The 72,089-nt window shown below is 31.3% G+C and overlaps 3 protein-coding genes, 1 non-coding gene and 1 pseudogene across 5 annotated transcripts in view; 3 read left to right on the top strand and 2 right to left on the bottom strand.

Annotated features, from left to right (window-relative positions):
- The window catches only part of LOC108338740 (cytokinin dehydrogenase 7), a 4,671-nt gene extending 2,405 nt beyond the window's left edge, over nt 1-2,266 (bottom strand). Inside the window, exons 1-3 of the mRNA XM_052880319.1 lie at nt 1,365-2,266; nt 975-1,247; nt 1-61 (exon numbers count right to left, since the gene is read on the bottom strand). The exon at nt 1-61 is cut by the window's left edge and continues 202 nt beyond it. Coding sequence (XP_052736279.1) covers nt 1-61; nt 975-1,247; nt 1,365-2,039 — 1,009 coding nt within the window. The 5' untranslated portion in view covers nt 2,040-2,266. The remainder of the gene's footprint in view (nt 62-974; nt 1,248-1,364) is intronic.
- Nucleotides 2,267-35,180: 32,914 nt separating this feature from the next.
- Nucleotides 35,181-35,989, bottom strand: LOC108336995 (NAC domain-containing protein 78-like; annotated as a pseudogene).
- Nucleotides 35,990-42,289: 6,300 nt separating this feature from the next.
- Nucleotides 42,290-42,361, top strand: TRNAD-GUC (transfer RNA aspartic acid (anticodon GUC)). The gene has a single exon. It is a non-coding gene; the product is annotated as a tRNA-Asp (tRNA).
- Nucleotides 42,349-46,613, top strand: LOC108336400 (peroxisome biogenesis factor 10). Of its 2 annotated transcripts, XM_017572839.2 has the most exons (11): nt 42,356-43,077; nt 43,206-43,237; nt 43,319-43,408; nt 43,713-43,807; nt 43,916-44,117; nt 44,388-44,457; nt 44,550-44,628; nt 44,914-45,047; nt 45,203-45,294; nt 46,179-46,270; nt 46,353-46,613. In XM_017572839.2, the coding sequence occupies exons 1-11, from the start codon at nt 42,882-42,884 to the stop codon at nt 46,453-46,455; spliced, it is 1,185 nt and encodes a 394-aa protein (XP_017428328.1). In that variant the 5' UTR covers nt 42,356-42,881; the 3' UTR covers nt 46,456-46,613. The 2 variants fall into 2 exon arrangements, with proteins under 2 accessions (XP_052736784.1, XP_017428328.1); XM_052880824.1 differs by lacking the exon at nt 43,319-43,408 and having other exon boundaries at nt 42,349-43,077.
- A 9,023-nt stretch (nt 46,614-55,636) lies between these two features.
- Nucleotides 55,637-56,302, top strand: LOC128197824 (secreted RxLR effector protein 161-like). The gene has a single exon (XM_052880639.1). It carries the CDS (start codon nt 55,637-55,639, stop codon nt 56,300-56,302), a length of 666 nt encoding a protein of 221 aa, XP_052736599.1.
- Nucleotides 56,303-72,089: the final 15,787 nt, after the last annotated feature.

Below are 72,089 nucleotides of genomic sequence, written 5' to 3'. Positions count from 1 at the left end.
CATCCAGCGAGAACTTTAGACCCTCAACGAATCGGAGTCGTCCAAGTAATCTATCCACCTCCTAAAAGAGAGAGAGAGAGAGAGTTAAGGGGCATTAGCGTCATTAGCGTGAATTGATATATTTTTCTACAGATTCCAGAAAATGATGGGGTTTTGGGCATTTTCGGAAGTGTGGGGACCGTAACGTCAGCGAGATCTCAATGATCAGAGCAATGGAGCAGGCAGTGATGTTACATGACCATTTTAGCCTTACCCACAAAGGAACTCCGCATTGCCATTTTATGCTTATTGCTAAGGTATCAACCCTCGCAAGGTACAGTCCCCTTTGGTAATTTAAAACGCAAAACATAGGCCATATTGGGCGAGGCTTTGTGTCAGAAAATCCAATGGAAGATACATGATGACCGAATAGTCAGTTTTCACCAAAACCATTGCCATTTTCATGGAACAATACAAAATCAAATTATCACAACCAAAAATTTAAAAACTTCAAAAAAAAAATCATTAAACAAAAATAAACCAAGTGAAATGTGACGTTATCTATGAACCTCGTGGCAGACAGGAATTAAATAAGCCATCTTCCCTCGGCTTAACTTCGTACATGTGTAGGTGAAAATCTGCGTATATTGACTTTTTACCAGGGACCCACTTAGGGTAACTTCCTTCATTTTAAATTATTTAATATTATTTATTTTTTCTAACCTAAGGTTACTCATTTCCCTTACATTACACCACTATGCTCAAGTCTATTTTTTTTATTAAAGTAAGTGACCCGCTAGGTCAAAATTGAGCCATCATTGGTGCCCCGGACTGTTCTGTGCCCGACCCGTACAATCCCCGATAAAAGACAAAAATCCCAAACGCCAGCTAGAGAGTGTATACACACATCACATCCTGCTGAATAATGAAACCCCAAAATACCGAAAATATAAAAATAAAAATAAACAGAGTTCACAAATTTAAATATTAATTACCATATTAACAGCGGAAGGGTAGTCTTCGTTACGGTAATGAAGCGCCAGTTCTAAACAATACAGAACCGGACCCGCCGTCGACGGGAGGCGAGCCGGGTCGAACCGTTGGTTTGGGCCCGTGGGTACCGTGGGCCAGCCGTTGCAAGGGTCGTCACTGTTCACAAAAACGAAACCTTCCACGTAGTCAAAACCGTAACCTTCTCTAGTCACCAGCCACTCTGCGTCTCTAGTGTAATCTTCAAATTCCGAGTACACCACTCTTATCCATCTCACCTAATCGTAATAATAATAATAATAATAAAAATAACAATTAAAAATTAAAATATATGTTCACAACATCAAATATTAATTATTAATATTTTTTGGTTGGGCGAGGATTTAGTAGCGTACCATGTCGGGGGCTGGTTGAACTGGGACCCGGGCTCGGGTTATGATACCGAACTGGCCCAGCCCTCCGAGAGTTGCGAAAAAAAGTTCTGAATTTTGAGTTTCGGAGCAGACTAAGGTTTCGCCTTTTCCGGTGACGACTTCCAATTCCGTTACGTTGGAGGTCTGCGGGCCGTAACGGAAGGACTGGCCGCTGACGCCAGCGTTGGAGAGTGTGCCGCCGACGGTCAACCCAAGGTAATCCGTCCACGAGCGTGGCGCGAGACGGAACTCAGAAACGCAGCGTTTAAGAACCTCTTCCCATAATGCCCCTCCCGAGACGTCGACGTGTAGGGAGCCGTCGTCGAGGGAAAGGAGCGTGAAGCGGTCCTCCATGGCGCGCATGTCGAGGACCAGCCCGTTCTCTGCCATGGCCTGACCGTTGATGGAGTGTCCGTTGCCGCGCGCTGCCACCGTGAGATTCGCCGTGCGCGCTGCGGCCTTCACCGCCCTCGCCACGTCAGCGGCATCGGCGGGGCGTATGACCGCCAACGGCTTCGCGGATTTCATCCCGCCGAAGTCCTTGCAGCCGGCGGCGGTTGCGCCGAAGTGGAACGAACCTTCGACGCCCAAAACGTCGTCGTTAGGCATGGATTCCGTGTCATTTCCGTGCACGAAGTGTTCTAAGTAAGCTATCATGGTGAGAGATTTATAATTTTTTTTTTGCTCTCTTTTGGAGGTAGCGTTTGAGTTTGATCCTTTGAGAGTTTTGTGTGTTGCGTGTGTGAGGTTTGTGTGCGTGCTTCGGCGCAGTTGGGGTTTATATAGCGGCTGCTTTGGATTTACTTGGAATTTTCCTGTCCTAAAGAAAAGCCATTTCCGTTATATTTTTTCGAATCTGAGGAAATTAGAAGGTTTTTAATTTTTTCCATTTATTGCTTTTCTTTTGTCGTTTATCGATATTAATTATTAAAAGAAGTGATTATGGAGATGTGACGACAGAATTAATGTTAAAGACATTCTTAATATAAGACTTTGTTTTAATTATTTATTTTTCCTCCTAGAATATTATCATATCTTGTATATGTAAGAGACTGAGTTTTTTTTTTATTAATTGTACGTGCATACATGGAACTCCTCTTAGTATATTTTATTTTTGTATACATTCCAAATCAAACCTAAGTCACGTGTATAAAAGGGACAAAGATGTTTAACACTCTAAAGAATGAATACGTTCTAAAAAAGTGAAGAGAGAAATAATAATCAAAGAATACATAGTAAATCATATTTTAAAATGTAGCAGACAAAAACTAAATAATTCTACTAACACGTATTAATAACGTGTGCATTAGTTAATCAGTATTAATTAGTTTATTTTCATCAAATCATTGAATTACCACTCTCTTAATTGATCTGCTGAAGTCATAATTATTTATATATCAACCCTCTCACACTTGTATTATTGTTATTTTTGCGAAAAAAAAATGAAAATCTCTTACAACTATTTTGTTGGGTTTATTACTGATAAAAGGGAGGCTGCACAAGAATTAAGAATCAGTTACATTAACTAAATATAGAATATCGTATATGACATGTGTTAAGACGTCATGTACCAGATAAAATAGAACCGTGTATAAAATATATTTTTTTTCATGAGAGTGAGACAATCCTCTTTCACCCAATGAAACTATTATTTTTTATTTCAGTAAATTAGATCATTATTTTTAATATGATATAATTAGAGTTTATTTGATTATGATGTCACCACTAGCGCACATGCTTTTATTACAAATTCTATATTCTTATGCAAGCGAATATATTCGAAACCTGGTTAATCATTGTCCTTTAGAAGAATATATATTAAATACCAAATATAAGATTTTTTCTCAAAAATATTCTGAAATTTACAAAATATAGTAACAAAATAGAAGATTTGATTTTCAAACATTCACAAAAATATAAAATGTGAGACATTTATTCAAATATATATATATATATACATACATACATACATATATATATATATATATATATATATATATATATATATATATATATATATATATATATATATATATATTATATAATCCATCAATCATCACAAAGGTATACATGGGTATCTAACCTAAGCTTTTTAAAACTTTATATTAATTTTATCAACACCCAATTTCATCTAGGTAAGAAGTGAATAAAGATAAAAAAAATAAAAATAAATAAAATAAAAGAATAATAATTAATGGTGGACAAAGATAAAAAAAAGGAAAAATAAAATCATTTTTCTTAAAAAAATGTAAATGTATATATAATTTTCAAATTTTAATTTGTCCAAGAGCCCAAGAGTTTTATGTATATCTTTAAGATACATCATTAGAAAATATTTTTGAAATATTGGTTTCTATTTAATATGGTAATAATTTGAATCAATATCAGTCAATAATTATAAGCAATATTTCTAATAATAATTAAAAATAATACTATAATTTGCTGTGTCAGTTTCTCTTTAAAATGAGAAAAATGTGATTAAAATTGACAAAGTTTCTAAAAATAATTATAAACAATGTCTTGAATTTTATTTGATTTGTTTTTCTTTGCACGGGTTAAATATGTTTTTAGTCCCTTAACTAACTATCACGCGATTTTGGGTTTAGTCCCTATTCGAAAGTTTTGTTCATTTTAGTCCTCTTAGTTTTGAAACTCTTATGTTTAGTCCTTAAAATTGAACGACGTTAAGTTTTTGTATGAGGTGACTAACGGTGAACCAGGTTTATGCCACGTTTTTTTTTCTAAAATATTTGCTTCGTTTTTTTTTTCTAAAATATTTGCCACGTTTTCCCCAAACCCTTCCTTCTTCTTCTCAATCACTCAAAAGGTCTGCTCATCTCTTTCACACCCACCATTGTTGCTCTCCTTCCATCATTGCTTTAAAATGAGAAAAATGTGATTAAAATTGACAAAGTTTCTGAAAATAATTATAATCAATGTCTTGAATTTTATTTGATTTGTTTTCCTTTGCACCAAGACCATTTCTTTACCTATTATGTTCGTTGTTAATTAATTCACAATAAAGGACAAATTATCATAATATTAGAATTTGTATATATAAAGATTTACCCTATCATAGAAAAAAAGATGATGAAAAAAAATAGAGAGAGACACAAAAATAATAAAGATAGAAAGGGAGGAAGAGAGTATAGAGGAAAGTGAGTTATCACGCAAAAGGGTTCTGTCAAAGGCAATCTTCAAGGAAGAATTAGAGGAGTACCAAAAGTTAAAAAGTTATGTCACCTCTACACCCTTCTTTTTTTCTTTCTAGTGTATTTTGAAGTTTTTTTTCTAAAGGTATTATTTTTTACTACACACAAATAACGTTTTTTTTAAATCACAAAAAAAGGGTACGTCGACCTATTGCCGGTTTCCTTCCTTTTTTTTCCCACCATTCTTAAAATAAAAAAATACAAAAATCTTTAAAACAAAAAATGTCAACATTGTTAAACCAACATTTTTTTTACCAAAACTACGTGATCCTTTATTTTCCATCATGAATGAATGGAGATACGTAGGACCAAAGTCAATTCTTATCGTGTGCACTTTTCAAAAATCTAAAACCATCCATAATAATTTCCGAACAAATTTACAAACTTTTTTCTAGATAAAAAACTATGTGATCTCTAATTTTCCATCATAAATGGATATACATAGGAGTAAGGTCAATCCTTATCGGATTCGTAAAACAAAAAAATATTTTTTGTTTCTTAATAGTTTATTTATATTATTAATTTTAGGAAAAATTAAATATTTTGAAAAATCATGTCAACTTTATACATTTAATCAAAGGTACTACTTTTAACTTTATACATTTAATCAAAGATATACTACTTTTGGGCAGGCGCAGTGGGATGCTAATATCTTCCTTACGCATAATCTATTCCCGAACCTAAAATCTAGTTTTCGTAGATTATGTCTTATTTTATGGTTTTCCATAGTTTTTTCAGAATAAATTATGGTGACGACTCCCAAAATTTTTTCTTAAACCCGTTTGTTTTCGGTTCATTATTCCATCGCGATCCTGATTGCGACAAATTTCAGTTATAAACTTTGGTTAACTTTCTATATCTCAAAATATTATGCTCTTCAAAGCAACGGTATGACGAAAAAGAATACAAGGAAAGTCCTAAGTTACTTATAAATAACCTAATTGAAGATTAAATTATTATTAACTTATAGGTTTAATGTCTTCTAAGGTCTCTATTTTTGTCTAGAATTTCAAATAGGTCTCCTTCTTGTTCGGCGTCTCAATTAGGTCCTTATTTTGTGAAAATTGCAACAATTAGATCCTTACCGTTAAATTGGGCTTAACGGCGTTAAGCAAATGTTAAGGTGGCATGCTGATGTCGGTGTTTTAATGACGTGGCAAATTGTTATATATATATATGTGAGTCTGACGCGAATTTTTGTGTTTTTAAAATTAAAAAAATGAGAAAAGATAATTAAACAGATTTGTGTATAAGAATTAGGGATTTAAAATCACACAATCAAACGTCATAGTGGTGTAAGGAATGGTGCAAGCTCTGTAGTGGGAATCGATTGGTGTCAACAACAATGGAAATTCCACAAGCTCTGATGCGCTTTCCATTTTTCACAGCAAGAAGGAATGAATGTGATTGCAAAATCAATAAATAGTGATAAGATCTGAGTTGCGTTGTGAGTTCAATTCGCCAACAAGAATTGCAGAGAGAGATGAGAGAGAAAGCGTGACGGAGTGGCGCTTCTCTCCTCACTTTCACTTCCCACACGAGTTGAAACTCTCAGCTTCTTTTCCTTTTCTGCTAAAACAAATTAAAGAGGATTGAAAAAGAACGTGATTTAGGGTTTGAAAGGGTTTTTCGAATTGAGAATTTTTCTGGATTAGAGCTCCTCTGCGTTTGATATGCAAGTGATGAAATTGAGTTGGGTTATCTATGATTAGGTCTGGTAGTGTTTCATGGAGGTTGACGCGCTGCAATGGTGCTCGCGATTTAGGTTGCGTTAACGGAGGCTTGTATGGTGGCTATCTGTGCAAAGAAGATGGCGGCGGCGACCTGAGGGTTTAGAATCGTGAAGAAGATGATGCACGAAGATGGTGACGGCGCGAGAACAATTTCTGAAATTAATTCCCAATTTGGATGAACCCTAAAATCAAACTTTCTTTTCCCAATTCCTAATTCGAATAAAAGATGCAGTTTAATCTTTAATTCATCTTTACAAATTTCTTTTATTTTAAAAAAAATCAAAAGACACATCAGAATCTGATCCATCAAATAAGTTATTCCAAGTCATTTAAAAATGAAAATTAGCATGCCACGTCATCCACACATTAACACAGTTTGACCTAATTTAACGGTAGGGTTTAATTGTAGCAATTTTTACAAAATAAGGACCTAATTGAGACGTCGAATAAGAAGAGTACCTATTTGAGATTCTGAACAAAAATAGGGATCTTAGGAGACATTAAACCTAACTTATATTAGCTTAAACTAATCGAAATTGTCTTTTTTTTTATCACTAGAAATTAATCCTAACTCAGTTGCAAAATGAAAACAGAGATTTAATTAGATGAATTTTGTTCTGATGAAAATTTGAATTCGATATCTCACCCTAATTTCTATTTACATTCAATTTTAAGATGAAGTCATATTTATAAAATTCTAAATTTTCTCATTTTTAGAGAAAAGTTAGAAAAAAAAAAGTTACAAAGAAATTCATATTTTTAAAATGTAGCCAGCGAATTATATTGTTTTCTATTTATAGCCTTTACTATTTTCTTTCTAAACTTATAAAAATTGCTACTTACAAAGTCTATAGCTAAATCATCTTATAACATGCTGATATATAATTTTCTTTCGTCTTTTTCTATGTAGACGTTTTAAAAATATATCCCAAATATAATGCAGACAAGTTGTTAGGAATAAATTCCTTTAAAAACGAGTAAACATGTAAAATAAGAAAATAAGTTACATATCACTAGTTAGATTTGTATGAATAGCTTTTTACTTGAATTTTAATATTATTGTAGATAAACAAGGCATAATTGAAAAAAATAAATAAAAGTAATTATCATGTTTTTATAAAATTAATGAAAAAATATAGATTTTTTAAACCTATAACAAGATAAATTAATGTCAAATATATGTTAAATTTAAATTCTTTATAAATTATTTTCGATCTCGGTCATTAATTAAAAAACAACATTGGAATAAAAAATTAATATTAGAATCTACACTTAAGCAATAAATTTGTTCAATGTTACGTTTTACTATATTCTTGTTATAGTTAAAAATATATTTTCCATTAAAGGATAAAGTTTAAGAGTGAAAATTTTTCCATTTCCCCCCTTTTTATAGAGTTAGTACGTTAGTCTTAGGGGCTTTTTTGTCAAGTACTTATATGGTCCCTTATAACAGGGTCCAAAGACGTAACGGATAAGGCAATGAATTCAACCCCGTTACTCTTGTCACATGTCTTTAATTTTAACTAATAGGATCATGACTTAAAAAAATTTGTCACTTAAAAATTTGTCACTTAAGTGATCTAACATCATGGTTGTATAATCTTAGGTGGAAATTTTCATTATGATATATATGTTAATTTTTCTATAGTTAAACATTTATAAGAAATTAATCAATAATCAATATTTACTCCTTATTAAATTAAAACTATTATATATTTACACCATATATCATTGTCTTTTTCCTTAGCTAACTTTTGGTGTTAGCGATGATATTTTACATAGTAAGCATAGACTCCTTATGCATGCATTAGGCGTTGTGAGAATTTTCACATCTAGTGATGATTCTCTTCTTTTTTTTTCAATCTTTTGTGGTTATATTATTATTACTAGTGACAAAGAAAAAAAAGTTTTTTTTTATGCTGCTTAAATTAATGAATTTTTCATCATTTATTTTTATGGAGATAAGTGGCATAATAAATGAAATATTTTTAGTTCGAATATTCAAATAATACAACAGGTTATATTGTATATTCGATATGATATTAATCAATGTAGGATAACTTTTTTTTATATTTAAATATAGTGTTTGGTTTTCAAATAAACCCAAAACTTGAATAAAAAAAACAAAAAGTTTCAGAAAAAATCATATTATTTGAAACATATTTAACTTCTAAAATGTTAATTTAATTTGAAGTATCTAGTATTTGAATCTAAAAACAAGGTCTAAAAACGTAAATTCTAAATAATTGTGTATGACCATCTAATTGATGTTGTATGTATAAGATATTATTGTGGCGACAGCAAAGTCAAATTTTGAAATAACAAAAACATTTAAAACATGTTAATCATCAATTATTTTATCAAATGAGTATAAATTGTTAGCACGCGCGCACACAAAGTTGTACCCATGTTGGACAACGCAAGGACGGAACATGTTCGTGTTGATAATTTTAATGTATTTTTAATTCACTCATTAATATTTTTGTGATTTTTTTTTGGGGTTTAAGGGTGTTAATTAGTAAAGATTAAGATGAAAAGGGAATAAATGGGATATTGAGCGTGAATTTATGGATACCTGATGATTTTAATGGTGGTTTGATTATTCTTTTTATTTGGAAAGGGTCTCTTTGATGTTGAGAGGAAGAAGATCCACTTGCAACAAACTCTTTGACGTTTAAGTCAGAAAGAGAGTTAAGATCTATAAGTGAGAGTGAGTGTTATGAAATGAGTATCCCCTTAAGAATACTAATTATATTTATAGGATCAACATGAGTCATGAGCTATGTTCTTATTAAAATAATACTTAGCTAAAGAGAATAATAACAATATAATAAATAGTAAGAGAATGATAGATAATAACAAAATACCAAATTTATCGAGATTTAGTTATAATATGTAAATATAACCTAAATATGTGTATGTTAAGCTACTCCATAATGAAAAGACTTAAATGGCCTTATTGGACTGCACTCTTTAATATGTCTATTGGGCCGGGTAGGAAGATAAGCCCCCCAATCTCGAAAGTTTGGTTTGGTGTATGAGATTATATGGAACTTTGAGCCTACTTGTGTAGCTTGTAGATGAACAGACCATGTTTGCAGGTGGATTGACCTTGAAGCCGAATTTATTCAACTTGCATAGGTTATTGAGGTTGAGCTTATTTGGTGTGCGTTGGCCATGGAGGCCGATCTTGTTCAATCTTGGCCTTTAAGGCTAAGCTTATCCAACATGGATTTGGCCGTTGAGGTCGAGATCGTTGAGTGTGGATTTGACAGTTGAGGCCGATCTTTAAGCTTTATAGACATATTGACCCTTTAGTCGATCTCCTTAATTGGCTTATGAGGCCTCGCTTTTTAGATGTGATGGTCATTGAGGTAAAGTGATTTGAATTGCATTTACAAAAGGACTGATTGAGGATCTTTAAGGTTATAACCTTGAAAAAAAATTCAAAACTTAGTAAAAATAGGGAACCAAATTTCAAAACGTTAATATCACAAACTATAGAACTCTGATTGAGATGTTTTCAAAATAAGGTGAAATATGACGTTTTGAAGTTCAATTTTGGCTCAAGAAACACTTAATTTCGACACGTAAAATGCAAGTTATGACTACGAGATAAATTGGACATAATTTAGTTTCTATAAGTATGGAAGAAAATGAAAAACGAAGTGACAAATAAAATTGGAAGGAAAAAATCAGTCTTTTCAAGGGAGGCAACACACAAAGGATGAAAAGTCCTTTGATACAACCAAGGGTTCTTGAATCACTCAAGAACTTAGGAGAATCACTCTCATTAAGATAAAAGAGTAAGAAACTCTAATATTCTGCAAAAAAAACATCACTTGTATTCTTTTATGAAAATGATTAAGATTTTAAAAGCTTTAGCCATCAAAAATTACAAAAGAGTTAATGACTGATTGTAAATAAATATTGTGGTAATAAAAAAGTTACATAAAAGCATTCAACTATGTATCCTTTTGTTCTACCAAAGTCTGATGACTAAGTTTCTAATTGGGCCTATATTAAAACTTAAAATAAAATCAAACTAAACCCTATTAATTGATTAATCCAAAACATAATTTGGTCAATAAATTTTACAAAGGATTGAGTCATTAGTTAAACAAACTAATTACTTAAAAATTACAGCAAAGTGACACATCCTCATCATTGGTTGGATTCACATCACTAAGTTTCTTGATGGTCATTGAGCTCGAGCTTTAGATGTGACCATAGAGGTCGAACTCCTTGATGGTCATTCGACTAATCTCTTTGGAGGTAGCTATAGAGGTTGAGCTCCTTGATGGTTATTCGACCGAGGTCTTTGGAAGTGGCCGTAAAGGCCGAGCCTCTTGATGGCCATTGAGGTCGAGCTCTTTGGAAGTGACCTTAGTGGCCAAGCTCCTTGATGGCCATTAAGGCCAAGCTCTTCGTAAGTGGTGGCCATAGAGGCCGAACTCCTTGATGACCATTGAAGTCAAGCTCTTTAGAAGTGGTGGCCATAGAGGTCGAGCTCTTTGATGGCCTTTTGGCCGAGCTCTTTGGAAGTGTCCATAAAGGTCAAGCTCTTTGATGGCCATTGAGGCCAAGCTCTTTAGCTCTTTAGAAGTGGCCATAGAGGTTGAGCTCTTCATACTGGTTTTTTGGAATGGTCTTTTCGTCTTGTGTTTGGAAATTTTAAGCAGTCTCTCCTTGGTGTAGTCCTTTTTAAGTGTGCTTTGTTTTGTCACTGCAAACTATAGGTAGTGTTTGCTTTGGTGCTACCGACTTTGGGCAGATTATACGTTTGATGTTGCCGACTTCGAGCTTGTTTTCACTTAACGTTATAGACTTTGGGCATGTTTTGTCGACTTTGTTGTGTGTTTTGACTAAGCTAGATGCAGACTTTGATAATGATTTTGCTGACTAGCCGTCTCTAGACGAGCTTTGTTTCAGCGATGTCGGCTTTAGGTAGTGTTTGGTTTGGTGCTGCCAACTTTGAGCAGATTCTACTTTTGATGCTACCGAAACCAGGCCTGTTTTCCTTGAATTTGTTGACTTTGGGCATTTTTTTCAGTTTTGTTGTTTGTTTTGACTAAGTTGGATGCTGACTTCGGACATGGTTTTGCTAACTTCATTGTTTGTTTTGACCAAGTGGGAGAAGACTTAATGCTTTGATTTAGTGCTTGTTTTTGCCATTTATCCTGTTTGCCCACCCTTGAGTCTTCTGCATGGTACTTTTTTTAGCTTGATTATCGTATTGCTCCTTTCTTTTTGTGAGGTCCTCCGATAGAGGAGAAGACAACCTTGATAGTTGAGGTACACCCTTTTTCTAGATATTTTTCTTGTGTTGTCGGGTAGTTGTGCGTTGCTCATCATGTTGCTATATAAATATATGTGTTTGAAGTTGTATGGTCATCATTAGGTAGTTGTGTGTGATGACCATGGAAACGTGAGGCCAAAGAAGTGCTTCATTGGGGGCCATAGTGGGCGCCAAGGTTCTTACCCAACGCTTAAGCATGAACTTATGGACATGTGGTGGGACCATAACGGTTGTTTGATTATTCTTTTTGCATGGAAAATACCTCTTTGTTGTTAAGGGGGGAGTATTCACCTACAAAAGACTCTCCTGATGTTCAAGTTAGTAAGAAAGTTAGGATCTATAAGTGAGGGTGAGTGTTATAAAGTGAGTATCTCTTGGAGAATACTAGTTGTATTTATAAGATCAACATGGACCTTGGGCCTATGTTCTTATTAGAAGAATACTTAGTTGGAAAAATAATAAAGATATAATAATTAGTAACGAAATGATAGATAATAATCATGATACCAAACTACCGAGATTTAGTTATAATATGTAGATATGACTAAAATAGACATAGGTTGAGTTGCTCCATAATGAAGAGGCGTAAAAAGTCTTTTTTGGCAACGATTTTTAATATGCATGTTGAGTTGGGTAGAAACAAGAAATAATTAATTTTACCATCGTCCATCTAAATTAATTAAAGGATCTCCATTATAAAAAAAAGAATATATTTTAATTCAAATAATATATATTTATACTATATTTATGTACAATTTTGAAATATTAAAATAAATATGTAATTAAAATAAATCCAAGACATGGAAATGATTTTTCAAATTTCACTAATTAATTTGTTTGTCAAAAAATTTCAAAAACATATCTCATTATCGACTAAAAATATATGATATCAATTATTAAATACGATCAATTTTATTTGAAGAAACACACAAAGTAAAAACAAATTTGTTAAAATAGTTAGCCGTTGTTAAATAATCTACACATCTTAAGATTTCTAATAAGTTTCTCAAAAAATGTACATTTGAAACACAATATTAATTAAAACTAAGTCAATTATTTGATACATCTAATACTAAAGTTAAAGTAATAAGTTTTTGAATTTTTTTATTTATATAATGTTTGACTTTTTTAATTTTATTCAATGCCTAAGTACTTATTGGACAAAAACATTTTAAGTTACTATTACTTTCTTATTTGTATAACCGTCAATTATAATAATTATAATAAAATATGTTTGCCAAAACATTTACACACAAAATTTTAGATATAAAGATTATATTATGTTTATTTGAGTCAATCACCGAGATAAATCATCAACTTGATAGATTTTTTTTTGAGAAACTTAATCCATTAAACATAACAATAATAAGATCTAAGTGAATATCACATAAGAAATTTGATACAAACTCTAACTCAAAACCTTAACTTTATGAGTTTCTTTTCATATATACTATTTAAATTACTTAGTTATATTCAACACACACTTGAATTTTTAATTATTTTATAATATTTGGATGAAGTTTATATATATATATTTTATTTCCAAATAAATGTTGAATAAGGAACGTTAATGTTCAATATTTTGTTTAATCACGATGTTTTATTATTGTCGGGAAGATGATGGATACACATGTAATTAAATTGCCTCAATTGAAAACAAATGAAACTATTTGACATTCTTATCATACGATAGCAAAGAAAATATTATTTTCAAATCCGTCTATTTTTTCAATAGATTTTCCTGTAGTAAGTTGAAATGGCATGTCGACGCTAAAAATAGGATTAAGAATAAACACGTCTGATGATAATTTTTAAATAAAGTTTTAGTGAATAAATGATGTGTTTTTGTTAAATGTCAACACCATTTTTCTAGTTTAATTCGTTGATTAGACTTTTAATTGATTAGGTTAATGATATGACTTTTCCTTTAAACATGGGAATCTTATAATGACTTTTCAACCAAGGTCGATATCCTCTTTCAAATTTTAATTACGTTTAACAATTCATTTATTATTTATCTTTTACATATTTAATCATTAACGTTTTTTTTAATATTCCGTATTTTAAATTTTAAAATTACATACATTTTTTTCACTTTGTTATGTGCACAATATGACTTATAGTTAGCCACTAACATTGCATGTTGATCACTAATGTAATAAAATGATATTAATGATAAAAAAGTATTATTAATGTGACCAAAAAATATATATTACATATTTGGGCCCCTAACTTTACTTTTTCACATTTTATTATCTAATAATTTTTTGTTTATACATTATTTAAATTAAATATATATTTTTCTCGTGATTAAGATTTCTTTTTTGTGTATGTTTTATAAATGTACATTTTTTATATAGATATACACATAAAAAAAAGGAAAAAATGGATTATATTACAAACCATCAATTCACTAAAAATGAGATACGCGGGTTGAAATAAAAAATAAGGATGATCGGTTGACTCGTTTTTTTAAATTAGAAATTAAAATAAAAAATAATTTAAAATATTAACCTTTTTATATTATACTCTTCTTAAAATGCAAATATGAAACGATATTATAACTTAAATCACTAATATTTATAAATTAAGTTTTAATTATTATTTAAGTAAAAAAATTAATTAATCAGTTAAAATTTTATATGAATGAACATACTTTAATATATATATATATATATATATATATATATATATATATATATATATATATATAATATAATATAAATAAATTTTAAAAATAAAGAATTAAAAAATAAATAAACAATTGACGACTCAATTGTCAGTTAATTTCCGTTATAAATGGTAATGTGTTTTGTTGAGAAAGATAAGTCCAGTAGATCCATAAAGATTAAAGATTAAGATTGGTGGTTTCGTTTTGGGGTGTTACTCCCTTCACCACCACACTTTTCTCCCTCCATCTCCCCTTTATTATTTTTAGGGTTATTATTTTTTAATTTTACCCATTTACAACCTATTTCATTAATAATTTATTCTAGTTTTGTACATGAGTAAAATATTTTTCTTTCATTTTAACCTTATATTTCTTCCTCTCTTTCTTTCGTCGTTGTGAGATACTACAAGTTGCAAAGGTTGGTGGTGGTGGAAAGAATTATCAAGTAGTCTTTCTCTCGTGGTGCAGTCCGTGGAGTGGTGCAGTGCGTGGAGTGCTTCCTCGTATTCGAATAAACCTTGAAATAAAACCCTAAAATAAAAAACGTAACCTTTAAACGGAGGTGACATCCTTCAACGGATGTCAACATCCTTCAACGGATGTCAACATCCTTCAACGGATGTCAACATCTGTTTAAGGAAAAACGGATGTCACCTCCCGGTACGTTTATAGAGTTTGTTTTATTAGGGGACATCCGTTGATGTCACTTCCGTTGATGTATACTTCCTCACGCTGGTTGATGCTCTGGACGTTCCTCGATGTTCATCCATACCACGGCGGCGACGCTCCTTCACACCATGACGAATATAGAAGCTTTCAAACCAAAAAAAAAACTGGGAAGAAAAAGGAATAGAAGTGCGGGAGGTGGGGAGGTGAAAGGAAAATGGAGAAAGAGGAAGAGAGTTCCATGGGTGGACACCCCTACATCAATGAATTATGATAAAGATAATTATCTATGATTAAAATAATATTAAAAAATATAATAAAAAAATTACCTTTAATATAATATTGTCTATCTTATTTATATACATATAAATGGATTACCAAATCGCAATTAGTATAATTTGTATAAAAAAATTATAATAGAGATAAAAAAATTACCTTTAATAAAAATATTACCTTTTATAATTTGTATCTTCTAAAATCGCAATTAGTCGTGAATTCAGGATGTTTGTAACAGTAACAATGGAAAAAAAGTAATGTTTTACACCGTATTTTATTTTTTCTTGATTGTTATTTTTACTTTATTATATAAAAAATTATATGGTGATTTGGGGAAACGTTGGAACCTAATTATTATTTTAGACAACAATACAAAACAAGTCAAAGAGGAAGAACCCAATAACTGAAGAGTAAGTTTCATGAATTGATTAATAGAGATATATAATAGGACTATGAAAATTGTGATGATAGTTAGAGTTGAATTTGATTAGATGGATATTAAAATTAGCACGCGTGATTAGCTTGTCAATTAAACATTTCTCTTAATTTTCTCGAAAATAAACAGTCAATATATACTAAATAGACAAAAGTCAATAATATTCGTTGATTGGGACTCAATTAAATATTCGTAGGTCCACTTTTTACCAAAAAAATATTCGTAGGTCCACAACCTTGACATAAGTTCCTATTTACTTCCACACCCTTAATTAATTTGATTTTACATAATTATGTTTTTTTAAAGATATAGAAGAATTTTAAAAGAAATATTAAGATTTTGATATGATGCTTAAAATTTGATATCTAATTGATTATGAAAATCTTATGAACTTTCATATTGTGACCGAAATAATTATATTTGTAACATTATATTTAAAAAAAAAATAAAGTAATATGATATATTAATAGTTTATGTATATTAATCTTAGAATTATTTTAGTAATATATGGTTTATTAAGAAAAGATACTTGGATCAAGAGATAATTATTATATTAAGTAAATAAAATTTAAAAACATCACAACTATATATTCATTTTTATCTTGAGAAATCTACATAAATAAGGGAATCTATCCTTAGTTTCATCATGTCTCTCAAAATTGTCTCTACTTTCAAACCTTATATTCTTTTTTTACAAAAAAATTTGCTTTCTTTTTGCTATAAAGATTTTTCATACCTCTTTTATCTCATCTATACTTCTCTAAGATAAGAAGGAATGAGAAAAATATTCTCCTTATTTACTCTTTTTTCTATTCCTTTTTTGTTTATATGATAACTATTGATTATTCTACGTTTTAGGACAGTTTTTTTTATTGGTGATTGGTTTGAATGCTATTATATATGTCCACTTTTAAATTGGAAAATGTTTCAGAATAAGGGGAGACTTTTTTAAAAAAAAAAATTATACTTTGGATGAGTATAAGTTAATAAACATTTCATAACTTTCATTCTATTCCACGGAATTATTCGGGACTAATTTTTTTTAAACAAATTCTTAAAAAGCTTTTGTTTAAACTTTGAAATCACCAAAAATTTGAAATGAAATATTTATGAACGTTAGAAGTTTATACCCTTGTTTTAAAATTTTCATGCGAAATGATATATATTAATTGAACTAGCGGTATTATTCAGTGAGAAAATTTTCAAATATAATTGTACGGGTAACATATCTTATTTTAATGTATGGAACTATTAAAACAAACATTATGAATCCAATATTTAAGATAGATAACTCATAAATAAATAAATAAATATATATATATATATATATATATATATATATATATATGATATGCTATTATAGTTATATCTAATATAATTATAATATCAAAATTTACATATATCCTAAAATATATTATATGCTAAAAGATATAATTATATTGATAAAAAAACATAGTAAGGTTTTTCAAAAAATAACATAAACATGCCTAATCATCCTAATTCTACATTTTAACATTGCACTCATCTTCTAGGGGTTAACTTTCCATTTACTCACACTATTAAGGTATTCATTGCAAATAAAGAAAACACAGACAAATAAACATAGACGAAATGTTAAGCTAATGTGCAAAATATTTAGTCTAAAATAACCATAATATATTAACTTATTAACTAAACCTGTATAACGTACAACAATTCATATATTGACGCAAACAATTGACACTAAACTCAATTATCCGGATACATGTCTTTGACATATGACTTCAACGTAGGGGTGCACTTGTAGTGATATCCATGCTCTGTAAAATCATAAATAAAGGGATTATCACCCTACCGCCTACAAGATTAGTCTCCTTCGTGTCTAGGATAATTAGCACATTGGCTACAACCTCCTACAACTCTCACCACATAACTCATTCTACACTATTTTGATAATGAATAGTTATTAGATTTCAAGATGTCTCCTTTCTCACCCCCATATGTTAATGCATACACTAAATATTACCACATAACAAAATTTCTTCTTGAAATTCTCTTAACAACATTTCAAAACATATTCTCAACCATGTTATCACTCAATTAAAACATCACAATACATCATAAACATACATAAGAATCATAATCAATCTCTCTCAAACAAATCATAGAATAAGAAAATTACAACATACACATTGAAGCTCAAAGGAAGTGCTCAACGTAAGACCTTTCGCAAAAGATGATACTCAACAATAGTCTTGGCACTCAATGTCATTCTTCTTGCAAAATGTCGTACTTAACGACACCCTTCTACCACTCAACTTCTTAGAACTAAAATTGCTATAGACTTACAATGGATAATGGTGCTCATTGGTGTCTTGTTACCGCATAGTGCCAAAGCATTTACATTTTCCTATGCTTAGTGGTGCAAGACTGGCGTTCAATGGCCTAGAGCTAATATACTTCCTGAATTGGCGCTCAATGTGCATGCTTATCGTCGCTCAACGCTATATTAGATATTATAGGTGCAAAATATGTGAAATTGTGAAAATGAAACTTATTCAAGTGGTCAATTTGGTATTCCCTTCTTAGTAGTTGGTTTAAAAACAACTTTTAATGTCAAGACAGATACCAATTATATCCATTGATTAGATTCTCGTTTCCGAACAAAACAATCTGTAAAACAAACCAACATTAGAAATTCAATCATTTTCATACAACTCAAACATGCAAATTACAAATCTCAAAACATCAATAACTTATAAACATTACAATTATCTTCCCTTACCTGAAAGATAGTCCAACAACACAATAACCTTATAAACACCTCTTGATGTACATAAAGGCTTTATTTATCCTTAAAAACAACATAAACAAGATTATGACACACAATTAGAACCACTAATAAGTGGAAACTCTTAAAAAAAATTCAAACACCACATGAGATCCTAAATGGTCCGCATGCATAGGAAGGATAAATAGATCAAGGAAAGGACAAAAAATCAATTACCCTATTGTTGGAAGTCCCACATCGACTAGAGATAAGGCCAAATGATAATATATAAGTTAGGTGCAAACCTCACCTTACAAGCCGGTTTTGTGGGGATGAGTTAGGCATAAACTCACTTTCTAATATGGTATCAGAGCCTGGTTAGAGCCTATCCTAGCGAGTTCTAAGTGGGCATTCTATTCTTCTCTTCCACCCGCAATCAGGCCACTATCGGACCACCCAATTTCTACTATCACGCACGAGATGTCTATACCTCGGCGTGAAGGGGGTGTGTTGGAAGTCCCACATCGACTAGAGATAAGGCCAAATGATAATATATAAGTTAGGTGCAAACCTCACCTTACAAGCCGGTTTTGTGTGGATGAGTTAGGCATAAACTCACTTTCTAATACCTATTACAAAAACTGATCAGCTAGAAGTAAAGTACTCATCTCAAAGATCACCCTGGTGGTCTTCGACTTTCAAAGATAAACTAACAATTATAAAATCTAGAGAGAACTGAGAGAGCTCAAACATTTTTAGATATAATATGGTTTAAGATAACGCAATTTGTTTATTAAATTATATTTATATATTAAACTTTTATTATTAAAATAATTGAGTCTTGTCATTTAAATTATACTATAAATTCTAAATCACAATTTTCGATTAAATACGGTTTCTAAAAATATATAACTTACAATTTTTTTATATCTTTTAACATTTTTAATGAATTTTTCTCTTAAGATTACATTATGAAACATTGCGCTCGAAATCTACTTTTACTTCAAACAGGGGATCTAGTTTTTTACGTTTTCTTATTTGAAATAAATAGAAAGCAACTTTATTGGAAATAAAAAAAAACTATCTTTGATTTACGATTTTGATTCAGTCAAAAAGCTTTTTAAATAATAATAAAAATTATGATTTTTGAAATTCGATTCATTACGTAGAAAATAATAGTTGATGTATGGTGTACAAGATGATCTAAGAGAAGGTAGATAATATATAAAGATCGAATTTTAAGATTTAAAAGGCAGGCCATGAATAATTTATGGTTAACTAAACTAACGCATGGTCTTTTACGGAACCAAATTAAATAATTCATGTAGAGACATATGAAATAAAGTCAGCAACTACAATGCATAACTAGTTGATAGACTCATCATAATATGGGACATATTAATTCTAAAACCTTAAGCTTAGAAAGCTTGATATGTGTACTAAATGTTTCTTCACTTTTAATGCATTTTTTTTCTTTCTTTCAAGTAAGTCATTGTCATTGTAAATTAATCAAGTTAATTATGAATTAGATTTTATAAAATTTACTCTAAATTTAACTTAAATATAATAAAGTAGATTAAATTTATAATCCATATCTATTAAATTAATTTTGCCCAATTAAATTAAATTTGATGTAGAATTAACCTAATAGACTCGACATTGGATCAATTCTTTTTAGTTGTCTTATTTGAGATTAAAGATACTTATTTGAGTAAAAATAATTAAAGAATAAAATAAATAACTAAAATGATAAATGTCTTCTTACGTTACCTTAATTATTTATTATTTCTTTTTATAATATTTTACCTCTACTATTCTTTTTTTACTTTCTTATACTTTTTTTCTCCTATTCTTCCTCCCCTAAATTTTTTTTTATCTTGATTACTCATCCTATGGATACACCTAGATACAGATTTTTTTTTCATTTATTTTTAATACATGTAGTGACGGAGAAAGAAACATTTTAATTTCTTACTGTTCTCTTTATGTGTAAGATAAGATAAGTTTATGTTATCTCCTTGTCTATTATTAAATATTTGTTTTACTTTTTAATTTCTACTAATTAAATAGTTGGTCATATAATATTTAAAAAATAAAAAATAAAATTTAAATTATTCGAAAGTAATATTTTAATATATTATGTTTAAAAAATATTGAATTATAAATTTTAGAATTTTCTCACCCCTCACTTCTTTTATTCATCAGAAAAAGAAAACCTGAAGGATTTATATAGATGAATAGGGAAGTTGTAATTGATGAGCATTATAATCAAATAAAGAGGATATGAGAATCCAAGGACAATGGCACACCTTAAAAGAAGGAAAAAATAGTAATGAGAAAAACATCAAGATTTGGATAACATTAGTTAATAAGAGTAAAGATATAAAAGTACAAATATTTTATTCATTTCTAAGAGAAAAACTTAGTTGCTCACAGCTTAGGATGGAAAATAAAAAGTTGGGCCATTAACTTTTCTTTTGTGCCAAAAGTTGGGCCATTAACTTCCTGAAAGCGGTTTCTAAAAAGCTCTTTAGAACTTCGTCACTTCCCAATATAATTGCTTTACATCAAATTACCAACTTAATACAAACTTATAAACCATACCAGATCTTCCATTACAAAACTTGCATGTACATATAAATTTTCCTATTCTAAAAAGAAAAACTTATATTAGCTAAATTCTAAAAGAAATTTTGTTTTTCGTTTTTTTTTTATTTATTTCTAACATATATTCCAAAAGATTATTTTCATATAAACTTATTCCTAAATTGATAAAGAGAGAGAATAAATCTCAGCCAACAATATTCCTAAGTGATACTCGAATAAATTTTTGTCGTGGTCCAAAAATAGAAAAAAAAAATAAAAAAAACATGTTGCTCACATAATAATTGTCTTTGATCTAAGCTTCTACTTAGGCAAGAACACGTATATTAATTCTAATAAAGTTTCAAACATATATTTAAACTTGTATAATATCTCTCTAAAGTATATTTTTCTAACATTTTATTTAACATATATTATTTGTAGTAAAGTTTTCAACAACATTTTATACTTATATTTAATTTTAAAAAATTAAACATATTCTTGATTCATTAATTTTTATGCAAATTATTTAAGTTTCCAAGCTTTGAATTTGAATTTTATTAACTCATTTATATGACGAAATAACACTAAGGACTTATTGAAATGAAAAACGATATTATCGTATCTATTCGCGTGGTAACAATATTGTTTGTCACATCAATAATTCTTGTTTAGTCATAAAAACTATATTAGTTCATCAATAAAGTTTAAAGATAAAAACGATTTAAAGTTTGAACAAAAACAAAATTTAATTTTATATAAAATTAAATAATTAAAAATAAATTTAAGTGAATGGAACATGATGACCAATTAAGATGGTTTTTTTTTTTTTTTTTTTTTTTTTTTTTTTTTTTTTTTCTGGAAAAATATGGGTAGAAGTAAGGTATATTAAGTCTACGACAATATGAAGCATGAGAAAAGAATTTGATGTGGTTAGATTTTAGTTGCATGGAGAGTACTATTTGGAATCTGGGTAAGGGAAATGCACGTTCACATGACCCACAAATTAGACGTTTAAATTGGTACACGTCCCTCCCACAATTGTGATCAACATTTTTCACCAAAATATACATATTCATAAAAACAGGCCAATCACTGCAATACACATATATGCAACTTTCAAGAATCAAACCACAAGTTAGCTGACAAAACAAATAAGACATAATTTGGTTGCAAACTAAGGTGTCCAACATCCAATGGTAAACCTAGCACAACTACAACAGATAGTGCAGTACTTGCAAAAAAACAAACACCAAATTTCTGCCACTTATCTCAATACCGACAACGCTGCTAGTCACTCAAACTCTTCAATCATTCAACTCCGAGAAACAAACAAAGTGGAGTTCATACCAACAATGGAATAACAGTAAATTACAAAACATTTATCTGTCATATTATAAGGAATCATTTTTACCCCAATACTTCTTTCTCACCTTTGATGAAAACCATTTGTTAAGCGACAAATCAACCTCTTTAACAGTTTCAGACACTGTTGAAGCATGAAAAGTAAAAGGTTGCTGTTACATATCTTTAATAGGGTGTCTGACAAGTGACAAGCTTCTAAATTGACTGAGTTGATTCATTATTGCGTTGTGAGAAATGATAAGTGGATAAGAATGTGTGAGAAAAGGACTTATCAATTATATGATGGTTTTGGACTGTGAAATTTTGCAGAGTGTTGATATTATTGGTTATTGGATTGAGAAGTTATTTGACTCCGACCAATATGGTTTTTTTTGAAGAGATGGTGATATAATTTCGCATGACAACGAATAGATGAGACAAGTTTGTGCTCACATATGTTGTAACGTGTCAAAATAGGAAGAATCAAGATGAGAAGCCACTACCTATTATTTTCTGCCACCATCTTTGATTGAGGCAAAGACTTGAAACATTCAATCATCTCAACTTTGAAAATAAGAACCCTTGCACTATCAACCCCTAAATTCAAAAAATACAGTCTCACATCTCTATGATATAACGTGGATTATGCATGTACACAAGAAATTTTTTCAGGAAACATCCCAAAATAGGTCAAAGAAAACAAAATATGTAATCAAATATTCTTCCAGACATCATTAACCAACTCAAAACCTTATTACTAAACTTGATTTTATGAGATTTAAGTCAGTTTAACATTTACTTCTTGATATGGTAGTAATTTTTTTGGTGTGTATCCTAGTTTGTTTTATTAGTTAATAGTGTCTATTAAATTATTTTTTATTTTCATGTTTGAGATATTCGGTCTTTGATGTTAGAGTGAGTGTAGTTTAAATTAATGTGAATCTCACCTTTCAAATTAACTCTATAAAATTGAGTTTGAACTTTAAAAATTTAGTATATAAAATCGGTCTATTATTTATATTGTAATGTTTAAAATGTTTATACTTTTTGTTTTCTCAAAAACAGTTAAATATAGTAGAAAATTAATTAAATATATAACTAACTGGTTATTTGTCATTTATTTGTGTTTAATGTATTTTATATTCAAGTTAGAATTTGCAACAAAAAGAAATCCGAGTATATAAAATTATTGAGGTGACTTCTATAAAATTTTGTATCAGTTAATATTTACTCTTTACTCTTAAAAGATTTGATATTACGTTTGTTATAAAATCAAATTATAATTATAATATATAGTAGGAATAAGTCTTATCTTATTAAATAAATAAAATTGAGTTAAACTTAAATTTATATTATATGATTCAATATTAAACTCTTTCAATTTTTCTATATTCAAGGTATGAAAAAACATATTGAAGAATTCATAAAAAAAAATTATAATACTAAATATATATATATATATATATATATATATATATATATATATATATATATATATATAACAAAATGATTTTTTAATATTAAATTAAACTAAAATTTATTGATTTAATAATATTTAAATTTTGAAAATTGGAAAATGGAAAAAATTAAGAAGTGTGTTATGAGTTAATATTTTTTTTGTTAACATTTTGATAGGTGCAACAACGTGTGTATTACAAATATTAAAGAGGGTTTAGGTCAGAAACGTGTCACTCTTTGATGCTTCAGAAACCAAGAAGTCCTTTAAAATTATTGTACGGATAAAATGAGTTTTATTAGTGAGGGACCGTGCACAATTTCTAGTCTATCTTTTATTTTATTTATTTCTTGATTAGTTCTATAATGTCTCATCTACGAAACTTAGGTTTAAATTTTCCTAAAAAAATCAACTTATTATTGGTCACAAACAACTAAGATAGTTGTTCCTAGATGCAGCAATTTCAACCTCAGTCACATCAAACATTTTTATTATTTATACGTGCATATCTTAACGAACCTAAACAATATCCTACAAAATCTATAACAGTAATAGTCACACTTAACTAATTTTACTACAAAGTTGCAAACTCTTAAGATGCGATGACATCAAACTTCCACACCCACTCTAAGAACATTTTTGCACAAAACAAATCTTATTTTCTGTCTGCTATTAAAAATACAATCTATAACCATGATTTAATGTTATTTTCTAATTTGGATTACAATTTTATTCCGTAAATATTTATTGCACAATTTTTTAATATAAACAAGATTATTCGAAAGTTAATACCAAAAACGCTCACCTTATTTTTTGATGAATAATTTCAAAACAAAGATTTATTTCTCTAGAGACGTTAAAATAGTTTGTGGTGAAATATATAGTTTGGTCTCTAAATATATACATTAATGATAATTAATTTCAGTTTATGAAAAAAATAAAAATTTTAATTTAATCTCTCAATGTAAAATATAGGACGGTTGCATTCTACATGTTAAAGACAAAAAAAAAATTAAATTATTGATCCTTATATATTAGGGTTTTATGACAAAAACGCTGTAAATTAATTACAACTTTCATTCTTTCGAGACTAAAAAACAACCATTTTTTTACTCTTATTTGAAATTAAATTTAAGAATAATTTAAAATTTCAAAAATTTATGAAATTATTTTTATAGGAAATTATAAAATTTAAAATTAAACAACAGTATAAAAAAAAATTAAATTTTTTAATATTTTCATTTTCCCACACATGTCTCTTATTTCTTCTGTGTATTCTTGCCCCTTATTTTTTATTCTTTCGTCTCAATTTTTCTTTTATTTCTTTTCATTCATCTCTTTCTTTTATACATAAAAATATTGATATTTGTATTTTAATTATTCAATATACAAGCTATTGAAAAGATAATCAAATATATTTATTTATATGAATTTTATGAAATTTATTGGATATAAATTTTTATATTAAACTTTTGTCGAAATAAAGTAATAATATAAAAGAGGAAACTAAGCATTTCACACCAATCTCAAGTGCTATATATTGACATGGTAGCACGATATGTATCTTTAAAAAGAATTGGTGAAACGTGATGTAAATGTCAAGAATTTCTATAGGAAATGTCCCCTTAGTCTGATACAGCTAAATTGATTGAAAAAAAAAATGAAGATTGTGAAGAAAAGGAAAAAGGAGAAAAAAATGGAGAATATTAAAAGTACTACCTATGATTATGTAAAGAAAAACCAATGATAGCATGAAATAATAGGTGAGGTTCACATGTATGGTTGCTCGTGTTATCGTGACTGTGACAACATATTGACAAATTGCAAAACAAAAAACCTTTCATGCTTTAACATACCAACTTAAAAGTTGAGTTTTTCAATCCAAACACATTAATAAATCTAAGTGATGTGATTGAGATCTTTTATGAATCTAAAACATGCCACAAAATTGTAACATCGTACGTAAGTCAATAATCTGAACGCATGAACTTGAAGAACTTTGATCTATTTGTGCCTAACAATTCTGAAAATCTGTTTCAAGATCAGGCTTAGATTAAACATTACCGTTTTTCGCTATTTATCTAAAGGTTTCAAATTGTTTTTTATTTTATCAGCACTTGTCAAAGATTTTGTCAAAATTTGAAGTGTGGGATGGTTTTTTTTTATTTGTTTTACAATAGAAAATGGGCATTACTGATGAAGTGTGTTCTTTTGAATAAAGTATGCATCTTAATAATGCCACAAACCACTTATGAGGACTCAGTTTGGTGGAGTTGATGAGGCTGGGTGGAGATAAGACATGTTAAAGTTTCAAAGAAAAAATAAGAAAGAAATTCATTTTTAAGCATTTTTTTTAAGAAAAAAAGACATCATTCTTAAAATTTATTGTTTGGATTATATATTAATCATTATTATATGTAAAGAAAATCTATGAATTTGTATGATGTATAAGATAAGGAGATTCTCAGATGGTGAAGTGTGACAACATTTCACTATTATTCAATCGTGTTTGACAAGAACCCCACTTGCTCATTGAAGCTAAGGGGATGATTATCTCTTGCTGATCCACTTGGGAACAAAGCAAAAGATTTTGTTTTGATAGTTTTGAAATTTATATTTAAATGATGGACTCTTATGTCACAACCATTCTAGTAGAAAGATCTTATTGCAAGTTTTATATTTAAATTTTGTTAGATCATTGTATACAAAAAAAAAATCTACAAATAGTTGTTTTACATTAAATGAGTTTATAAAGATAATATTCTTACCAATTTAGACAGTATTCTTTAGGTGCAAAAAGAGTAAGGTTTTTATAAATTAAGTCGATAGTTTTAATAATTTGTTAAGTGGTTAGAATAATAAAAAATGATTTACTTATTAAAAATACTATGATGTTTATGTTAAAATAAGAGTTTAAAGGAATTATACGTGAGTATAAAAATGAATGAGAGAATTAAGTAACTAGATACTATGCTTTTATTATTATTATTATTATTATTATTATGTATTTATAGGTTTATTGGATTCATGGATAAAAAGTATATAATATAGCTTCCCCTGTAACATTTCAAAATGTTTTTTAAAAATAAAATTGTTACAAGAGTTTGGGGTTTTAAAATGGACAACACTCCAACTAATTAAGTCACTAGTACAATAAAGGGATATGACCTCGGTTATTTTCGGTTATAGACACCGGTTTCCTAACCGAGGCATATACAGACGAGGTAAAAAGTTTATCTCTTTTTGCCTCGGTTGTGACCCGAGTCGAAAAACGATAGGAGTTTGCCTCGGTTTCTACTGAACCGAGTCAATATCTTGGATTCTACTGCCTCGTTTGAGACCTGAACCGAGGCAGTATAGTGGTTTTCGATTTTCCAGGCCGATGACCTCCATTAACAGATCACCTTCCATCATATCACCTTCCATCAGATTAACTTATTATCATTTTCTCTGTTGCATCTTTATTATCATTTCCTCTGTTGCATCTTTCAATCTCAAACTCTATGAAACCACAACCAGAAAAAGAGAGCAAAACCAGAGAGAAAAATATCCAGAGAGGCTAAAATCATATTCAGATTCTTTCATAAATATAACAGGATCATACAATACAAAAAAGAAAACACAAAAACGAAAAAATCCTTAAGCCCGTGCTCTGCTCCTTCTTCACCTTCACCTGCGTAAAATGGAGCCAACAACGACGACTTTGCTGAGCAACAGCGGTCCGACGACTGGCCTCGGCTTCACCGTGAGGTTGCGAACGGCCAACAGCCACCGCCAACAGCCGGGCCTTCAGATCTGTAGATCTGAGATTTTTCACCGCCAAAAGCCACCGCCAACAGCCACCGCTCCAGAGACGGGGCCGCTTGCTCTTCACTCCAGAGACGGGGCCGCTTGCACAGGCGAGGTGGTGGTGGCTCATTGTAGCGGCGGGGCAGCGGCGGGGTCGCTTGCTCTTCGCTCCAGAGACGCGATGGCAGGTGAGGTAGAAGCTGCACTCGAGCCGTCGCCCAGAACGAGGTGGTGGTGGCTCCCGGCAGTGGCGAGGCAGCGGCGGGGCAGCGGCGGGGTTTTCTCGAAGTGGAGATTGGAACGAGAGAGGGGCAGCGGTGGGGTTTTCTCGAAGTGGAGATTGGAACGAGAGAGAAGTGAGATTGGAACGAGAGAAGTGAGATTGGAACGAGAGAGAAGTGAGAAAAATAAAAGGAAAAAGAGGTAGCTGCTAGGTTTTCTCGAAGCGGATCAGTCTAAGCCCAAGATATATGCCTCGGTCCATTTGTTAACCGAGGCAGTAACTTTTTCACCTGAGGTATATACCTCGGTCCATTCTGTTAACCGAGTCAGTAACTTTTTCACGTGAGGTATATACCTCGGTCCATTCTGTTAACCGAGTCAGTATGCCTTTTAGACACCGGTTGTTTAGCAACCGAGGCATATAATGATTTAAAAATTACAGCCCTGCCACCGCGTCTGATACGCTTCGGTTCCGAAAAAACCGAAGCATAATATACGAGTTAAAAATGCAATTTTTTACTAGTGAGTGATTAATCCTGATAATATTAAGTCAATGACTTGAAATTAAAATAAATAATTTGTTTCCTTAATTAACAAAGTTATTTTTCCCATGAATTCAATACTCTTTCATGTTGAATTGAACAATACTCACATGCAAAGGAAAGTTCTTTTGTTGTCTAGGCAAACAAAGGTTTATATTCTCGTTCATATTTTGTATACAAGATTTAATGTCATAATTACATAGACTAGTTTTAAATATGTTTCAGATTTAGATTTTGAATTATAAATACAATCCACATAATATGTTTTAATTAAATAGGACCCGTGCATAAGTTGTAGTCACATTTATGAAAATGAAATTTATACCCTTATTATAAAAATAAAATATCGACGAAATAAAGTCAAATAATTAATGAAAAATTCACAAATAATATAGAGTATTCAAAGGGGTCCATGATGTATGCAAGTTAGTCATTGTTGCAATGATTTTAGAACATTACCTTAGAAATTTTAACATGATTCCGAAACATCAATAGGGAAAAGAAACATAATTCTTTGCATAAGTATATCATGTAATTGTAACTCACGTTTGCTTTTTGTGCGCATTTTGCATTTTTTTCAAACCATAAATTATGTATGCAATTACGGTTTGTCTGATAATGACATAACTAAGGCAAAGCACTCAAATAAATTACTTTTACCTGTCAATGTTTCTTTTTTACCAGGGATGAAATGATTATTTATTATTATTTTCAACTGTTTTATTAATAATATTATCTATGACAATGATTCACAAATACTTTTAATATATTAGGATATCATAATATATCATCATTATAAAAGAGATAACAAACAAATCTGCTAAGCACTTATAAGAAGATACTCTTCTCCTTGTCCTAGTCGCGGGGAGAGTGCCTCTAGAAGATACTCTGACGCTCAAGTCAGTGACTTTGCGTAATAATATAGTAATAAAGATTAGTAATTAGGATAAAATTAGTGTCTTTTCTTTTAGACAAATATTTATAAATTAGTATAGTGAGCTTTCCATTAGGCCTGATTCATTAATCACTAGTAAATGGCCGTTAATTGTCAATAAGTGACAATTATTTTCATTAACTTCCCATTGGTGGATATTATTAATTTCCAGATCTATCGATCATTTTCTTGTTGGACGGTCAATCACCCGGTCTTTTAGCTGACCAAAATGTTTCAGCTCAAGTCAGAATTGATCTCTGTAAATCTTTTATAATTCAATCAAAAAAGTCAAAAGTCCCTTTACTTCGAAAGTAAACCCCTATTTATAGAGTTTAAAAGAATCTGACCAATTAATTTACCTCTTAATAATCATTAATGCAAATCTTAATCACTTAACAGTAGCCGTTGTGACATTAATTACGTCTTAACTCTGTTCAACGGTTGTCGGGCCGAGCTGTTGTGGGACGCTTTCTTGGACATCCACCCGCTCGGTTTAATTGCGCCTTAACTAATCTGTCATCCTTACCAATCGGCTAGCTTCAGGCTCATAGTAACAGTCCTCATATGTAAGAGAAAATCAAGGAGAACCTAAGGTGCTTGCTTTCTCACCATCCCCATGAGAAGAGAAAATCAAGGGAAACTAAGATGTCTACATTTGAAAATCATATACCAGTCAATCTACGTTGCTCCCAATGGTGAATCCATGTATGCTTCTACATAGTATTTTAATGGAATTAGGAATTGCTTTATTCAAGAGGGTTTATTACTCATTAATGATTGATATGTTTTGTATTCATAATCTAACGTAGCCCTTCGTTAATGTTAAAATACATGTTTACTTCTCTCAACAAGTACTAAATGATCTCAAAAAATTTTACCTTCCTCAAACATATCACACTTTGCAAGCTTATACACATGCATACATTTAAGATTTAGATTCACTAACAGTCAATAATTCATGAGTAAAATGTTCGTCAATAAAATTGATCAAGAGATCGAGAAATCCATCTTAATTACCAATGAGTAAAAATTCATTGGAAAAAATTGTCAATAAATATCACGATTTTCTTTTTCTTTTCTTCCTCCTCCTTTATCATCATCTGACATCATTGTTGTTTTTCATCGTTGTCGTCACCACTGCATCCATTACCGTTGCCTTCTTCTCCTCCTTTTTTCCACTCTTTTCCTCCTTCTCCTTTTGTTCCTCTTTCTCCCCTTTCTTCGCCATTGTTGTTGTTTGTTCCATTAAGACTACATATTGTCCCTATCATTGTCGTTTTTGTAATTATCGTCCTTGTATATTGTTGCCATCAACATTGTTGTTGTTGTTGCTGCCTCATCCTCTTTCTTTTTATCTTCCTCTTTCTCTTGCGTTTTTTTTTCTCTTTTTAATGTCACTCATCTCTATTTAATTCATAACACACTCCTTGTTATATTTTGGGAAAATATAGTCACCCATTTTACTCGTGAAATAAGTGGTCGATTTTGAAAAATTCAATTATCGAAAAATTTTAAAAAATCTAATTGATGTTGAATACTTAACAAGTTTAATTACTAAATAGTTTACCAACAAATTTGAAAAGGATAATTTCTAATGAATTTATTAATGGATTTTACTATATATGATCAAAACTGAAGGGATAACTGTGACGCCTCTTTCATAAACGAATTTTATCGATAAAATCTATTAGTAATAAACATTTTGCACAACTGATAAATTCTAATGGCGAATTGTTTTCTTTCATAATTTTCTTATTTTTAATTATTGCATTGATGAAACATGTTTTAAAGTAATGAAATTAATAGATATTTATAAAATATATTGAAAAGGAAGTTAATTTTAAAATATAAATATTATAAATAGTATTAATTATGATATTTACTAAATGTAAGGTAAAGTTAATTTTAAAATATAAATAATTTAAATATTTATAAATTGTTTCATTATATAAAGGTAAAAACAGACATGTGAGTTTATTTAAGACATGTAGGGAAGATATATTAATAATCATTTAATCCAAACTAGAGATAAAAATGGATAAAAGAAAACATGATATTATCAAATTTAATGTTTAAAGAATACATATTTATTTTTCTCAAAAAATAATATAATTGTATAAATATTAAATAAGAATATAAAAAATATATATTTAAATAAAGGTTAAATAATTGCATAAAATAGTTAGAAAAAGTTATAAGTGTGATTCCTATAAATAAGTTACTAAGTAACCAAAAAAAGTTAATACAAATTTGTTAAATAACATAAAAACCAAAGGTGTTTTAATAATTTAAAATGAGAATGAATGTAAGTACCATGGCATGTACAAGGAGAGGAACGGGACAATCATATTCATATTTTTCATATCCAATTTAAGAAATTAAAAATACAAATTTATAGTAGTCATCGGGGTGATTCTTCGTTAAAATTGGAACAAATTCAAATAATTTTAAAATATAGAAATTAAAATGTTTATGTTAAAATTCTAATAGTTTTCGTATTTGTATTTGAATCTTTGGTCATAAAATTTTATTAAATCTCAATTAAGTATCTTTTATTGAAAATATGTAATAAATAAACTATTTTCATTAAATTAACCTAAACTACGTGAAGTGTTGATGAGTTGTAACATATTTCGCTAAGGTGTTTAATTCACCCTTTTACATGCCCCTCATTATCCTTCGCACCCCTTCTCCATTTCCATGTATTTTTTGTTATGTAGCATTCCCACCATCTCCTTCTAGTAGCCTTCACCATCTTCAAAGACCACTAAAACCTCCTCTTGGTCAACTTGAACCAGGCTGCCAAAATGGATGGATTTTGATCCTTCAAACCTTCCTTTTCCATTGAATTTCTATGGCTAGATCGGCCAACCCCAAAGTTACTATAACTGTCAGAAATGGAATTTACATAGTTAGATTGAACAAATCCAGGAAGCTGGAAACAAGGTCAACTCTAGCTTAGTGAGTCATTGAATCAAAACCCATTTGAATCAATTTTTTCTTTAAATGAGTATTCCAGAAATTATTTATCTCATTATCTGTCTTGTTAGGAAGGTGGGTCACAATTGTTTATCATATGATAAAACACATGTTCATTTAGAACTCAATATTCATTATTAATATTCATTTAAAAAATAAAATACAAAAAGATTATGAACCGAAAAATAAGAAGGAGAAAGTCATAACGACATAAATAAAACGGAGATATAAAATTGTAAAACGAGATAGTGAGACAATGGTTCACAAAAATAAAATAAAATTTAATATTAAACACAATCATATATCAAATGAGAACTAATTTAAAAAAGTGATAATTGCTTAAATGAAAAAATGTTGTTATTCATCTAAGTGTGTGATCTTTATTCATATCAAAGTTTAAAATATAATAGTATAATAAATTCATAAAATGTAGCCAAAAGTGCTTATTGTTTACAGACATTAGACATGATTAGACATTATTAAATTATTCATTCAGTATTTTTAATGAAGTGTGTAAACAATTTACATTAAGTGTAATTGAGCGGATGAAGATAAGATACGTAATTTATTATATATTTTAGTTCATAATAATTCATAACGTTTAAGTCAAATTAACGAAAATGACTTATTTTGTACATATTTTAACATAAAAGTAAACAACATTTATTAAGAAAAATTAGAGTAATACTTTTTACTATATGGTTGTCTCTCTCTTTCACGTATTTCCTTCTACGATATTCAGTTAAATGGATTAAACATTATATTTTAACGATCAATTTTTTTATTCTATCTCAGCGCAGTCGTATTCATTAAAACATTATTAATATATATATATATATATATATATATATATATATATATATATATATATATATATATATATATATATATATATATATATATATATTATTTTATTTTATTTTATTTTACGAAAGAAAATCATTTAATTTGTTTTCTTTTTCTTTTTTTTTTGCTTAAAAATATATCATAGAAAAGTTTATATAAAACTGAACTTAAGTTCCAGGAGTGGATCAAATCTAATAAGAGTGCACTTTACGTAAATTTACGTATATTCTTGATATATGATATTATGTATTATAAATCTTAAGATAGATGAACATTGAATTTATAGTTCTGGTTTGTTAATTCAGTTTGCATATACATTATTGTTTTAAGTTTTAACCCAACAAGGCTGAGGTCCAATTATTACCACTCAATAGCCAACTACTTTTTGCACCTCCAAATATTCTTCTTGTACTCCCATAAATTTTAAAATTCCTTCTTTGTCTTTCTTTTAGGTAGTGTTTGGATTGGAAAGAGGTTTCGAGAGAAAATGAGTTGATGGATTTGATGAGATTGAAAGGAGATTATGATGTTATTTGGATTAATGTTGTGTTTGTTTGTGTAGATGTACTTTATAGATGAATTATAACAAAGAGATATGTATAGATTGTTGATGTTTTATTCAATGAATTTAAGGGCGAATACGTGGAAGGATTTATGAAATGTTTATCTTCTTTAATCTCGCCTGAGTAAAAGGGATTTATGGTAATTTGAAGTGAATTTAAAATCTAATTCCTACATGTTTAAAAGTCATATAAATTTTTTTATAAAAACCATTAAATGTTCAAGTCAAAGACAAATGCAAAATAGACAATTACAAGCTCGTGAAACTGTGTGAAGATTGAAAGGTACTTGCAAGAACCATTCAAATTACTAAAAAAATAACCATTAATACTCAAATACATTGCTTTTACAATTACTATTACATGTCAAAATTAATACATGAAAATAATAATAATAACCACAATAATACTTACTATTTATTTTTATACCAAATACATTATATTCTTTATTTATTATAATTACTTTTTTTTATGTAATATTGTTCATGAACAATTTTCTAAAAGAATAAAATTAACTAATCCAAAAATCAATTTATATTACTTTTAAAAATAAGTGCGATTTGGTAATCTTATTTTTTTTATCTGTTAAATATTTTTTTATCATCACATAAGTTAAATCCTTTACAAACTTCACATTCAAATTCATCCACTTTCAGTTTCAAATTCCTTAAAAGAAACAACACAAATTTTACCTCTAAATCCACCTAAATTCATTCATTTACTCACCTTCAAATCCATCATCTTAAAAGAACATCTCCTAAGGGTGTGTTCTAATATTAGATGTTCACAAAGAATGAGATAGACAGATTTGCGATGCTCAATCGTGTACTTTTTCAACAATTTGTGAGTGAGTGAGGCATAGATTAAAGGTATGCTCACCTCCTTCCATATCGTTTGAGATGAAGAGATTTGAGGTTGATATATGCCCCTTTACCATAAAACCCCTTGATTAATGAATGTTATTTTCAAAAGGAGCTTGAGAGGGTATATGTGAGTGTATGATTGATGCACTAGTGCAGTTTAGAGAAACGACAACGATTATTTTCGCTCATAGACAGCGGTTCCGCAACCGAGGTATATACTGCCGAGGTAAAAAGTCTACCTTTTTTGCATCGGTTCTGAACCGAGACATAAAGATATATGCTTTTGCTTCGGTTAAAATACAACCGAGGCAGTACAGGGTGTTTCTTTTTTACTTTTTTTATTCTGCTAGACTTTTGGCCTCGGTTTATTGTTGAACCGAGGTAGTAAAAAGGTTTATTTATTTTTTTTCCTCTAATTATATGTCTCGGTCTTATGCCTCTGCTCAAGCTCCTTGACAAAGTTAATAACACCTCCAATTATAGAAGCTTAATCACCCTTCAATGGCCAACCAGACCAAACAACAAGAGACAATATCTTGAGAACATGAAAAAATGTACAATCCGACAGTTACATGTATTTCTATTTCTTGAAACTCATAAACCTTTGTTTTATTAAACCAAACAAATTCTGAGATTGCTTATAATGCTACAAGAAGAAAAGCCGAACAACTTGCAGAAACCATCACATACAAAGATCCAACACCCTACAAATGCATAATTTCTCCATTATCACCATCACTTTCTACAAATTATAGGTAAAATTCATGAATAATACAAAGTGTAATAGCAAGCATACCTTGAAGGAAAGAAAGGAGGAGGTTGCTGATGAAGTAAGTCCTGTGAAACCTATATCATAAGCAATGCTACCATCTGGTTTGAACAATCCAAAGTTTCTCTCAAACGTTGGACCAGGCTTCAAATTCTCGTTAAACAAAGCAAAAATATAAGCTCTCACAACCATCTTAGGCCTATAAGGGGTACCCGAGGAGAGGTGGGAATCGGTGATAGAAAGAACAGGGGCGTGGTACACGAGGGTCTTCTTCATCCCCATAGTGCGGTCGCCATGGGCCACAAGGCGGTCCTTTCCAGTAGCCCTTCTCGGTGGCGCGGTTGGTCCTGGAGCCATTTCCATACTTGCGATCCATCACGCTGAAGAAGTACCATTCCAAGTCCTTCGTCTTCAGCTTCGACAGAGCTCAAAAGCAAAAATAAGTTAAAAAACACTTTGAATCCTTTGAACTAAACCCTATTGCTAACAATTCGACACCACAAAAAAGGGCAAAATGCTAACGGGGAAGGTCCCAAGGCTCGAGCTTGTAGACATCAACCACTGCGATGTGTCGTATCGGGACAGGTTTCCGGTGATCTTGCGCTTCAGGTTCAGGTAGAACACCACCAGCTCTTCGTCGGTGCGGTGGAATCGGAAGCCAGGACCCATAGGTGCCATGGATTGGATTCAAGAGAGATGAATCGCTGAGAGAGAAAAAGAGTGAAAGAAAATTGGGGATTAGAGCTTTCCGGTGATCTTGCGCTTCAGGTTTAGGTAGAACACCACCAGCTCTTCGTCGATGCGGTGGAATCGGAAACCGGGACCCATAGGTGCCATGGATTGGATTCAAAAGAGATGAATCGCTGAGAGAGAAAAAGAGTGAAAGAAAATTGGGGATTAGGGCTTTCGTTTATGATTGATGAAGAGGGAGACGGTGACAGTAAGAATAGTCGGTGGCGTTGATGTCGACAAATGGCGGAGACGACGATAGTGTTGGACGACGACACTGGAGGCAGTGAAGGTGAGAAGAGAGGACGTTCAACCGTGAGAGGGAGAAGTGGAACAGTGGAGTCGCGAAGAAGAAGCAATGAAGCAATGACGAAGCAACAGCGCGAAGAAAAGAACAAACTCTGAGAATTTTGAAGCTCTACAGCACCGGTTATGAACGAAACGATGCTTAAAATGAAAAATCTGAAGCCTATATGCTTCGGTTAGAAAGGAATCAAAGCCTATGAAGGTTTTGGCACCGGGTCTAAGTTCACTGAGGTGGCAGCTCAGGCTTTATGCCTCGGTTCTGTGGGAAACCGAGGTAGTATCACATTTTCATAAAGTTGTCAGCCAAAAAGCCTGAGATCGTATCACTTTTTCATAAAGTTGACACCTTTTAGGCACCTGTTCTGCTTGCAACCGAGGTTATATCTCTGTTCTGCACCGGTTCTACATGCAACCGAGGCCTATAAGGTCCGATTTATTACGAAACTGCCACCGCCTTGTGATAGGCAGCGGTTTGGTGTAAAATGAGGTATATTGTGCGAGTTTAAAAGCAAAAATTGTACTAGTGATGATAAAGAACCATGTACCACCAATGGTGATGTTGTGGAATGCCATGGATGTAGACTTGTGTGATGTTGGAGGGTTAGGAATAAGTTCTAAATGCCTTGGAATCGATTCTACATGTGAGGGATCTACAAGTGAGAGAAACCAATTTTATAGTTTTATGCAGTTCTAATCATGACCCATATATTTCCTTGCACTCCAGATCCCTGCATCAATGCAACTTCTTATAATAAATAATATAACAAATAATAAATAATAATACTAATAATGAATATAAATAATAATAATAATAAACAATAATAATAATAATAAATACTAATAGTAAATAATAAAAATAATAATAATAATACTAATACTAATAATAATAATAACAATAATAAATAATAATAATAATGCTAATACTAATAATAATAATAACAATAATAAATAATAATAATAATGCTAATAATAATAATAAGGGTTAAATATGTTTTTAGTCCCTAAACTATTGGCCATTTCTGGTTTACGTCCCTCTTCCAAAGTAAGGTACACTTTAATCCTCATACTTTTCGAAACTTTGGTTTTAGTCCTCCAAAACTAACACCGTGAAAATAATGCTGATGTGGCTAACGGTAGACTGACATAGTTCTTTATTTTTCAGCTTTTCTTCCTTTCTCTCTCCCTCGGATTATGTTACGATGACCCTTACTGTTCAACATCATTGCCTCCATCAGCCATTTCAACCTTGCCCCCAAACCCCTTCCCGCCGCTGCTCTTTCCGACGCTTCTTCCTCCGAAACCACTGCCGACGTCTTCTCCAGATCTGTCGCATCTAAGCGAAAGCGCGCAAAAGGTAACACCAACTCCAACACCAACACCAAGCGCTGCACTCGGGGCAGAATCGCGCCTCCTCCACCACCACCGCCTACAACGCTCCCGCTGCTGCCCGAGACTCCGGTTCTGAAGAAAACAACCACCAGAGAAAGCCACAAGGACGCGCCGGTGTGGCTGAGCTTCGGGAACCGCGGCGGTGCAGGTGCGTCGGTGGATCCGTTCTGGTTCCCGGCGGCGGGAACGGTGGTGACGGTAGAGAAGACAATGGTTGGAGAATCACCAAGCCTTCTAGAACTACGCCGGGAAAAAGCATCCCAAAATAATCTTCTACCGTTCCTTCTGGCGTCATGATCATTGGCATCAGCATTGTTTCCAGACAAAATGTTGGAAGATATTGTGACCATGTCAACTTGAAGCACACTATCATTTCCTGTTCCTCTTTCCCGATTGGATACAAGAATACCTAAACCTGAAGGTATTGTCTCACGACATGGTTCTTCTTCTGGTCCTTGAGAAGTTGCTGCTGAGTTGGAACCTTGAGAAACAAAGTTGGAAGAATTTTGGATAGATATGAATTTCATTCTCAACAGAAAAGCTGATAAACTCTGAATAAAAAAAAAACTGTCTCAGTCTACCGTTAGCCACGTCAGCATTATTTTCACGGTGTTAGTTTTGGAGGACTAAAACCAAAGTTTCGAAAAGTATGAGGACTAAAGTGTACCTTACTTTGGAAGAGGGACGAAAACCAGAAATGGCCAATAATTTAGGGACTAAAAACATATTTAACCCTAATAATAATAACAATAATAATAGTAATAATAATAATTCTATGAGCAAAAGGGTAATCCTACATTTTAATCTATTCAAACATTTTTTTTATTATATCACATGTATCTAATCTTTCACAAAGCTCACTCCCAAATTCATTCACTTTCATCTCCAAATCTTTGAGAAAAACAAAATCTTTTACCATTAAATCGACTCAATTCTACCCTATCACTCTCTCTCAAATTTATCTTCATAAAAGAACATGTCCTAACACTGTATTCTTTTGAATGGATTTACTGAGAGAAAAGGACGCATGAATTTGTGATGATAGTCAGTGTTCGTTTGAAGGGATTTGGAGGTGATGGTGAAAGCGAATTAGCAGGATAAGACCCTTACACAATCCCATTTTGTTTGAGGATATTTGTAAGTGACAAACATCATTTTACAAAAATAACTGCACTTTAATATCACATGTTGCAACATATACAAAGATGTTGCTTTTGCTTCCAAGAGCTCGAGGGATTTGCATGATTTATGGTGAAGAACCCATAACAGGAAGGGTGGGTTGGGTTGTGCAGCAACATGGTGGCCAAGGCAGCATCATTGGAATGCCATGAACACATGTCACTTTGTAGCGTTAGGAATCACTTTTGTCTCTTTTGGAACCGATTATTTGAGTGATTGAAGGAAAGAGAATCAATTATGGATTTATTGGAATTGATTCCATGATGGCAAGTTGCGTTTGGAAATCAATCTTTGAGTGACCGATGGTTTTCTATTTTCTAAAAGTTGGTTGTTTTTGTGTTGCAGGAAGTGTTAGAGTGTCTCGAGGAGTTGTGGTGGAGTCCACTTGTAGTGGTTCGTAGCTGAATGTTGAAGGCGTGTGGTAACCATTGTGGTGAACTCATGAAGGTGCTTAAATGGTCCATTTTTGTTGGTTTATTGGTGGTGTATGGTTAGTGGAGTTGGAAGAGCTATGACCTTATGCTTGTCATCGAGGTGTTCATCATTGTGATGCTTGAAGAAGAAGATGAAACAACAACCATGGAAGAAGAAGATACAACTTGTGTTAGGGCTTGAGGAAAAAAAAGACGGTCCATAATAAAAAAAACAAATAAGTATAATAATAAGAAAATAATAATAATAATATTAATAATAATAAATAACAATAATATTATTTAATAATAATAATAATCAATATTATTAAATAATATTAATAAAAATAAGGGTTAAATATGTTTTTGATTCCTAAACTATCATGCAATTTTGATTTTAGTCACTCAAACTTTGATTCATTTTTGTCACTCTTCTTTTGGAAAGTCCAAGATTTAGTTCTGCATGACTAACACCGTTAATTTTTTTTTATGTGATTAACGATGTGCCACGTCCTCAATACATATGTACAAGTAACTAATCAACGTGTAAAATGAAAGTGGAAAATGAAACTAGTGATAACTTGCAATGACTCAAGTTCAAAGTTGAAACCTTTAGTCGTATAGTCATATCAAACCCAAACAGAACCGGTTTGCTTAATACGCCACTCTGACTGCTTTCACTCCTTTCTCTAAGAAGAACAATGGATTTTTTCCAAGAACAAACCCTTCAATGTCTCTAGTTGTGTAAACTGTTAATGATGTCCAAGAACAAGTTGCATGACGTGAGGAAGGAGTTCGGGTTCCCTAACCTTTTTTTGGTTGATTGAAACCTCATGTTTGTAAGATTTGTTATTGAGAAAATAATCGAGGAAGAGAGTAAGCGATTGAGGATTAAGATTAGACCTAATTTTAAAGTGGACTTATTGTCAGGGTTTGTGTTAAAAAAGGAGATTAGGAATGACAATGAGTTGGGTTGGATCGGGTCGGGCACGAATAACGCCTACCCGTTACTCGATTCGTAACAAAAAGAAATTCAATCGCTACCCGTGCAGATACTCGTTTAAGAAATACCTGCGAGTATTTTAAAATTCACGGTTACTCGTGGTTACCTGCGAATATTTAAAATAATATATGTTATAAATTTTTAAAATAAAATTTAGATAAAATAAAAAAAAATAAAAAATATATAATATAAGTTAAATTAAGTATAAATTAAAATTTAATTTTAATTAAATTGAACTTGATAAAATATAAATTAATTATAATTTTAATTAAATTTAACTTAATAAAATATAAATTAAATTTTTATTTTTATTTTTGCGGATAGCGGATACCCACGGGTATGAGTTGTGTAATACCTGCACTCGACCCTTTTATAAGCGAGTATTAAAATACGCACTACCTGTGAGTAATAAATACCTGCAAGTAACAATTATTTGTCACAAATTTTATCAGCGGATACCCGCGGGTACAAGTATTTTTTGTCAACCCTACTTAGGATCCAACCACTATAACCTGCTTAAGAACAACAGAGGAGGGGTGACAGATTCCAAGCTTCGGGTAGAGTGTATGCCATGTCAGGGGCAACTAGGTCAAGTAATTTTATAGTGGAAAGTTGTTTGATAGTTGGTAAGGATATATGTGTTCTGTTTGATTCTAGAGCAACATACTCCTTTGTCTCATATGCTTGTGTGCAAGAGTTGAGTTTAATGTGGAGAGGGTCGTAGTATGATCTTATAATATCTACATCAGCCTCCGGTTTGGTCAAAACGTCTGAGTTGTGTGCTAGATGTCCTATGATTGTAAAGAGGCGCAAGTTTAAGGTTAACCTAATATGTCAACCTCTACAAGGTTTAGATGTGATATTAAAAATAGTTTGACTATTAGTTAATCACATTCTTATTGATTAAAGTAATGGACCAATCACAGAATAACACGTAAATGATGTTAAAATGTTGTCAAAAAAATGTTGTCAAAGTATCATTATCCTTTGTATAAATATTAAAACTCACTCTTCATAAACTAATTATACACATTTTGTATTGGTTTATTGAAATAATTTTAATCATAAATGAAGTTTTATAAAATATTTTTCAATGTTTTAGTTTATAAATTATATATAAAATCATAACTTTTCGCATAAAATTTGAAATAATTAAAGTGTAGAATAAATTATGTCCCTTTAGATAATTTCTTTTTGTTGAAACTATAAACAAACTTCACCAATCCTACATTTAGAGAAAAAGAAATACAATCATCTAGTATATGTAACTAACTCATAATAAAATCAATTACAATAATTACTGAAATTATTCCATAAGTGAGTGAATGTTGTACACATAATTTTCTATGATACGTGTAGTCAATGGTGCATTTAAATAAATTCATACTGGAGCCAAAATAATTAGGTAAGATTGGATAAGATGAAATTGATCTTTGCTGGTTTTAGGGGAAAAAAATGTTAAATTTATCACACTATCTATATATATAAATGAATATTTAATTTTTTATATCATGGTTTTTGTGTCTATTCTAAAAGAACACTTTCGTGAATTCTGAATGGTTTAATCTATGTGTATCTCTTTGTCTTCAAAAAATTTTGTAATACCACATTTATCACAATTGATATAACTATAGAAATTTATATATATATGTTTTCTAATTAAGTTGTTAAGTTTTTAATTTCAGTGATATCGAAAATCATATTGGAAGAAAAAATGATGAATAATATATAAGAATTATGTATGAGTTGATTTTGAATGTAATTTTTGTAATTACTTCAGTTTAGTGTAACCTTCTTTTCATCAATGTGTGATTTTCTGAGCTTTGGTCCAAAGAGACAATAACAGAAAATCAAGATATAACATACAAATTAAATAAGGATTAAAACAAGCAAAGCTATAAAATAAAGTTTTATAACCTTTTTAATATATATATTTATTAAAGTTAAACAATCTATCAATAAGTCGTTGTAGTATAGTGGTAAGTATTCCCGCCTGTCACGCGGGTGACCCGGGTTCGATCCCCGGCAACGGCGTGTTTTTTTTTCCTTTCTTTCATGAATTAAGAAGGGTTTTAACAAAATTAGTGGTGGAAGATAAGAACGTCAGAACAGTGTTAGAAAAAAACAAACGGCGTGTCACGCGGGTGACCCGGGTTCGATCCCCGGCAACGGCGTGTTTTTTTTTCCTTTCTTTCATGAATTAAGAAGGGTTTTAACAAAATTAGTGGTGGAAGATAAGAACGTCAGAACAGTGTTAGAAAAAAACAAACGGCGTGTCACGCGGGTGACCCGGGTTCGATCCCCGGCAACGGCGTGTTTTTTTTTCCTTTCTTTCATGAATTAAGAAGGGTTTTAACAAAATTAGTGGTGGAAGATAAGAACGTCAGAACAGTGTTAGAAAAAAACAAACGGCGTGTCACGCGGGTGACCCGGGTTCGATCCCCGGCAACGGCGTGTTTTTTTTTCCTTTCTTTCATGAATTAAGAAGGGTTTTAACAAAATTAGTGGTGGAAGATAAGAACGTCAGAACAGTGTTAGAAAAAAACAAACGGCCATGGGGTGGGGTCACCTCGGAAGGCATGGGTCAGATTCAGGCAACGGAACGGAGGCTGGGCCGAGCAGCACCGCCACCGAGCCACGGCGGTTCCCACTGGCGGCACAGCCAGAAATGATGCGTGCCGCCGAGAAGGACGATCAATACGCATCTTTCGTCTACGAAGCCTGTCGTGATGCCTTTCGTCACCTCTTTGGTTTCCCTCTCTCTCTCTCTCTCTCTCTCTCTCTCTCTCTCTCTGTTTCTCCCGTTAATATAGCGCTTCTCATTCCGAATGAATTTTCAATTAACTGTATTCTGTTGTTGCTGTAACTCTTGCCACAGGTACCAGAGTTGCAGTGGCTTACCAAAACGAGGTAACCTCTCTTTCGTTTTGAGCGAGTTTTGAATTCGAACGTAAAGTGAGTAATCGCGTCTTTATGTTGATTCCATCGTAGACGAAACTCTTAGGGCAGATGCTTTACTACGTTCTCACAACTGGCTCCGGACAACAAACCCTTGGAGAGGAATACTGCGACATCACTCAGGTTTCGTGCTCGAAATTTTCAAATTCGGTCGAGGATTGGATTGCCTTTCGAATTTGCATTTTATTTTTTACACTGTTCAAGGTTTTCAATTGCCTTAACTGGTTGATTTCACTGCGAACTTTAATGGTGTGAAAAGTGTCGACAAATACGACCTCTAGGATGCAAATATCTCAAAAACCTTGAGGGTGTGGTCTTATTTGCGATTACAGTTCATTGTTTAGGGCCTTGGTATTGTTGTATTCTTGAATTGATTTGATGAATTCGCCTATTGTTCTGATACGAATGTTGTTGATTGGTTTATTAGGTTGCAGGAACTTATGGACTTCCTCCAACGCCTGCGAGGCGTGCTCTTTTCATTGTATATCAGACTGCTATTCCATATATGGCAGAACGGATTAGGTTGATAATTGCTGATTCATTGGATGTTTACTTTTCATTCCAATTTATATGATTGAGCTGTGCGCCTGTCAAATTTTGTGACGACTTGATTGTTTGTTAATTACACAGTTCTAGAATTGCTTCACGAGGCATTGTCCTTGCTGACTCAGAATCTGCCGAGGGTTTTGGAGAAAATGCCCACAGGAGCCCTGGTTCTCAGATTTCTGGCACTGGTCCTTTATCCTCGTCGGGACAATCTGTGACAACTCTGTCAAGGTTGAAGGGGAAACTGAGTGCATTTTGGTTGCATTTGGTTCAGAGATGGCCCACGGTATATTAATCCCTGCAGATAGTTTTCACATACAATATGGATTGGGAAGTCAATACATTCTTCTTGGGAACACTTGATAATTTTATTTACAACCATAAATTATCAGGGAATTTACTAGTTAGGTTATAGTTGTCCACTCTTATGAAATAGTTTGTGTCACCCCCTTTGAATCTGTTTTCTAACAGTTGGACTTCGTATAATTGATGTAGCTAAATGCAATTCTTTGAATGTTTTCTTCCGCTGAATCTAGTTTTTATTCCCTGTCATCAGATGCTCCCTTTTGTTCGTGAGTTCTTGCAGTTGGCTCTTCGTGCTAACCTCATGTTATTCTACTTTGAAGGTGATTCTTTACTTGTTAGACTCATAAAAGTTGTGAAATGTGTAAAATCTGAAAACAAGTCTTTTAAATTTTCCCATTCCTCTATTTTGCAGGCCTCTATTATCATATATCCAAACGTGCTGCTGGCATTCGATATGTATTTATTGGAAAAGCATCAAATCAAAGACCTAGGTAATGTCTTAGAAATTTTAAGATTTAAAAAATATGTGGAGAATTTGGGAAACCCCCTGAAATTGCATTGTATAAGGTTTGTCATGTGAATGCCAGATTGTGTTATTATTCACTTGGTTTCGTTTCATATAAAAGCATAAATTTGACATTTTTATAGTTGGAAATTACCTTTGTTTAGTTCCACCTAGGCAATTTAATCTATCATTTCTTATCAGTTATTTTAGTAATTTTCTGAGGAGATTTCAGACTTACAGCTCCTGTTCTCTATAATTTTTGTCCTTGCAGATACCAAATACTGGGAGTATTTCTGTTGATTCAACTTTGTATAATAGCTGCTGAAGGTCTCCGCCGAAGAAATTTTACTTCAATTGCTGGTTCAGTTCATCAAGCATCCTTTGCATCCCACGATAGATCAGCAGGTTATTGATGATTATTTATTCAATTATTTTAAAAAAAATTCACTTTCGTAACAACGTAACACACATATACCATTATGCATTGGACAGTTTTTATTTTTGTGCCTTTTTAGTTAGTTTTTTTGTTTCATAACCTGATCACTTATCATGTACTTTAGGACATGGTTTACCTGTTTTAAATGAAGAGGGTAATCTGGCAACTCCAGATATTGACAAAGGAAGTTGGGTCTCTGATTCTTCATCTTCTGAGGTTCAATTCTCTCATTAGATTATTCTGTCCGCCCCACCCCTTTTAATTGCCATATATTACTTGGAAATGTAACGGGATGGAATAGACTTGTTTGACGTACGTAAGCTCTGTTTGGAGAAACTTCTCCATAAGCATTTCCAAATAAGAAAACAAAATAAAATCAGGTTTTTAGAAGGTAAACTTAGATTACGCATATAGTAAATTATCGAAGCTATTTCATAGTAGCTTCTCCAAAATTTGATTTTTAAGTTATGTACAAGCTAATTTTAGGTTAAGTTGGTTTCATTTGATTTTTCTTTCATAGAAGTGTTTAAGGAGAACTTTCCTCCAAACAGGCTCGTATTTGTGTTTGAAATGCTGATGTTTAACCATAGAATCAGAAGCATAAAGGAAATTGCTTCTTTAGCGAGTGGTGACAAGTATTAAATGAAAAATTATATTTCTTTCGCCTGAGATTTGAGCACGTAAAATTCAGTTAACACTTTATTTCTTTATGTAACTGGAAGCATTCAATGGAAGTACTGAATGTTCCTTTATTAGTGCCCTTGTGATACAAGTTAGCTAAAGCATATAAAAGTGGAAGTAGCAAAAATAAAGTGTATACTTTGATTATGTAGATATGTTTCAACTAGTTTTATTCCTTGATGAATTAGAGTTTGTATAATCGTTTTTGTGATTACTACGTTTTGGTTTCCGTCTACTTGTATAGGTCACAATATCAGTGCTTTTCTTATGATTCGAATTGTTCTCACTTTTTGCGATGTACTTTGAAAATGCTATTGATTTCGCATGGCATATTTAAATGAAGAGCCTCCATAGAATAGGTAGTTCCATCATGTCATCTCGAGTATCAAGTGTTTGATAAATCCTTTTTCTGTTTGCAGCATCATGCAGTTAGTGGGGTTAGCAAGTGCACACTTTGCCTGAGTAATCGTCAATACCCAACAGCTACTTCCTGTGGCCATGTATTCTGCTGGTATGTCTTGGTGCTTTCGCTTTGTTTTCCATTTACATGATTCTTTCCCTCTCTCATCTTCTGTTTGGTGTAACCCATGTAGGAACTGTATCACAGAATGGTGCAACGAAAAGCCAGAGTGCCCTCTTTGCCGCACTCCCATAACACACTCGAGTCTAGTTTGTGTATATCATTCGGACTTCTAGAATCTGCTCTTCTTTATGTACATATATAGAACATAGCATCAAAGGAAACATTTTCCTCATCCTAGATCTGACCAGGACTGTATGAACATTTGAGTAATTCATTTTTGTATAACGATGTCAATAATTAATTTGATTACATTCTCGGGGTTCAAGTTTCATATTTTTTTACTATAATACTGTAATGATTCTTGTCGGAAAGACTTGACATTGAAAGTGTAAAATATATTTTTAGAGGGCTTAATTGATCCCTTTAACTCTTTATAATAAACACCCAATACAAAGGTACATGGAAGATTAAGGGTATATCATAGACATCTAGGTGCTGAACTAGGTATTATTACTATAGATACAAGCATAAAGACTAACACATTACATCTTAAGTAGTCTTAACGATGATACATAGATGTAATTATTCTAACACTTCTCTTCAAATTGGAGCATATAGATTGTATGTTTTAAGCTTGGAACAAGTAAATTTAATCCGAAGACTCCTTAATGACTTGGTCAACACATCTGCGAGTTGGTCATTTAATCTAACAAACTTAATACATATTTCTTATCAATTTCTATGTGTTTAGTCTTCTTGTGAAGGAACTGCTTCATAGTCTAGATGTTACATAAGTTAAGCTCTTGAAGGAATTGTTTCACTCATATAAGTTCACATGTTAGTGACGCCATTGTCTTATACTCGATTTTAGCTGTTGATCGAGTTACTACATTTTGTTTCTTATTTTTCCATGAAATGTTTCCTCTCAAGAAAACACAATATCCAGTAGTAGATCATTTATTAATAGGCAAACCTGTCTTATCTGCATCATAGTACCGAGAGACCTAAATGCTTCTTTTATATAACAACTCTTGTCCGGGAGCCATTTTGATATAACTTAAAATGCAAATGATAACATTCCAATGGTTAATAAATGGAGCTTGCATGAACTGGCTAACCACTCTAACTACAAAAGATAGATCTGGTCTTGTAATAGTGAGATAAATCAGTTTTTCAACCAGCCTCCTATACCTTTTTGGATTGGAGAATAATTCTCTTTCTTCTGTCCTTAATTTCTGGTTTGTGTCCATAGGATTGTCTACCGGTCTGCAATCAATCAGGCCTATTTCTTATAATATATCAAGAGCATATTTCCTATGGAAGATTACAATTCAATCTTTTGATTAAACTACTTCAATGCCTAAGAAGTATTTGAGACTTCCAAGATCCTTGGTATGCAAATGTCTACATAAGTACTCCTTCAATTGAGATATTTCAACGACATCATTTCCAGTAATAACAAAGGTTAAACACCATATAATATTTGTCTAGTTTCTTCTTGATATCCTCCAAAGAGTCCACTTTCAAAAACATCCTTAATTCTTCGACAACAGATTGAGCTTCAATAATGAAAGATACCATATCACGGTCTAACATTTTAAGAGATGCAAGCTTGTTTGTTGTGTCATAAAGACGTTGAATATTATTGACATAAATTCTTTGAGATTTCTTCCAAAAGGAGTGACAAGTTTTGAAGGCTCTAAGAGACATAAGAACTCTGGGTTCCACTTTTATGGCACATAACTGGAAATCTGCTTGTACACTTATCGACTTTTTCAGTAGGTACATGGCTGCCATCTTGCTTAAGGTGATCATAGTGTCTTTGGTCAAGAAACCACATTTCAACGACAACAGGCTAAGATATGCAATTTTTTCCATTTAGCTTCTCGAAAGTGATTGAGGGACTTCCAAATAGTGAAATGACACTTCTAGATGCCATTTCTGACCAAGGGTCATAAAATAAGCTAGAAAAATCGAAAACCTTAGGTGAATTTAAAAAGGGTTGCTTCTAGACGTTATCGAAACAAGGTTCTGAGGAGCAGAACAAAGAAAGCAGAGTCCGACGATAACAATGGCTGTGGCGCGGTGGCGGTGTGACAAGCAGAAGGTGGCGCATGAATGATAACTTTTTGGCAAGTATACCAAATCGTTCCAAGTAATATAGAGTAAGTTTAGAATATCGTTCTCCAAAAGGACTTGTGCAACACATGACAATTCTTCCTTTTATAACTCAATTAGACATAAAAATGCACAAAACAACACAAGAAACTCTTTTTGGTATTTTATCAAACAGTTGGTGTGCAAGAAATTATATTTAAAAGAAACTTTGTTGGAATTGGGTTTCATAAATCATATGAATATAAAACTCTGAACAATATTTCATTATTTCATTCAAACATTCACATCAAGGCATACTAGTCCTAATCCCTCAACAACTAGCTCTAAATTTATATATCAAAATGCTAATCTCTTAGTCAATTTAACATACAATTTGCATTAAGTCTGATGGTAAGAATGACCAAGTTATTGAGTCTATCCCTAGATCCCAAATCACTTAGGTGCTCTATCTATGTCCATGTTCAAAGTTACTTTCCAGTAATCAGAGAAATTCAAATAACATTATATTTCCATACAATGATAGTAAATTCAAGAAAGAGCATATGAACGAACAATGATATATTGAACAGAAAAATTACATCACAGTGAGTTCATTACATCCAATTCCAATGAAAGAAAAATTTAACTACTCCTAGTCATCTAAACGTACACATTTGAAGCAATCCCTTGCAAAATTGTGTCTTAATGCCTTGAAGTAGTCTCCGGAAGTTCCTGAGATGTTTTCGTTTCTTTCCTTTGTCCGGAACTTCTGTCAGGAGTTCTTTCTATCTATTTCTCACTTTAAAAGCCAATTGAAAAAATAACTAATTCGCTAAGCGCACAACTCTTTATGCGCTAAGCGAATATTCAACTGCAACATATATTTAATTGTCCTTTATTCGCTCAGCGAGTTGTGCTGGTGCGCTGAGCGAATAAAACTCTATTTAGCTGAGCGATTTAATGTTGGCTTAGCGAGAAACATCTGATAGCACTCCACTTTGATGTATAAATTCCTGTACAATTTATTACACACTTTCCTACTTCTAATTACAACTTTTCAATGAGGAAAACACATTATTTCATGAATAAATACAAATTTTGAGTTAATTAATAAGTCTGAAAACATGTATTTTTCATACTTATCAATGAACAACACACGCCTATTCGCGGCACTTAAAGATGTTGTGCGTGGCAGCCTGTGGAGGTGAATTGGACTCCGACACCGACGAGGTTGGTCATTGCGCAGAGAGATGAACCGGATCCAGTGGTCACTGGATGAAACTGTAATGGCGGACAATGGCGGATGACGACGAAACTGCAGAGAACAGAGGTTGATGGTTTTGGATGGTTGCAAATCACAGTGGACAATTGCATTTAGTGGCAAAACAGAGTCGGACAATGGCGGACAATAACAAACAACGTCAGACAATTGCAGCCAACAATGATAGGTGTCGACAAAGGAGACTAGAGAAAAACCAAAGCAGAATCTACCCGCTCTGATACCAACTTGAGATTGAAACTGTAAAATATATTTTTAGAGGGCTTAGTTGATCCCTATCATGTATTTATAATAAAGACCTGATACAAAATACATCGAAGATTAAGAGTTTGTCCTAAACACCTAGGTGCATAACTAGGTACTACTATAGATACAATTCATAAAGACTAGCCCATTACACCTTAAGTAGGTTTAATGATAATATGTAGAGAAAGAAAAGGATCATTGTAATAGAAGTAAGCATGGTGATTCTGAAATAATTGTATCCTCTCTACGGCAGATGGGGCAACTGAGATAAGCCAACAAGCCTGCTGTTCAATTTGTTTTAGAAACATAACTAACTACTAGTATTCGTCCGACCTTAACGGCTTGTTTTGGTTTTTCCTTCTACTAGGGATAACTTTTTATTCCTAAGTTGTATTTCATTTGTTTATTTATTTTCTCCCTATGCATGACTACTTCAATAAAGGAACAAAAAAAAATGAACTAGTACCGATAAAGAACCAATTTTAACAGGCCCAAATCGTTTCATACATCCCCTGTTCTTTCTTTAACCTTTTAGAGGTCTTTGCCAAAAGAAATTTTGTTCGTATATTCCTGAATTTTCAATGAGTTATGATTAGATTATGTTTGGTTTGTTAAATTATATTAATATTTAAGATTGGTTCATGTAATTTAAAGTATAACTTTGATGTACAGATTCTAATGTGATGATTATTAGAATATAATATATTAAAGTCATAGGGATTATTTTAGAGTTATTAAAATTAATCCCTCTCTTTTCACTTCAATAAAGGGAATTTTGGTATTTTATTAAAGTTGATTAAATATCATAAAAGAGGGAAAAGGTTTGACTACGGTTGATAGCTTAAGTTTCTGAAAAGAGAGAAAGAAAGGTTACGTTCTCTAAAAAGAAAAGAAACTGTGACATCCCTCAGAATTTCTATATCATCAAGAAAACATTAAAGATGAGTAAGAGAAGGGAGAACATTGACAGGAAGAAACTATACAATGGATCCAGTTAAGTTCTTTTCTACTGTGTATGAGAGAATAGTGAGTATCATGAAAATTCAAGATCCTGTGTGTGTTTTTCATTCAATTGAAAATTAAAGAATTGCTTACAAGTGGTATCAGGTTCTGAATTTTATGATTCTCCATGAATTGTAATTTTCTCAATTTTGTGAAACCTTAATTTTTTGAATTATAAAACTTAGGGATTTTAATTTTCAGATGTTTAATTATTTTTATTGGCATGAAAGAAAATTAGATTCACTGTAATGTGAATCTCACAGCCGGAAGTTTTTAAATTTTGATTTTCGCACGTCATAGTAAAGCAAATTTTTGTACTGTTGCATGATTGTATTTTGAATTCACTATAACGTGAATTCCATTCATCCTGGGAGCAACAAGTTATTTTTTCTTTTATTATTTGATTATTACATTAATGTGATTTTGATCTGTGCATAACACATTAAAGTTCATTAAAGTTGCCTTATGTCAAAATTGAAATTCCTTGCGCAGTAACCAGATTAAATCCTCCATGAAAGAAAATTAAAGTCGCAGGGTTTTATGATTTCAATTGCTTTTATTGATGAAAGTAAAATAATATTCACTGTAACGTGAATTTCTTTTGGAAGCCGCAAGTCGGGAATTTAATTTTGCCAAAAAGCAACTTTATGGTTGTGCCCATATTCTCACAGGAAAGCACTTTTACTGTTGCGCTAATGAAATTTCAAATGTGAATTAAAAGTTGAATGTTTTTTAACTTGAAAAGTGCATCTGTATGGTATAATTTTTGTTTTATGAATTATATGTAATTGTTTATTAATCTTGGATATTGTTTATTAATCTTGGATGAAGGAAATTCAATTAAGTTGAATTTCGGATGAGTTATAATTCTAATCAAAATTAAAAGTTTTAGTAATTCCGCTGTTCTTTTAAATTGCTCATGTTATTGTGAAAATTATTCATAATATAAATGATGTTAAATTATGAATATATATAGTTATTAGTCATTGATATAAGGATGTTATGGATTACCCAAAGGTAAACCATTGTTTAGAATTGATGACATTAAAGTGAGACATTTCATGTACTTAGTAAATATGTTTGTATATCCAAAGATAACATACATATAGACTTAAGTATGATTGATTGTTTATTAAAGTGTATATGGAATTTGTCAGTTTAAGAATCACCCAAAGGTGAACTTAAATGAATGACTTAAATGATTACTTATCAGTTTAAGTGTCACCCAAAGGTGAACTTGAATGTATGACTAGTGTAGTAATTTGTTTGAATCCATTAATTTTATCAAAGTATTAATGTATGAGCTTGTGTATTATTTCCAGCTTACATGAATTTATCAGGTTTGAGCAACAATGTGGTCAAGTTTAATGGGCTCAATTATGCTGATTGGTCAGAACAAATCCAGTTCCAACTGGGTGTGTTAGACTTGGACATGGCAATTATGATGGATGAAATGCCTGCAGCCATTACAGAGACTAGTACAAGTGATGAGAAGTCTCTTTATGAGGCTTGGCATAGGTCTAACAGGTTGTCACTAAACTTGATGCGCATGTCTATAGCAGAGAATGTAAAGCCTTCTATGCCTAAAACAAAAAACGCAAAGGAATTCATGAAACTGATCAAGGAGTACTCACAATCAGATATAACTGACAAGTCTATTGTAGGAACTCTTATGAGTGAGATGACTACCAAAAAGTTTGACTGGTCACAGCCCATACATGACCATGTAATTGGAATGACAAATATAGCAACAAGATTGAAGTCTATGGGAATGGAGGTGAATAAGTCTTTTCTAGTACAGTTCATCATGAACTCTCTTCCTCCTGAATTTGGCCAGTTCCAAGTGAACTATAACACTCTTAAGGATAAATGGAACTTTCAAGAAATCAAAGCCATGTTGGTACAAGAGGAAGGGAGATTGAAGAAAATGAAAGATCATTCTATCCATCTCACAACTCATGAAGGTGCTAGCTTCAGTAAAGCTAAATCAGGAAAGAAGAACAAGAAGGACAAAGCCCCAATGAAAGTGAATAAGGGCAATATCCTAAAGGACCAGAAATGTTTCTTTTGCAAGAAAGTAGGTCACTTCAAGAAAGATTGTCCAAAAAGAAAATCTTGGTTCTAAAAGAAAGGTACTTTTTATGTTTCTGTAAGTTTTGAAGCAAATATAATTGAAGTCCTAATAATACATGGTGGTTGGATTCTGGAGCTACCACTCATGTTTCTAATATTATGTAGGGATTCCTTTCAATCCAGCCTATAGAAGAAACTGAAAAGTATTTAGATATGGGGAACAAAATGAAGGCACGGATAGAAGGAATTGAGACTTATAGATTGATTCTAGACACTGGTTATTGATTGAATCTTGAAAAGTGTCTCTATGTTCCTGGTTGTGCTAGGAATTTAATTTCTGTTGCAAAGTTGGATTATTGAGGTTTTAACTTTAAGATTGAAAATGGTATTTTTCATTTGTATAAACTTTCGTACTATTATGGTTCTGGTACATTATTGGATGGTTTATATCGTTTAAATCTTGATGTTAATTTTTATGAATCCCTGTTTAGTGTTGAACATGTTGTTGATAGAAATTGTGGTGCGGGAAAAGAATGTTCTGCTTTCTTATGGCATAAAAGATTAGGTCACATATCCAATGAAAGGATGTTGAGGTTAGTAAAAAATGAAATTTTACCTCAATTGGATTTTGATGACTGGGATGTATGTATTGATTGTATTAAGGGTAAACAAACAAAACACATATCAAAATATCCCGCCACAAGAAGTAGTCAACTTCTTGAGTTAATACACACTGATATTTGTGGTCCTTTTGACATTAAATCCTGGAGTGGTGAAAATATTTTATCTCTTTTATTGATGATTTCTCACGTTATTGTTATATATATCTATTACATGAAAAATCTCAATCAGTGAATGCCCTTGAGGTGTTCATAAATGAGGTGGAAAGACAATTAGATAGAAAAGTAAAATTGGTGAGATTTGATAGAGGTGGTCAATATTATGGTAAAACTGATGAGAATGGACAATGTCCAGGTCCATTTGCAAAGTTTCTTGAAAGTTGGGGTATTTGTGCACAATATACAATGCCCGGTACACCACAACAAAATGGTGTAGCAGAAAGGCGGAATCGTACTCTTATGGATATGGTTAGGAGTATGTTAAGTCATAGTAATATTCCTTTATCTTTGTGGATGTATTCATTAAAGACTGTTGTATATCTGGTTAACAGGGTTCCTAGCAAAGCAGTTTCTAAAACTCCTTATGAACTATGGACTGGAAGGAAACCCAGTTTGAGACATCTTCATGTTTGGGGTTGTCCGGCAGAGGTAAGGTTATATAATCCACATGAAAAGAAGCTTGATGCAAGAACCATTAGTGGTTACTTCATCGGTTATCCTGAAAAATCAAAGGGATATAGATTTTATTGCCCTAACCATAGTACAAGAATAGTTGAGTATGGAAAGGCTTGGTTCATTGAAAATGGACAATTTAGTGGGAGTGAGGAATCACGAATAGTGGATATTCAAGAGCATGCTGATAGTGTTTCTACATCTAATATCTCTTCTGAAGTTTTTATCCCTCTTGTTGTATCACAGTCACACAACAAGCAGAGACAACAAGTTAATGTTCCAATCCCACAAAATGAACATATAAATGTTGAGCCAATTGACAATGAGCAAGTCACAAATGAGCAAGTCATAAATGAGCAATTGATAGAGGAACCATAAGAAGCAGCATTAAGAAGGTCTATAAGGGAGAAAAGACCTGCTATTTCGAATGATTATGTGGTTTACTCTGTTGAACATGAATGTGACTTAAGCATTGATGAGGATCCAGTCTCTTTCAGACAAGCCATGGAAAGTAATAATTCAGAGAATTGGTTGAATGCTATGAAAGAAGAATTGAAATCAATGGATGACAATAAAGTATGGGATCTAGTTGAATTGCCTAAGGGTTCAAAAAAAGTCGGTTGTAAATGGGTCTTTAAGACTAAACATGACTCAAAAGGCAATATTGAAAGGTATAAAGCTAGATCAGTCGCCAAAGGTTTCACTCAAAAGAATGCCATTGACTACAAAGAAACCTTCTCTCCTATTTCTAAGAAGGACTCTTCGAGAATTGTTTTGGCTTTGGTGGCTCATTATGATTTAGAGCTTCACCAAATGAATGTAAAAACCGCTTTTCTGAATGGTGACTTAGAAGAGGAAGTTTATATGGATCAACCAGAAGGTTTCACAATAACAGGAAAAGAAAATTTGGTGTGTAAATTGAAGAAATCAATATATGGACTGAAACAAGCTTCCCGACAATGGTATCTAAAATTTAATGATACCATAACTTCATATGGTTTTGTAGAGAACATTGTTGACCGGTGTATATATATGAAGATCAATGGGAGTAAGTTTGTTATATTGGTTCTATATGTTGACGACATTCTTCTTGTTGCTAATGATGTTGGTATGTTACATGATGTAAAGAAGTTTCTCTCTAGCAACTTTGAAATGAAAGATATGAACGAGGCATCTTATGTGATATGAATAGAAATATTCTGTGATAGATCACAATGATTGTTAAGTTTGTCTCAAAAAGGCTATATTAACAAAGTGTTAAAGAGATTCAGAATGGAAAAATGTTCTCCTGGAATAGTTCCAATTCAAAAAGGAGACAAGTTTAGTCAAATGCAATGTCCCAAGAATGATTTGGAATGAAAGGCCATGGAGTCTATTCCTTATGCGTTAGTGGTTGAGAGTTTGATGTATGCTCAAACTTGTACTCGGCCAGATATCAGTTTTGCTGTTGGAATGTTAGGCCGATATCAAAGTAATCCCAGAATGGATCACTGGAAAGCTGCAAAGAAAGTTCTTAGGTATTTACAAGGTACCAAAGAATACATGCTCACCTACAGAAGGTCAAATCATCTTGAGATGGTTGGCTACTCGGATTCAGACTATGCTGGATGTATGGATTCAAGAAAATCCATATTTGGGTATGTTTATCTATTAGCTGAAGGAGCAATTTTTTGGAAAAATGCAAAACAATCAGTCATTGCTACTTCCACCATGGAGGCTGAATTCGTGGCATGCTTTGAGGCCACGATTCATCCTTTGTGGTTGCGGAACTTTGTATCGAGGCTTGGCATTATTGACAGTATTGCTAGGCCGATAAGGATTTATTGTGATAATTCCGTAGTCGTCTTCTTCTCTAAAAATGACAAGTACTCAAAGGGTGCTAAACACATGGATTTGAAATACTTGTCGATCAAAGAAGAAGTGCAGAAACATAGAGTGTTGATTGAGCATATTGGTACGGATTTGATGATAGCAGATCCGTTAACTAAAGGACTACCGCCCAAAACTTTATTGGCCATGTTGAAAGTATGAGCATTATGGATAAGTCAATATTAACATAATGATGTTATCTATCTATATGGATATGTACAGTTATATGCTTGTACTGTCATGACAATTGTGAATTCAATTAAAGTTATGTTTCTCTTTATTCTATTGTTATCCACATTAAGTTATATACATGTATTATTGATTGTGGTAACATGTTATATCTCTTTTAGAGACATGAAAGTTAAAAGATTGATTAAAGTTATGTTGAGTTGGTTTGATTATGTGATACATGGAAGGAATCTTGTCGTTCATGACTTTTGCCCGCCATGATCCGATCATTTCAATTCATATAAGGATAAAGACTTGATAATTCTAATGAATGATGCACACTTAAAGTTTAGTTTTAGATCTTCAAGTCATCACATGAACCAAGTGGAAGAATGTTAAATTATATTAATATTTAAGATTGGTTCATGTAATTTAAAGTATAACTTTGATGTACAGATTCTAATGTGATGATTATTAGAATAAAATGTATTAAAGTTATAGGGATTATTTTAGAGTTATTAAAATTAATCCCTCTCTTCTCACTTCAAGGGAATTTTGGTATTTTATTAAAGTTGATTAAATATCATAAAAGAGGAAAAAAGTTTGACTACGATTGATAGGTTAAGTTTCTGAAAAGAGAGAAAGAAAGGTTATGTTCTCTAAAAAGAAAAGAAACTGTGACATCCCTCAGAATTTCTATATCATCAAGAAAACATTAAAGAGGAGTTAGAGAAGGGAAAACATTGACAGGAAGAAACTATACAATGGATCCAGGTAAGTTCTTTTCTACTGTGTATGAGAGAATAATGAGTATCATGAAAATTCAAGATCCTATGTGTGTTTTTCATTCAATCGAAAATTAAAGAATTGCTTACAAGGTTAGGTAGCAATATTCTTGCAAATGTTTACATATTTATTTGAAATAAAAATAATGCATTATTTATATTAAATGTTTTAGTTTATTATCATATTAAATGATTTAATACAGTAATATTATGCTTTTAATTATTATTTTTATTTCGGTGTGATTTTTTAAATGTTATTTAAACATGTTTCTCTTAATAGTACATTTCTGGGAATTAAAAGTTAAGTTTCCACTTTTCCATAGTAATATTTTCATAAAAAACTTGATAACAAACTATTTTCATAACATTATTTCCTTGAAAAATGTTTCTTTTTTATATGTAAATCTGATATGTTTGCCAATCTGGAATTGTCTTTAGAACAAAAATATGCATTCTAGTAGAATAAAATTAGTCCTTCGAATATTTAATGCATCAATACAAGGTTAACATCTGAAATTACTAATGAAAATAAAATAGTCATACGTTAATTGATTTACGTGTTAGTGATTATTTATTAATGATATAAACATTATATAATTAGTTTATTCATAGCTGGTGACTTTAAGTCGATCATCTCAATCATAACTTTCATCTAAAATACAAATGGATTTTATGCAAATTAATAATTTTTTTGTGAATTTGTTTACGAATATGATTATTTATATCAATGTTACTGTTTTATCTGTATACTTATTATTTATTTATTTAATTCTTTGGAAGCTTTAAATAGTATTAATGACTATTTTTTAACCCTGTTCTTATTTTTCGTTTAACATAGTTTAAGTATCCATCACAAGTATATAAAGAAATAATAGTGAAGAGTATATTAGGGGTCAACTCCTAATACTAAATAATTTGTTTTTTATTAAGGCACTAATTATATTTCCCTTGCGAATTATATTTGCCTTGTGAAGAGTATAAATAATTATATTTTTCTGTAAAAGAGTACTAATTACATTTCCCTTGCGAATTTACTGTGTTATTTTTTCCAGTAAAAAAAGAAACGCGGAAGAAATATACCGTACTACTGACGAACAAAAGAATTAAAAATATAACGAATTTATATTTAATATTTGAAAACTAGGTAACGGCATTGTCAACACTCTCCTAGGGTTTATCGTCGCGCTCCTCTATATATAACGAGATAAAAGTAAAAGCAAAACCCCTCAATCTCAAGGGAAGGTTCTCGATTTTCCATCTTTCCAAATTGGAATCCAAACGGCGACGGTAATGGATTCTTCATCTCTTTTTCTTGCTTTCATTTTCTTTAAATTCTGCTTGTCCATAACATATTTGATTTTGGATTTCACAGTTAAAATATTTTCTACGTCTTTTCATTTATTAATCTATTTTAATCGGTCAAATCGTTTTTTCATTTTTCTGCAATTCAAGTTCCTAAACCTAAGGAATCTTTACAGCGAGTTTGTTCTTTATATTTCTCGTGTCTGAGGATGACGATAGTGTTTTCACATTCATTGGCACGAAATGAATTGCACATTCCTTGTGCATTTGGTGCCAATGGTACATTTCACATTTGGTTCCACTATGGCTTGTTAATGTATCTGAATTTGTAAAATGTACAAATACCTTTTACCTTTCTATGATATCCATTTCGTTTGTTTTGTTCTGATGGCTCTCATTTTGAATGTATAAGTTAGGGTTGTCGATACGATAGAAGAGCTATTTTATGTGTGATTGCGGAGAATATTAACCGATGAGCGTTTATTTAGTTTATTTTTGTAAATAATTGTTCAACTTTGCAGACATTTTCATTTTGTTTTCGAAAAAATTAACGTGTTGTTTCTCGAAACATGAATCGTAAGGAAAGTATTGATGGATCGAAAATTCATTTTAGCATATATTGATTCTTGAAACATAAGCATTGTCGTCGTTTGCTGTATTCAATAATGAAAACACAGTGCTGAAAATAATGATTTTTTGTAGTTAGTCAGCCTTCTTTTACTGTTATAAATCTGGAAAATGTTCACAGATTTCATGTATAATTTTTCGTATAGTATGTGTTAGATTCATTCTAGCATATACTTCTTGACATATGAGCATTGCTATCCTCCTTGGTTGTTTTCATTAGCCTTGAGGGGTTAATAATGAACATAATGCTTAAAATAAAGATTTTTCGGAGTTAGTCAGGCTTCTTGTGCTGTTTCAAGTGTGCTTGGAGTTTGGAATATACTCCTATATTTCATAATATTTTCTTACACAGCATTTGTAGATTTTTCTCACATTTAATCTCTTTTAGTGCTAAAGTCTCGAACAATTTTAAATAAGTTCGAACTTTCTATTGGTTAAGTCTGGTTGAGAAATGCTAGTTCTGTCATTAAAAATGGTCTTCTATATACATTTTGAACATTCGTCCTTTTTTCTATCTACTATAATATGTATTTATAGTTCTCATAAATTTGAATTAATATCAAGTGTTATTTTCGCTTTTTGTTGTTTAACTTATGTTTTAACATTAATTATGTTCCAACATATCCTTAACGTTTGGGTTATCGAAAAAGTTTTTCATGATGATTGAGATTGAAAATAGTTAACAAATTTCAGAATCATCGTTGATATAGATTGTTCCAATTGTCATAATTTAGTTGACAATAATAATTGAGAGGAATTTTAGTTGTTTTGTTAATAATATTATGATGCATTTTTTTAAACAACAGTGGGGTCGTAGGTCAACAAAAATGTTAATTTTTTAGTTATTGTTTTTGGGAAATCGCTTCTTCAACCACGTTTTCTTAACACAGTTTTGACATCACGTGGCAGTTGTCCATTGGCTGATGTTTAAAAAAATAAATTAATATGCAATTGATCAGACAAGGGTATTATGGAAAGAAAACAATACGAAATTTCATTTCGCGCTTTCGCTTCTTCTTTCGTTTACATTTTGTAGTTTTGCTTTCGTCTGATCTCTCGCGTTCCCTCATCTCTCTTAGTTCTCTTATCTTTCTGGTGTTCAAAGACTAACCTTCTCTTTAAACCCTAAAGACTCACCTTCTTGCTGTCTTGTACGTCCGTCTTCTACAACATTGACGTTTTCTTCTTTTGCTCGAAGCGTAACCATCTTCTCCAGCATTGATGTTTTCTACTTTCGCGAACCCTAACCATCTTCTCGACCCTTGTTGTTTTGTTGATGTTATAACTGCATGTCCAATGGCAACCCAATGACAACCCTCTTCTTCGTCTTCCTCCATCATTTTCACTTTGTCTGGAGCATTGCTTTCACTCTCACGGGTTTTTCTCTCGGTCGAAAGAAACTTTTCACTCAAGTTGGAACTTGTACATGTTTTTTAAATACAAAAGATCATGATTATAAATGTTGGGTAATATGTACTGACAATATATTATATGAATAAAATTTCAATTTTGATCTAGTACCATACGTTCTCTACTAGTCTTGTTCGACCATATATATATTGAAACTTTTATTTGGTTATGGGTGTTTGGTACAAAAATCGATTTTGTAAGCGACCTAGATAGGCCTGAGTGTTGTTGCCTAAAAAAAGATCGAATTCAATTGAGTGTTGGTGCCTAAAAAAAGATCAAAGTCAATTACGTAAAATATTTTTGGCTACTTATGTGCTCACAGCTGGCTCTTGCAGCACAAGTTTTTGTATAAAACTAGATTTTTGTTTCGGTAATCGTTTACAGGGTCCTTGTAATCGATTACAATAGTCAAAAAGGCCTACACATCATTACCAATGCATAATTTGAAAGGTATGTGAGTCTAGATTCCAACAAAACAAGAATAACTCATTTGGAGTTCGGTGTAGAAAGTTATGAGCAAAACAATCAAAGGTTAGAGTTGGTAGGAATATATAGAGTTTTAACTTTAAGGAATAAACTGTTGTAACTAGTCATTGGAAATATTTTCGAGTCTAGTTTCTAATAAAAAAGAATCACATCATTTGGAGGTCGGTGGGAAAAGTTATCACTAAAATAACCATCGGTGGGAAAAGTTATCATTAAAATAGTCAGCAAAAGTCAAAATTGACAATGTTAACTTGTCATGACACCAACATTGGGTCTTTCCTCCACCAAAGACTGCCCAAAACCCAATTTTCAGGCTCTACTCACACTTAAACATTAAAAAGAACTCTCATTCATTCAAGAAATATGAAAAAATAACGTGAAATTTTTTTGGCTACTTATGTGCTCACAACTGCTCCTACAACATAAGTTTTTGTACAAAATCATATTTTTGTTCGTGTAATAGTTTACAGGGTCCTTGTAATCCTTTATAATGGCCAAAAAGGCCTACACTTTATTACCAAGGCATAATTTGAAAGGTCTTTGAGTCTATATTCCAAAAAAACAAAAATCAACTCATTTGGAGTTCGGGGGAGAAAGTTATGAGCAAAAACAACCCGCAAATATTAGAGTTTGAAGGAATATATAAAGCGTTAACTTTAAGGAATAAACTGTACCGACTCAGATGACCAAAAATTACAATTAGTAGTCATTAGAAAGCTTTTTGAGTCTAGTTTCTAATAAAAAAAGAATCACATCATGTGGAGGTCGGTGGGAAAAGTTATCATTAAAATAGCCAGCAAAGGTCAAAGTTGACAACATGTTCACTTAGTCATGACACCAACATTGGGTCTTTCCTCCACCAAAGACTGCCCAAAACCCAATTTTCAGGCTCTACTCACACTTAAACATTAAAAAGAACTCTCATTTATTCAAAAAAATATGAAAAAATAACGTGAAAATTTTTTGGCTACTTATGTGCTCACAGCTGGCTCCTGCAGCATAAGTTTTTGTACAAAATCAGATTTTTGTTCGTGTAATCATTTACAGGGTCCTTGTAATCGATTACAATTGCCAAAAAGGCCTACACTTGATTACCAAGGCATAATTTTGAGTCTAGATTCCAACAAAACAAGAATTAACTCATTTGGAGTTCGGTGGAGAAAGTTATGAGCAAAACAACCAGCAAATGTCAAAGTTGCCAAGAATATATAAAGCGTTAACTTTAACTAATAAACTGTACCTACTCAGATGTCCAAAAATTACAAATTAGTAGTCACTGGAAAGGTTTTTTAGTTTAGTTTCTAACAGAAAAAGAATCATATCATTTGGAGGTCGGTGGGAAAAATTATCGTTAAAATTGGCAGCAAAGGTCAAAGTTGACAACATGTTAACTTGGTCATGACACCAACAGTGGGTCTGTCCTCCGCCAAGGACTGCCCAAAGCCCAGTTTTTAAGCTCTACTCACACTTAAACATTAAAAATAACTCTCATACATCTAGGAAATATGAAAAAATTACGTAAAATGTCTTTGGCTACTTATGTGCCCACAACTGACTTCTGCAGTTCTTTCTACCTTGGTTCAAAAACATATATGGGCTTTGACCTTTGCTAACTATTTTAATCCTAACTTTTTCCATAGACCTCCAAATGATGTGATTATTTTTTTATTAGAAAATAGACTCAAAACGCTTTCAAATTACTACAAATTTGTAATTTTTGGACATCTGAGTAGGTATAGTTAATTCCCTAAAGTTAAAGTTTTATATATTCTTACCACCTCTGACATTTGTTGGTTGTTTTTCTTTTAACTTTCTCCACCGAACTCCAAATGAGTTGATTATTTCTTCATTACAAAATAGACTCAAAAATCTTTCCAATGACTACTAATTTGTAATTTTCCCATCTAAACTAAGAAACATGAAACAATAACTTGAAAGTAAACTCATTTAAGAAGCCTACAAAAACGTTGTTTTTGGGAAATTAATTGCATCTAGTACAGTGGTCTAAAAATTATGGGTTGATATTCATTTGAAAGCTCTTTGAGTCTAGATTCGAACAAAAAAAGAATTAACTCATTTGAAGTTTTGTGAAGAAACTTATGAGCAAAACAATCAGCAAAGGTCAGAGTTGGCAGGAATGTATAAAATGTTAACTTTAAGGAATTAACTACACCTACTCAAATTTCCAAAAATCACAAATGAGTAGTCATTGAAGAGAATTTTGAGTCTATTTTCTAATAAAAAAAGAATCACATCATTTGGAGGTCTGTGGGAAAAGTTATGATTAAAATAGTCATCAAATGTCAAAGTTGACAGTATGTTATCTCACTCAAATTGCCTTTGGTTACTTACAAAACCGGATTTTTATTCGTGTAATCGTTTACAAGGCCTTTGTAATCGATTACAAGGCACAAAATGGCCTACACTTGTTTCAGGACTTGAACCAACTTGGCCTTAACACCAACATTGGGTCTTTCCTTCACCATGGATGGCCCAAACCTCAGTTTTCTTCCTCTAGTCACACTTAAACACTAAAAAGAAATCTCGTCCACTGAAGAATTATGAAAGAATAACGTAAAATGTCTTTGGCTACCTGTGTGGCCACAATTGGCTCTTGTAGCACAAGTTTTTGTACAAAACCACAATTTTGTTCGTGTAATCGTTTACAAGCTCATTGTAATCGATTACAAGAGGCAAAATAGGCAACGCATGCCATAGATGCAATGAAAATTGGTGATATCATTATTCATGGATGGTAGTCAATTGCATTCGCCACTTTGTTTATTCACATTCCAAACAACAACACATCTGACAATGACAATAACAAAGAGATTAAAACTTCAATTAACATTAACAATAACCAACTGAAGTAAAGTTTCATCTTTTATTTCATTAAAAAAATATGGTACAATAAACTTATTTGTTCATCTATGTACATTTTTGTATTCCTTTCTTTAACAATTCAATACAAAAATCACTCGTGTTTCGCTACAACGTAAACTTTGGCAGATATAAGCATGACCTGTAACTAAATTATGTTTCATTCTTGGGTGTTGCTCCCTTCACCACCACCCCTTGCTCCCTCTACCTCCCCTTTATTGTTTTACCCTTTAGTAAAATTTTATTTTTAGGGTTATTATTTTTGAATATTTATCCACTCCCAACCCATTCCACTAATGACTTATTACTAGTCCCCTGCATGAGTAAGAAGCTTTTCTTTCATTTTAATGTTGGACTTCTTCCTCTCTTTGTTTCGCTGTGAGAATATGCGGTGTAGTTTCATTCGGTGGTATACTTAGTGAGAGGTTGCAAAGGTTGGTGATGGTGGAAAGAATTGATCAAGCAGTGTCGGTCTCAGTGGTGCGGTGGTGCGTGCAGTGGTGCTTCCTCTAGGTGCGTAATCAATCCTAGAATAAATCCTAAAATAAAAATGTAAACTTTAAATAACGTGAGCATCCTTCAGCGGATGTCAACATCCCTTTTGGCCTTCGTGGCTCTGAGAGACAACCAAACACAACAACAGCACATGATAAACATATATACAAATTTAAACTAACTTGGGATGGAGATGAAAACCAGATCCACCGCTAGATCTATGCTCCTCCTCTACGCTTCTCCAAATCAACACCAACAATGGAAGGAAGCAAAGGAAAAGGGAAGTGGGAAAGAGAAGGTTGAAAGGAAAAGAAAGAGAAGGAAGAAGAAAACCTTGAACGGAGATGGGAAGAGAAGAAGAGTAAAAGATGTGGTGTGGTGGTGGGGTGCAGCTACCGCGGAAGGGAAAGTGAAAGGTAAATTAGGGTTTTGAAATATATTAAAAAATCCCAAAAGGTAAAAAGTAAAAAAGTTAAAACAGAAGAATAGTTTTGGAAATAAGATAAATTTGGGAGATGAAGAGAGTAAGAAGTGGTGGTGGAGGGAGCAACACCCTTCATTCTCACTTATATACCAAATGTAAGCATTTTTTTAAGTCTAAGCTTGACGTAATTAAAATTCATGTTTTACAGATAAAAAACCTATAAACAAGCTGCTAAATATATGAAAGCTAATGATCCTAAAAAGACTAATCACTCTTGTTTATTAGATAAATTATTCTTTATAAATATTTATATATAAGGAAGTAGAAAGTTTCGTAAAGTAATAACAATTAAATTAAAAATGGATAGACATGAGAAGCATAGGTCCTCTCGTATTGTTACTGGATTCAAAATGAGAAAAAAAAAATTAAACAATGAAAAAAGTAATACATAAATAAAAAAACTCTTATAATCTTTTCGTGAAATTTATCAAATTTACTACAAAACTTTAGTTGTATAAACTAAGAAACATATTTTTAATACTTGATTAAAAGTAGTAAACTACGTACCGACAACAAACGTATTTGTTATTAAATAATAAATTATGTATAATAAATTTGTCAATTTTTATAATAGTTGTGAGGATCCAATTTTGTGAAATATTAGAGTATAAGATTTAAAGTTCATAAACGAATCATAATTGTGTTTTGAGCCAAAAAAGTAGTATATATATAATGTAAAATAATTTCATTCTTCATTTTCTTAAAGATGTTATCTTCTAAAAACTTAAATTATCTCACTTCTTTTTCATTAATTTTTACTTAGAATTTTGATTAAAACAATAAGGTTTATTTGGTATAAGTATGAATCAATAACCGTAAGTCTTCATATGTCCAAAACTTTAATTGTTTTTTAATTTACATTATTTTATCATAAAATATATAATGTATTACATAAAAAAATATATATTACGTAAATATGTCAGTCTATCATGCGTAACAAGTTTTTTTTTCTAAAGTGTAACATTTTTATTCAATAACAAATAAAGTGGTAAGGAACTTCTTCCTACACCTCCATGTTTTGTTCTTGCACCTCCTAAAATAATCATATATGAAGGTGGAGGAAGAAGAAAAAGGAGGGTACAGTAAGAGGTCAGGTAAACCTCTAACTGATCTATTTTAGTGAGATTTATCTTTCCAGTAAAATATTTAATAATTTTTTGCCACATCACCAATTTAAACAACACTAAACTTATTGCCTTCACATAATTGTAACTGTGATTAATCCAAAAGAGTTTTCACGAACAAATTTCTCACAATATAGATCGAAGAATGAAATATTTAATATAACATATTTCCATATTCAATATTCCAATTCTACACTTTTACTTAATCTAAATGACCTTTTTGCAATATTCCAAAAGGTATTCTAGATGTTAATGAGTCACTTGCTCAAAGTATGGTGGTTAAAGTAAACACAGCCATGCTATCTTTTCCTTATTGATTGTGTGTAGAAATGTTGTCTTGTTCACATTTTCAAACTCAGCCATCAACAGTCACAAGAAGAAAAGAACAATGGCAGCCTTGGTAAAGAGTCCATATACCCATCATAAGAATTGCTTATATATTTTATTTAATACTTGCCCCACCCACACTAATGATGGGATGCAGTTAGATTTCAAAATAAGAAAAATTGTTATCAACATCCTTTGTAATTCGTTTTCTTAATGCATTATTCAGAAATCTTTTTAACTGTTTTAGCTCTAATTTATTTAAGGTGGTAATACTTTTGTGAGTTTGCGTGGGTGTTAATTTTGTGGTTTTTGTTATTGATTAGCGGATAATTTTGAATAGATGGACTTTACATTTAATTTAATTTTATAAAATCATTTTGTAAGTTAAAATTTGTACTCATTTGATATCTTTAGTACATCTTTTATGTCAATACATATACATATCAAACCTGAGATAATATATTATTGGATAATCCAACCGTGGGTCTTATAATAAGTTCGACAAAAATTTAAATATCACTAAAATAGCTTTAGGATGATTTTATAAAGTGGACTTTAAACTTAACTTAACTCTACAAGATAAGTTTATAAGATAAAATTTGCATTAATTTATATATTGTAAATTTGTTTTATCTGTAGTTGATGTGATATCTCCAACAACAATTACTTATGAAAGATGATAAAGAGAAAACTTTATGTGAAGGTTGAATCAACTAGAGTTTGACGTGATACTAATTGATGGAAGAGCATATGGAGGAAGCCATATTCGACCATTGACATGGTTAGGAGATTGAAAGAAAAAGAAGGATTTCAAAGAACTCTATTATTGTGGAAGATAGTTTATTAGCTTAGCCTCCCTTCTCTTAAGTTTTGTAAATATGTAAATAAATCATCTCTTTAGACCTTGTATTTGGACTAAGGTTTCATTTCATTTAGACTTATATTTTGGCTATTTTTTTGGATCGACCTCTAAAATAATTAATCATTGCATTAAATAATCGATTATTTTTTGTATTTTGGCCGTTTCTTTGGATCGGTTTCTAAAATAAACGATTATTTCATCCAATGATCAATTATTTTAGTTAGTGTTTGATAAAACGTTAGTTTTTTGGCCTTTTAAACTTGACCATGTCAAGTCTTTACAAGGTAAACATAGTATTAAAATAGATTGTGAAGATTGATCACCTTTCACAAACACAAAAGAGACTTTTTACGTATATTATTTTAAGATTTTTATTTATGTTAAATGTTCAACGTTACAGTGAAAAAAGTAAAATAAGGCTTGTTGACTTAATAACCCAAGTTAATTAATGTATGTTACAAGAACAACATATGTTAATTTGTCGTCTTTTTTTATATTTGGCTAAATCCCATTTTTTATCCTCTAATTACAAAAATTCAGTTAAATTCCTAATTTTTATTTTGTTTGATTTAGTCCTTTACTTTTTAGAAATATTTAATTAGGTCATTTTTGTTAAATTGACGTTAGATATCTGATTGAATTTATACATCATATCACTCTACTTAAAAGATGAAATTAATTTCAATACTTTGGAGTTTTAGGTAGAGTTGTTTAATGTATAGATTCTAACAAAAATATAAAGTTAATCTAATGAAAATGACATAATTGAATATTTTTAAAAATTAGATAAATGAATCAAATAAAAATCAGGCATGTAATTGAATTTTTTATAAAAATTAGAGGACTAAACTAAGATTTTAACCTTTAGTTTAAACTAAAATTTAAGTCTTTTTAAGTATTAGAAATCAATATACAGTAATGAATATACCTAAAAAAATTTCAGAATTTTCTAAATATTATGAATATCTCAAATAAAGCTATAATGTATAGAAAAATAAGCAAAAAATACTAAGAAAATAAAAAATATATAGCGTAAATGATGAAACTTTTAAAATTTTAGAGCAGCCAAGCAATTTTAACATTGGATTTTGCCTCACTACGTGAAATTGGTGATGTTGAAAGCCCTTTTTTGTGTTACTATCTCATCACTCAATTTTTTCTTTTGTTTAGTTTGAAACTATGAATTTATATTTGAATTCCTAAGTATGAGTTAGGTTTTTCACCACAAGTGTCTACTACTATTAGTATTTTTTTTACTAGAAGAGATTGACTACCTTTAGGTATGAATTGTTTATATATAAGAAATTTGATGTCATAATTAACATAAAAATTTTAGAACTTAATGTTTGTGTTTATTTTATTATGTCACTTAAAAATTTCTTTTTTTTTTCAATATAAAATTATGAACTCATGGTTAAACGTAGCCTTAAACTTTTTCACTACAAATATACACCATGTCAATTTTTTCAAGAAGTAATATATGTGACTCAATCTTTAAAAAAAAAATCTTATTTTTTTAAAAGATATATGCAGTATAAAATATTTATTAGTTTATGGTTAACATTGATGATCATGTCTCCACAAATTAAATTCTAAATAGTCAGATGGAGTAATATTTTAAAAAAATTATTTGAGACATATAATAACTTATTTGTTGGAAATCTATCAATTTAAGTCACACATTAAATACAAATGAGAAAATAATACAATACACATAAGATAAAAACTCAAACATATTATTTTAAGATTTTAGATCGAGAATAATGTAAATTATTTATATATCATTTTTACTTATGTTTTATTATATATATATATATATATATATATATATATATATATATATATTTTTTCTTTTTCTTATTTTTCCCTCAAAATCTAACTTGAAAATTGTGTAAATGGTCTTGTGCAGGAAAAATGTTCTTGATGTTGGATCTTATAGACTAATTATCAAATAAATTGGTGATATTAGACTAGTGGAGTATTACTTCATTTTTAATTTTATTTTTTTTCTTTACGTAACCCTTTTTTTAACGTATAAAAGGATTAAAACACATGGTTTGGCGAAATCCAAATGCACTTAACCTGTTTATGTAACCCACAAATGATTTAAAAAAACTTGAATAAAAGAATGTAATTGCTCAAAATTTGGTGTATATGTTTTGTTCAATTAATAAGCATGCATTATTGAAAAAGCTAAATCGAAGATGAAGATAGCAGCACGTATGGAGACAAATTGACGGCGTGTCACTGAAAATCAACAACTCAATGAGATAACAATTTAATAAATAAATAAACAGAAAGGAAACAATGGAACATATAAGTTTGCAGCACCCAGAAGAAGCACTCAGCAGCCACCACAGTGAAACAAAGAATTTAGACAAGTTTGTCTGGTTTCGTGTTTTTTTGTTTCAATTTTGTCTAAAAAAAGGTATGTTTAAATTGTAAGAGCTATGAAAAATGTTTACCTAGTAATAATTTTATTATTAGTAGTAATAAATTTTTCTTTATAAATGGAAAATATAATTAATAATTTTATGTAAAAATAAAATGTGGAAAGCTAAATAAGAAATTTTGGTAGCTTAAATGGTAGAAAATTGGGATGATTTCAAGAACATGGGTTCAAACTCTTTTCTACTTTTTTATTTTTTTTTAAAAAAAAAAGAAAGAAAAAGAAAACAAATGGACAAAGAACCTTTCGGTGATTGAAATAGCAAAACACCAAAACATCTTTCGGTGATTGAAATGATAAAAAAATAAATATATATATATATATATATAATAATAATAATAAAAAAAAAAGAACAAATAGTACCAGAATCTTGACCAATAAATACCAAGCAAGGGGAAGGGGGATTTTGCACCAAGAAGTAGAGAGAAATCATAAGATTAGGAAGAATTTAGAGTAAGAAGGATTTTAGTGTGGAGATTCTGGAAGTTTTCTGGGAACAACCTCTGATCAAGAAACTAAGTCTGGAATAGAGGTAGGGGAGCTAACTTTTCTAAGATTTTATATTATGATTTAGTATTGTTTTATTACTATTCATGTCTTGAAATTATGTGTGAATATTGTTAATGAAAAACATATGTGCTTGTTATATATCTATCTATATTGAATATATGTGTTAATATTACATGCTGTTGTTTTGAATCTATACATAAGAAATTTGTTAAAAAACTAGTTGAGGAACACTTTGGCTAAGGAAAGACTTGGTACTTAAGTTGTCCATTGTGACGCACCTCTCTTTCCTGGAAGTCTACTCGACAAGTTTTTAACTTAAATCTTATTGAACAGATTATGTACTGTTAAATTATTGTGCAATATATCTTGTTGGAATGAAAATTTCTGATGAATTCATGTTATTGTGGTGGATATGGAATTATGAATTTGAGCATGGTATGCATTGATGAATATGAACATGACATGAGTCTCGTGGAGAGATTCTGTAATGATATGGTATTAGTGTATATGTTGATGTTGAGGGTCCTGTTGTTGGAGGTTATCTTGATACTCTAATAATCATCGAGTCTCAAGTAGAGAAGGATGAATTATGTTGTGAGAGGGGCGAGAGGTCCTGCTCTATGTGCCGGTTTTAGACATAGTGTTGAGGACTAACCTTGTGGATGGTATGGAGTATTTTGGAAGTGTATTTGTAAGAAGAAGTAGAAGTCATCACAAGTGCATAACCTCCCGTGACCGCCCATCAACGTATCATCTGAATGAGTGTCTATTGGGTATTGTGGAATGAGTGTCTATTGGGTATTGTTGAATGAGTGTCTATTGGGTATTGTGGAATGAGTGTCTATTGGGTATTATGGAATGAATGTCTATTGGGTATTGTGGGATGAGTATCTATTAGGGATTGTGGTATGATGGGATGAGTGTCTATGATGCAATTGTTGTATGATGGTATGAGGGTGTCTAACATAATTATTATATGATGTTTGTTGAGTATATCAAAGTAATTATGCATGTTTTATAAATGATTTGTTGCATGTTAGCTCACCCTACTTGTTTGTGTTTGTGTATGTGTGATAATCGTATAATTCGTTATACGGGAGCAGATGAAGGAATGTCGTCTGATTCAGTGCCAATGAAGAAAGAGATAGAAGAATAAATTAGAAGAATTCGAGTTATATTTATGAGTTTGTAGCTGAGTTTAAAACATATATATATATATATATATATATATATATATATATATATATATATATATATATATATATATATATATATATATATATATATATATATATATATATATATATATCAACTATGAAATATCAAGTGTGAGATTATGGGATGTTACCTTAAATGTAATGCTACAATATATCAATTATGAATTATCAAGTGTGAGATTACGAGATGTTACATAAATAATCTTTAACTTTACCTCGATATGAAATTTTAAAACATATTTGAAAAAACAAAATCTTATCAAAATTAAAATACAAGTAATAATTTTAATGCTTTGATATCAAATTTATTGATATTTGTAGAATATACAGTCTAATTCAAAATTAAATGTGTGATAATAAAATGCGTCTAGAAGTAGACAGAATCAAATATTTTTTCAAATATCTTATTATTTGTGTGATAATAAAATGCATCTAGAAGTAGACAGAATCAAATATTTTTTCAAATATCTTATTATTTGTGATTTTTTATTTTGACAATTTATAATATTAATTTTCTTTTATGATATAATATTACGGTAATTATTGTAACTATTCGTTACAATTCTATTTATGAAAGTATTTGTCTATATAATTATAGGATTTTGATTGTACATTACTACTTGACAATACATAATCAATTCAAATTATAACATTTAATATCATATCCAGATATTAGAGCTATCAAACAAACATGTTTTGATCCATAACCACAACTATCATGTCATTTGTTGTCAATCAGAAAAATAACGTACCTTCTACAATCTCTGTCAAGTTGGACAAACACAATTATCCAATATGGAAATCTTTAGTCTTACCAATGATT

The sequence above is a fragment of the Vigna angularis genome, chromosome 7 (genome assembly GCF_016808095.1).
Source record: "Vigna angularis cultivar LongXiaoDou No.4 chromosome 7, ASM1680809v1, whole genome shotgun sequence".
NCBI lineage: Eukaryota > Viridiplantae > Streptophyta > Magnoliopsida > Fabales > Fabaceae > Vigna > Vigna angularis.
Note: the sequence above shows the minus strand (reverse complement) of the source record. Positions and strands in the feature narration are given on the sequence as shown.

Excerpts from the sequence above, each read along its gene's own strand:
- LOC128197824 (XM_052880639.1), top strand. The coding sequence starts at position 55,637 with ATGGAGTCTATTCCTTATGCGTTAGTGGTTGAGAGTTTGATGTATGCT.
- LOC108336400 (XM_017572839.2), top strand. The coding sequence starts at position 42,882 with ATGGGGTGGGGTCACCTCGGAAGGCATGGGTCAGATTCAGGCAACGGA. Across the intron at positions 43,808-43,915 it reads TATATGGCAGAACGGATTAG|TTCTAGAATTGCTTCACGAG; the intron begins GTTGATAATTGC and ends TTAATTACACAG. Across the intron at positions 44,458-44,549 it reads CATGTTATTCTACTTTGAAG|GCCTCTATTATCATATATCC; the intron begins GTGATTCTTTAC and ends TCTATTTTGCAG.